Source organism: Acomys russatus, chromosome 18 (assembly GCF_903995435.1).
Source record: "Acomys russatus chromosome 18, mAcoRus1.1, whole genome shotgun sequence".
Classification (NCBI taxonomy): domain Eukaryota; kingdom Metazoa; phylum Chordata; class Mammalia; order Rodentia; family Muridae; genus Acomys; species Acomys russatus.
This window is the reverse complement of record NC_067154.1, coordinates 3,294,180-3,366,268: the sequence shown is the minus strand read 5'-3', so window position 1 is coordinate 3,366,268 and position 72,089 is coordinate 3,294,180. Positions and strand designations below refer to the sequence as shown.

General features: G+C 45.0%; 1 protein-coding gene across 2 annotated transcripts; it reads right to left on the bottom strand.

Annotated features, from left to right (window-relative positions):
• Positions 1-36,523: 36,523 nt before the first annotated feature.
• Positions 36,524-70,957, bottom strand: Mtmr6 (myotubularin related protein 6). 2 transcript variants are annotated; one of them, XM_051160650.1, is made up of 14 exons: positions 70,790-70,957; positions 58,324-58,440; positions 55,203-55,365; positions 53,246-53,403; positions 50,291-50,419; positions 46,876-47,010; positions 44,138-44,270; positions 43,312-43,421; positions 42,838-42,963; positions 41,739-41,788; positions 40,748-40,948; positions 38,928-39,059; positions 38,110-38,236; positions 36,524-36,930 (listed from the first exon to the last, which is right to left on the bottom strand). In XM_051160650.1, exons 1-14 carry the CDS (start codon positions 70,811-70,813, stop codon positions 36,682-36,684), a joined length of 1,854 nt encoding a protein of 617 aa, XP_051016607.1. In that variant the 5' UTR covers positions 70,814-70,957; the 3' UTR covers positions 36,524-36,681. The 2 variants fall into 2 exon arrangements, with proteins under 2 accessions (XP_051016607.1, XP_051016606.1); XM_051160649.1 differs by lacking the exons at positions 55,203-55,365; positions 58,324-58,440; positions 70,790-70,957 and adding an exon at positions 45,477-45,590.
• Positions 70,958-72,089: the final 1,132 nt, after the last annotated feature.

Here is a 72,089-nt window from a genome sequence, read left to right as displayed (position 1 = left end):
GGAGGTTCCTGGTAAGCAGAAACCACCTTATGAGATCTACTTTTCTGGAAAAGTTGGAAAACCATCTTTAAGCATCTGTTTACCCAATATGAGCCTTCTGTTTAGGATACTGTGCTGTATCCTATGTCATCAGTGCTGCCATTTTGGTGGTGGGCTTATTGGACCTAACACTGGCTATAGAACAACTAAATATTCTTTAGGGCTTTATTCTTGTTGTTTGTTTGAGGCAATGTCTCCCTGTAGCTCTGGCTGTCCTAGAACTCACTTTGTAGACCAGGCTGGTCTTGAACTCACAGAGATCTGCTTGTCTCTGCCTCCTGAGTACTGGGATTAAAGTTGTGCACTAGCACACCCACCAAATACCACAGTATTCACTACCCCGACATTCATTATCTTTGGAGACTGTTTTGTTTTTTGTTTATGTTAACAATGATAGTACTTATTTATTCCCTGCTGTAAAACAGCACCATGTAGCAGTGAGCTTTTTTTGCTTAGTAACAACGAACTCCAAATCTTAGTGGCCCCACAACCAAACACATTTATTCCTCATAGCCATGTTTCTTTCTTCATGTGGAAGTATTCCTGGTACCCACAGCTCCTTTGAGCATCTGGTAGACTCTCTCACTAAAAGCCAGAAATTTGGCCTCAGCTTCATGGCCTCCAGTGGAGGCCAGACATGTGGGTTTCCTCCTTCTCCCTCCCTACTCGGTGCAGTCACATGCTCATTATTCTAAAATTCTGTCTGCTAATCCAGGTGTTCTCGGGACAGAGTGGTTCCCAGGCTGAGTTCATGTGCCATCACCATCAAGGAGAGTCCACACATGAAACAGGCTGATGGGCTGTCTCCCTGAGCCCGTCTATCCTGCAGAGGAGAAGCATCACTGCAGACATGGTTTGCCCACAGAAGTGGGTGTCCACCTATCAGCATGTGCTCCCCCCAGGACTCTGTCAGCTGCAGAACTTGGGGGCCCACACTCAGCCATTCCCTTTGAAGTCATTATCCTTGGATAGGACACCTACATGGTGTCTTACAGGACAAGTGTCCTCTGGGTTTCAGAGAAGGTAGCACCTAGCTCTACAACCCCACTGTGTAAGCACGCATTAGCACAGCATTTTAATATGTGAACTCTCTTCCTTCATTTCCGTCATAGCCCATCCAGGTACACACCGCTCTTCTCATTACAAACAAAAACCCCTCAGGCTACACATTTAGTTCACTTGCCCAGAGCTAGATGTGAGTTAGGGTAGGCCCCTCGGCTCTTGTCTGCTATTAGTCTTTTCACAGGTGACTCCTTTTTTTTTTTTTTTTTTAATTAAACCTATCCATTTTCGTGTAAGTTCGGAGCTCCAGATTCATTGATATGGAACTTCTTCTCTGTGTAGAGTTGGTCTTTAAATATCATTTCCCACCAGGAAGAACCATGGCTCCTGGGAGAAACAACTCATGAAAGATTTGGGGCATAAAGTCTACAAGGAGAGCCTAATTGGAGGTTCACTGGCACACCACAAATAGGACTGTGTAAGCATCTTAAAACAACAACAACAACCACAACAAAATGCATGGCCACTGGTCAGATTGTGTTAGCTACTTTTCTTAGGAAGGGTGTTCTTGGGCTTGCCGTTTGAGAGGATACAGTCTGCCACCTGGGAAAAGGCACTGTAGCAGGATGGAGACGTGGCTGATTACTTGCTGTCCGCAGTCAGAAAACAGTGGACAGGAAAAGGGGCTGAACAATCAATCAAACCTCAAGCCCGGTCCCCAGTGAACACTTCCTTCAGCAAGGCTCCACCTCCTAAAGGTTCCACAACCTTCCAAAACTGTGCTACCATCCCGGGGGGTGGGGAGGTGGGGGGGGGTGGGGCGATTGACACAGGAGCCTGTGGGAACCATGCCAAGACATGAGTGCTTGGGATACAAGGCGCTCGTGTTATATGAAAAACACCATCTTGCCTGGAGACCAGGCACCCTCACCACTCCAACTGGACGATGCTGTTAGCCTGGCTTCACTTGCGCGGGGACCTCCACAGCTGGAAACCTGGGTGAGGTGAATGAGTGGAGAAACTAGGCCAGCTGTGGTGCAATAACGGAGATAAAGCCTGTTGAGGGGCTGTGCCCAAGAGAAGAGGTGAGAGGAGAGCTGAGACGGGAGGTGAAAATCAAATGGAAGATGTACTTGAGGCACCACTTGAGGGCATACGGATGATGTAGCTGCCATGCAGCCTCCCTCAGAGAAGTGAAGGGAGGGAAAGAGCAGGCATTGCAAGAGGTTGGGGGAGTGGGGAAGGATGGGAGGAGAGTGGACAGAAATGGAGAATGGAAGGCAGGAAGTTGGGGAATAAGGTAGCAGGTTGTTGGCCCTGGCTCCGTACTTATATATATTACTGCTCCTCAGTAGTGGCTGGGGTGTAGCTGACCCATGTGGGTTGCAGCAGTTGCTGGTTTATATTTGTTTTAATGCCCAGAAACAGGGCTTGGGGGCAGGTAAGCTTAATTTTACCTGGCGTAACAGACAAAACGTATCCTTCTCTTGGGACGTCTGAAGGCAAAACACAAAGCTGGAAGATGATGGAGGCAACGTGCAAGAAAGGAGGCCTCGGAGCTGAGGAGGCGATGGAGACCAGAGCGAGTGAGCAGGTGCATGGGGGAAACCGTGCAGCAAGGAACCTTGGGGAAATCTGGTGCTCCCTCAGAGCCTGGGTCCTCAGCTCAGGGGCCCGGGTGGTACTCACGGGATGCCAAGGCAGCTTTGGGAAGCACGGCCCGTTTCTGCCCCAAGGCTACACAGGCTGCAGCCCAATTCTGCTTCTACAGCCTGCCCCCTACTCCTAACTCAAGAGTTATCTAAAGATCGTGTCTGGGTACTTAATGTTCTTTCACCTTCAGTTTTCCATGCCCAATTTTGAGCCTGAACCAACCATTAGGCCTCAAACCTGAGACAAAGAGCTAACTGAGGTGCCCACTAACATATCAAAGCAGTTGTGGCCCACCTGGTTCTCCTTGCATCCCTTAGTCCCTCCCTGTTACAGGGCCCTTCTAGCTACCTCCCCAGCCCAGGGGCTGGGCTGCCCTTCCCTATACAATCCAACCATTTCTGCTATGCCCAATCATTTGGGCTCTTTTGATCTACCCTTTATCTTCCTAGCCTCTTGGTCTGGCTCTCCTCTTTCCCCTCCTCTGCTTTCATCACATGGCCTGGCTCAGGGTCATGTTCACTTTGGACTCTCCCAAATGTCCCTGCCTCTGGCTATGTCCTCCCTTTTATCTACAATAAACCTTCTCCTCCACCATACCTAGGAGCAGTAATGTCCTTCCTTTTTTTTTTTTTTTGTGTTTTTTGTTTTTTGTTTTTATTCACCAATAATAATGTGTTTAGGTAATGATGTATTTTCTGGTTCTGAATTCTCAAGTGCTGCGATGGCTGGGGTTGGGGATTTGTAGGCAATGTGTGTGTGGAGACAAAAATAAATTCATTCATGGGCTCATCCATTGAACATGTGTGATGTGCACCAGGAGAGTTCTAGAGATGGATGGACACTCCAGCTTTTCAGGTCTCCTCAGGAAAGAGTTGGGGAATATGAGGACAAATTGAGTGGACACAAAGATATTAAAAAGATACTCTGTGGCTTCAAGAAGAGGGGAATATGGAAGTCCGGTTGTGGGGGTTTGAAAAGGAATGCCTTCCATAGGCTTCTATATTTGAATGCTTGGTCAGCAGGGAGTGGAACTACTTGAGAAGGATTAGGAGGTGTGGCCTTGTTGGAGTAGGTGTGGCTTTGTTGGAGGAGGTGTGGCCTTGTTGGAGGAGGTGTGGCCTTGTTAGAGGAAGTATGTTGTGTCAGTGGGGTGGTAGGGAGGGAGGGAGGTGGACTTTGAAGTTTCAAATACTCAAGCCAGGCCCAGTGGTTCTCTGCCTGCTGCCTGCAGAATCCAGATGTAGAACTCTGAGGTATTTCTTTTTTTTTTTTAAGATTTATTTATTATTTATACAGTATTCTGCCTGTGGGCCAGAAGAGGGCACCAGATTTCATAATAGATGGTTATCAACCACCATGTGGTTGCTGGGAATTGAACTCAGGACCTTTGGAAGAGCAGCCAGTGCTCTTAACCTTTGAGCCATCTCTCCAGCCCTCTCTGAGCTACTTCTATAGCACCATGTCTGCCAGTATGCCACCATGTTCCCACCATAATGGCAATGGACTAAACCCCTGGAACTATAAGCCAGCCACAGTTAAATGCTTCCCTCTGTAAGAGTTGTTGTGGTCATGGTGTCTCTTCTCAGCAACAGAACACTGAAAAGACACCAGTCCATCTCCCACTGGAGACAGAAGGGAAGTGCAGGAACCATACAGTGCAGAACAGGTGACAATTACATCCCTCTCCAGGCCAGGAGCTTGTCCTCAGAAATGAGGTGACTCTCCCCTGTCCAGAACACTGGAGTAGAATCCTGCTTGGCTCTGGGTGTTTCTGTCATGTAAAGTCCAAGCAAAGACCTAGCTCTTGGAGGCCCAAGGCTGCAGACCCATACCACTACCCACTCTCCAAATAGTTACTGCAGTGCATTTGGCTTGTTTGTTTGTTTGTTTGTTTGTTTTTAAAGAAAAATAACACAGTGAGCAAGGCCAGCGTCTCTTCAGTAGTTCACCAAAGGGCAAAGAGGCCATCCAGCTGAGGGACTTTGGGGCACCAGGATTTCAGCTCTTCCAGAGAGAAGAAAGAGAGGTCCCATATCAGATACCATCTTTTTTCATGAGACCTTGAGCTGGGCGTGCAGTGGGAACATTCAGAATGGCACGGAAGGGTCCACTGTAGCTGATCTCTTGGCTGATACAAGCCCCAAATCAAAGACTGCCTGATAAGCTGGTCACACAAGTGACTTTTTAAAGGAAGCTGCAGCCTGCAGAAGACAAACTGATGCTGTGTGCTCTCGCAACGCCTGCACAGGACAGATGTGCCCCGAGTGAGTCAGGAATGACTTGTCCTACTTAGTGCATCAGTGGGATCCTGCTTGATTGTTCTCTGATCACAGTTCCTGTCCGTGTCTGCATTGGACATGTCACAGAAAAGCTTGTGAAATGCTTTTTTTTTTTCCACATTCCCTTTGATAACACCATTCTCAGGACCAGTAAGGATGAAGGTCCAAACTTACACTTAACCTAGCAAACTAACACAGGCCCAGCATGAAACAACAAAACCTCCTGACAAGAAATAAAGCCTTGAGTTGTAATTCCAAGATCTTAAAATAATTCGGCCTAATAATGTGAATAAAGTTGAATGAAACAAAAAAGGTAAAACTTTATGCATTATTACACTAACAAAATTCTCAACATTCTGGCTGACTTCACCTGGAATGACAGACTGTTTGTTTCACATCCTTCTAGAACATTCTGTGAATGTGGGAAAAGGTGTTTATGAAAACTAACCTGTTTCCTCTTGTATCTTAAGGCTCATTAACCCTCATCAAATACCACATGTTTTAGAAGGAAGCAAAGTGGAGCGATGCCTGTGACTCTCTTCCTATTCCAACTCTGGCCACTATTCTATTCATCTACTGAGCTCTAGTCAGCTGTTCCTCCAAGTGCCCTTCCCCACTTCATCCCACTCAGGCGAGTCAGAGCTCCTGAAGAAGGAAACCCTTCTTCCACCACCATCATTTCCTGTTGGCGTACTTTTAAACACTATTTCAATTTTGGGTTCCTTATATCTCTTTCTCCCTTTTCCTCCCCAATCCCTTCCAATACCCCTAACACCAGATAGAGGAGAAAAGGTTAGTGGGGAGAAGGGGAATAGTTTTCCTTAGTTACTTCGTGCTCTTTAGAGTCATTGGGTTCCTTGGGGCAAATCCAATTTTCATTTCAGGGCATCTCTGATTTCTTCTGGTCACACTGCATCATCAGCTACCAGAAGCAGCAAGAGGGAAGTACCAGCAGCCTTCTTCTTTCTTGGCTCTCTCAGTCTCTCTCTGGGTCTGGCTTTTATCCCCACTGACAAAGACAGCGCCTCCGCATAAGGTAGATCACAGCTGACAAAGACCACGTGCCCTCTGCCCTCTCAGGAGGCAGTTATCAGCCATGGACAAACTGGAGCAGCCCCCATACCCCAAACCTGGGATTGAAACAAAAACATGTTTACTTATCATAAACCAAAATGTCTACAACAATTTTCACTAAGAAGTTCCCTGCTGAGGGGATCATTGGCCAACATTGGTCCACAGGGGCAAAGGGAGAAGAGGTGATGGACAGGGGTCCCCAAAGGCCTACAAGTATGACAGAATGACTCATTTCCAGGAGCAGCTTCAGTGAGACAGCTCAACTTTATTCAGGGTGAACAAGGGTCACATAGATCTTGGGGATGAGTAGGTGAGTGGTATCCAGGATAGATTATAATGTTGGCTGGGGCTTGAGGTGCCAAGAATGTTTTACATCCCAGAAATTCTTGATACTCACCAGGCAGGTTGGACCTGCATTTTGGGCACGGGCTTCATGACCTCCCTTAGGGGTGGGGATTGTGCTTAGAGACACACCCCAGATGAATTCAGGAAGAGAGAAAGAAGCCCCTGCTGAGAAAGGGAGTACTCTATTTTGTGCCAAGCTTGGGAGAGCTGTCTGGACACGGTGGACTGTGACCTCAAATCAGGGTCTTCCAACACCCTGCGGCTCAGGAGGAAGAAACCAAAGGTTCAGAAGTTGCAAGCTCCCTGGACTACATGCTACAGCACAGATGGAGGGAGAAAAGGAGGGAGCGAAAATGGCCCCAGAGGGAGAGAGGGGCCCTCATACAAAGAAAGCTCTGCTTCCCTACCTGCTAACCCACAGGTATCACAAGGAAGGAAGAAAAACTCATCATAAACCCTACCATGACTCACTTTGCTTATGTGCCATGCTCCAAAAATAATAAAATAAAATAAAATAAATGTATTTCTCACAAACTTATATAGGTTTCACCATCTTTCTGTTTGATGTATTTAAGTTGTTTTGTTTTTCTTGAGACAAGCTCTCACGATGGCAGCCCAGGCTGGCCTCAGTCTCTGATCCTGCCTCAGTCTCCAGAGTACTGAGATGGCAGCTATGCATCAATCACATCTGCATTTGGATTTACCATCTCAAACATGCGTCAGTGTTGATTTGTTTCATAAAAGCTGTCTTCTCCCAAGCTCCCCACAAGAAGAGTGTTATTGTCTTAACTACTCTCTGTTTCCATGCTAAGACACCATGATCAAAGCAACTTACAGAAGAAAAGGTTTAATGGGCTTACAGTTCAAAGGGTGAGTCCATGACCACTGTGGCAGGAATCATGGCAGCAGGCAGGCAGGCATGGAACTAGAGCAGCATCTGAGAGCTTACACAGTAAGACAATAACCACGAGCCACACACACACACACACACACACACACACACACACACGGGGAGGGGGGAGGGGAGAGAGAGAGAGAGAGGGAGAGAGAGAGAGAGCGAGAGAGCGTGCCAACTGGGAATGGCACGGGCTTTTGGAACCTCCAAACACATTCCCAGTGACACACCTCCTACAGCAAGGCCACACCCCCAGAGCCTTCCCAGACAGTTCCACCATCTGGGGACCAAGCATTTAAATATAGGAGCCTATAGATACTATGTTTTTTTCCTACACATGCATAACTACGATAAATCTTCATTTACAAATTATGTACAATAAGAAACTCATAAAAATAAAATAGAATAATTGGTATAGTATAGTAGAGTAACATCCATTTAATATTTACAAACCACACCTGACATTTTCCTTTGGTATGCTCAGGCTTTGATTGACTAGATAACTGAAACTGCCAGAAAAACAGGAACAATGGAAAAGGGCAACTATTCTAAGACTTCTGCACTTCAGGAAGATGGAATGGGATGATGTCCTAGTTCACGTCTATTGCTTTGATAACATATTAGCTAAGACCTACTGGGGAGGAAAGGGTTTATCTTAGCTTGCAGACTAGGGTCCAGCACTTAGGGCAGCCAGGGCAGGAGCTCAAGGCAGGAACCTGGAGGCAAGAACTGAAGCCAAGACCATGGAGGAATGCTGCTTCCTGGCTTGCTTTCCCTGGCTTTCTCACTTACCTCCCCTATACAGCCCAGGACCACCTGCCCAGGGAATGGCACCACCCACAGTGGGCATGGCCCTCTCACACCAGTTAACAATTAGTAAAAACGACCTACAGACATGCCTGTAGCCCAGGCTCATGGAGGCAAGTCCTCAACTGAGATTGCTCTCCCCAGGCGTGCCAAGTTGACAACTGAAGCTGAGATGACAGGTTATAAATGCCACGATCACATATACATTTTAAGGGGCTAAGACGTCTTTAGGTTTTCTCTTTGTCCATCTCTCCGGCTAGTCTAAGAAACATGACATCCTTGGTTCCCATGTATTGGCCAGACACGCTTGGACCAAATCCTCAGCACCTCCCGAACTCTCCTTTTTGGACCACAGACACAGGCTAGCCCAGCACAGGCTAGCCCATCCCTGGGTTGTAAGGAGGGACAAAGGGGAGGAACTGTGAGGCATTCCCCATACCAGGTGTAGAAGGTAACCCCTCCCTTTTGTGAGGAAAATGTTCTGGTTTTCTCCCGCAGCTGGTGTTTTACTTTGCATCACTGTGCGCCTCAGGGCGGCTGGGAGAATTGGACCCACACGAAGGTCTCACGTGGCTTTCCAGTTCTCCCTCAGACTCACCCTGTAGTGTCTCAAGACAGTGGAACAGAGTGGGAGGCAGATTTTCCGTGAGGCGGCTCTCAAGAGAAAGCCGCGTCTCTCCCTAAATGCATGTCCTGCGTGTTCACACACAGCTCTGACTTTCTGAGAACAGTGTGACTGATAGAGTCTATTTCCTGGACAGCGCTTCTTCACGGCCCCATAATAAAATAATATTTATGGAGTATCTTAAGCTTTGGGTTGAAAGTGAAACATGAGGCTCATAAATATAGCATGGAGCTCATTCGGCAAGTCCAGGCTGCATAAAATGGGTCTGTAGCTCTGGGCTTCATTCGTCACTCGGCTCGGTGGCTATTCTGAGTCCCATAGAGTCCCCTGCATGGGGTGATGATTGAAGAGGACACTTCCCTTGGAAGCACGGATAGTGCACAGCTCTGCGGCCGATACGTGAAGAGGTGCTGCGTGCGTGAGAACCCGCAGCATAGCTTGGGGCTGTTACCCTGGACAATGAAGGCCCATTTGGGAAACGCGGCATGGGAAGCCGGCTTTCCTCCACAGTTCAGTGGCTTGTGCTCCGGAGCTCCCAGCACTGAAAGGAGGCACCTCAACTTCACCTTCAGTATGAGCTCAGACTCTCTATGTACAACACCTGAGGCCTCTCTGAGGAGTCGCCCCTCTTCTACAGCACAGCGGAGGGGAAGAAGCACACCAGCCAGCTTCCCATCCGTTACTATGACAAAATGTCTGAGACGACCAACGCAGCAGGAGGAAAGCTTCATCTGGGCCCAGTTTCAGAGGTTTCAACCTGCAGGCCTGTTGGTTGGGAGCTGAGGCAACCATCATGGCGGGCGATGCAGGCTAGCGAAAACTGCTTTCCTTATTGCCACCAGGAAGTAAAAGAAAGAGGAGGGGCGGAGTCTCAACACTCCCTTAAGGGCACACCCCCAATGACCTAACTTCCTCCCTCTTAGCTCCACTTCCTAAAGGTTCCAGTATGTCGCCACAGTGCCACAGCCGAAGTGAAGGGTCCAGAAAGCAATATCAGTATTGAACCAAGGTGCCAATATCAAATCACTGATCTGGGACACGAGGGAAAGTTACTTGGTCCCCTTGTGGAGTCCAGCTTGTCCCAAGGACAGCTAGCTTATGTTTAAAGATACTAAAAAGTCCAACTTGACTCAAGGTCTCAGTCTGTGCCAGGGTCCAAGGACAACCAGCTGTGTCTAAAAATATTCCACTGCCCCTGAAAGGTACTAACCCCTCCCTGGTAGCCTGCTAAATTCTGCTTTTGCAAAAAGATATTAAAAAAAAAAAAAAAAAGCACTTGCTCCTGCTTTTGGAAGTCTGTAGCTTGAAAGAGCTGGACAGACCCCTGACGCATCGGCTCAATAAAATTCCTGTGTGTATTGCATCGACATCGGACTCCGTTTCTCTCTGGGGACTCTGGGTATAGACTAGAGATCTCTTTGAAGGTCTCAGTCTTACAGAAGCCTTCAATATAAGGGCCTTCGGGGGACATTCGAGACCCAAACTGTAACAGGGTAGCTCATGAAAGCACAAGGTGCTGAGGACACTGCCTCCCTCTGGAGTCTTCCAGAGAGCCTCTGCTTGTGACTATAGAAGAGCAAATCTGATTGGGGCCAACCCCAGATTCACCAAGAAGTGGTTGGTTGCATGGACTGAAAAGGGAGCAATATGTACACACAGAGAGGGGGGAGGGAGAGAGGGGGAGCATGTCTAGGTCCTTTAAATACACACTACAACCAAGACATCAGCCCTCCCACAGAGGTGCACACCATCACCTCAGGGGTATAGAAGAAGGACCACTTCTGGAACCAGTGACAATTACAAAGTTGGCTTCAGAGAAGATGCATCTGTGGCGGCAAACCTGCTAGGGAAGGCAGTTGTAACAGGAGACACAGCTGGTGTGTTTTCAAAGTCAATTCTACAATTTGGAGCAAACAACCAATGCTAAAATTCCTGTCCTGGCTGCAGTTACAGACTTTTCACTCAGGAGAGAGACCAGCCATTGTTTTCACCAGTAAAAGAACATAAAGAGGGGCCCAGATGCCAGCCCTGCAAGAAGCCTTCCTCAATCCCGGCGACAGGTGACAGGTGGACAGGCAGCATACAGCTTGCTGGCTCTTCTGGGCTCCCCTTGAATTAGGGCTTACACTTTCAGTATTAGCTCTCACGCACCCACTGCACCTGAGCCCACCAGAGGCTCCGTCTAGCCAGTGGCCACTGTCCTACTGCACTGAAACAGTGATTTTTCTTAGGACAGGATCTCCCTAGGGCCTCCAGTAGACTGCCTCCAGGAATTCCGGAGCAGACAGACAGCAGAGCCGAGGAGGAGCTCATGACTGACCCACCATGGCCATCCTTCACCTGTCAGCTTGCTTATCTGCACCGCACAAGGGCAAAGACTCTATCCTGGGTGGCGTTGGTTTCTTGGAGTCTTCTTTCCCAGGAGATCTCACTCTGGGTCCTGTCCCTGGGTGTTGAACTTACTGTTATCAATACATCTTGCTAATTTTTTTGGGTGTGCGTGCCAGGCAGCTGCCCTGTTACTGGGTCCTTGATCTTCAAGCCAAGCTTCTCTTCTCTGACCCTGATCTCCTAACCAAGTTCCTTGGAGTCATTTTTCACCCATGCCACCAGTTGTTCCTCAGTCTCCACTTATCCCAGCCATATGCAGAGCTAAATCCAGCCTCTCCCTACGCAACAGTCTTGGCCTATATTGCAATTTTTTTTTTGAGACAGGGTTTCTCTGTGTAGCTCTGGCTATCCTGGGCTCACTTTGTTGACCAGGCTGACCTCGAATACACAGAAATCCTCCTGCCTCTGCCTCCCCAAGCTCTGGGATTACAGATGTGTGCCATTATGCCCAGCTTATTGCAATATTTTTAAATAAACGCTGCCTTGTCATTTTAAAACAAGGCTCAGATTAATTTTCCTTTGAGACTTATCACAAACTTAAAATTTAGCCACTAGGAACTACCATTTGATTTTGCCCCATCAGAATGGGTTCACTGGATTGTCCCCTCTGACCCACAAGTATCATCTGGGAGCTGGGGCTGGAAGGGCCAGTTCTAAGATGACCTTTTCCCTTCTACATCTGGCCTGTCCAGTTTCCCAGCCTTTTCTCATCTGCCTGGCAGATCCCCACAGGCTTTCTCTGTCTCTATCTCTGTGTATCCCTGTGTCTCTCTGCTCTCTTTTCCTCTCCCCAGCCCCATCTGTCTGTATCTCTCCATTTGTGTGTGTGTGTGTGTGTGTGTGTGTGTGTGTTGTGTGTGTTGAGGGGGTTATGCAGCAGGGTGGACTCAGGTATTTTCAAGACTCCTACTTATACGTTGTCTGGCACTTTGGCATGAGCATCTGAGGAGAGTCTGGAAAAGCAAATGGCCTAGGCCTAGAATTTCCACCTATTACTTCTGCCATTTGCTGTTGGTGAGGCAAGACACTATGGTGAGACTCTACTCTGAAAGTGTAGGTGGTGGGCATGTCCAGAGAGGGGAGAAATAGAAACCACTGTCTGAGGGACAAACTACCCTCCTGCTGTCATTTTTTCTAGTTGTTTTAACCCCAAGGAATTAGTCCTAGACCCACTGGCTTCTCCCAGACATTCAAATCTTCACACTCATAATTTTTTTAAATAGTAGGTGATATATATATCCTTTTTTATTTCTATAAGACGAGCCCCAAGACTGGGTAACTTATAAATAAATATAGAAGTGCCTTTTGGCTCATGGTTCAAAAGGTCTTTGAATATGGTGCTAGAATCTGGGGAATGGGCATCTTAATGCAATACAACATGGCAGAAGGGCATCTAGTGAGACAGGGAACATGTCGGCATGGGGCTTATGTTTTCTCCTTACATAGCCACAGTGCCATCTCTGGGCCCCCCCCCCACTCTCACAATCTCATCTGATCTCAACAATCCCCCAAAATCCCCACCTCCAAAAATATCAACATGTGAGTTTGGAAACTAAGTTTTCAACAGACGAGGCTTAATGAACACATTTACGGTACAGCCATTTGCATCCTGAAATAGCTCTAATAACCAAAGCTTGAATAGTTTGGACAATAAAACCAGTAAGATGATGTTGCATAACGTTTCCTCCGAGATTGAAACATTCCATCCTGCAAAGAAGCTCTTTAAGAGGAAAGGAAAGAACTCAAAACTGCTTCAGGAAGTCCCTGAAGCTGCTCAGAGTCTCAAGGCCCCTCCCTCCAACAGTTGGCAGTAAGTGGGCTGAGAGTCACTCCCGGGCACGCCAAGCTGTGAAGACGACTCTGGGACCAGACATGCTGCCTAGAAGAGCTTTGGATCAACTTTAGAGTCACTTGGAAAGGACACCGCTCCAACCTGTTGAGCTGCCTGTCGGTTAAGCAGTGGGCTGCAGGTTTATAGCTTTTGTGACCTGTCACCCATGTGAGGTGGGCTTTGGGGATGCAGCTTTTTCTGCCCCTGTAAGTGACCCTCAGCCATATTCCTCTAAGTAACCCCATAAAACTCATTGGTTCATCAATTCAGACCTTGGTAGTTAGGAACTCCCTAACTACCATACGTACGTGTGTGTGTGTGTGTGTGTGTGTGTGTGTGTGTGTGCGTGTATGCACGCGTCTGTGTGTGTGTGTGTGTGTGTGTGTGTGTGTGTCTTTCTATGTATGTATAACACATTTTGTCATGCAATAGATGATAATTCTTCACAACCCAAAATACAAAACAAAACATTGTTAGTTTTCACTAATAAATAAAAGAACGAATAGGTAGGGAACTGATATTAGCATGCCTTACACAAAAACTCCAGACTATTCATATGCCCACTCTCTCCACAAAGAGATGCCTTCATCTCACTGCCCCTTAAGCATGGGATAGGCCCAGTGACTTGTATCTACAAATCAGAACGTGAGCGGGAGGGGGGAAGTCACTCAACAGTGGAAACACCTAACCAGCCCTGCCTCAGCCAAGTGACCAACATCAACAGTGCCAGTGCGCCCTGCCGAGAGCACGGACCCTGACGTGGTGTGATGAGAAAGATTTTTGCCTTCTGTGGTCTTCCTCCCAGTCTCACTGTGAGTAAAATATCAGGCAAGCTTAATAGAAGGCATTCCTATGAAACAGCTAGCCAGTCCTCCTCAAAGTTCTAAAGGCTGAAAAAAAAAAAAAAAAAGAGGGAAAAAAAAAAAAAAGAGGAGAGATGGGAATTGTCAGAGTATGAGGGCATGGAAGCTTGGGTAGACTCCTGGAATATGAACAACAAATAAGAACCAATGACATCATAATAAAGTACACATTTTAGCCAATAGTTGTGACCAGCATTAGACTGTGATTGTGACGTAAATACTGTAGGATTAAGATAGCAGCTGCTGTGCACTAGCATATGCTTGTAATTCCAGAACTTGGAAGGGAGAGGCAGAATGAGGAGTTCAAGGCCAGCCTAGGTTACATATAACTTCATCTCAACCCTCTTCCCCAAAGCCACCAAAACTCTAATGGGGGATGGGGGAAAGAGGACATGGATTCTCTAAGGCACATTTAAAATCGTTTTGTAAACCTGACTGTCTAAAATAAAAAGTTTACCTTGCAAATGTGGATATAGCTTTGTGGTAGAGCACCTGCCTGGCCCTCCTCAGCACTGGCGGGAGAGGGGATAAAGAGTCAAGTGGGGACTAGGGTGATAGTTCAGAGGTAACACAAGTGTGAGGACTGGAATTTGGATGTTCAGAACCCTCCTGTATCTTAGTCTGAGGGGGCAAAGAAGTAGCTAGACCGCTAGTTCTGGGTTTGGTGAGAGACTCTGCCTCCATATATAAGGTAGGCACTGGGGTGGTAGAAGACACTTGCTGTCAGTCTGTTCTGCACATGCATGAGCACACACGCATGCACATGCACTAGAACACACATACCCATCTGCATGAACACCACATGGCATCTAAGCTAAAATAATAGTATAATTTATAGGAGGCTAAGGAGTAGAAAATGGGTGTGTGTGGGCTGGAGAGATGGCTCAGAGGTTGAGAGCATTGACTGCTCTTCCAGAAGTTCTGAGTTCAATTCCCAGCAACCACATGGTGGCTCTCAACCATCTATAGTATGATCTAATGTCCTCTTCTGGCCTGCAGCCGTACATGCAGACAGAGCACTGTATACATAAGAAAGATAGAAAGAAAGAAAGAAAGAAAGAAAGAAAGAAAGAAAGAAAGAAAGAAAGAGAAAACAGACGTGTGTGTGACCCTAATGCCACCTAAGTCCCTCAAGATGGCCCAAATAGAATCAAATGCACTTAATGACTTTAACAATATGTGATTACCTCTGATTTCGATTCAGGATTTTGAAGTTATCAAGTACTGTATGTGGAGTAATTAAGTATAAAAGATTAACTAGACAGTTACTCAATTTAAATCTGTAGTTTCAATTTTCTGTCTTTTATCCTCGGAAATCCTAAATTGCACTGGCTGGAACAGCAAGGGAACAGCTGAGTCACCAAGTCCTCCCTGAAGGACGACAGTTACACTCATGAGTGAGATGATAACACGGAGTCCCCGCTGCTGTGGTGGCATTTAACCCACCCCCAATCTGATGCCAGAGAGGGGCACCAGCAGGATTTGCCTCTCCAGAGTCTCAGCCCAGTGTGTTGGGGAAGATCCTGCCAGGGATGCTGGGAGAGCCCAGTGGAGATGGTCCACACAGTTTCACTCAGCTTTGCCAAGGAGGTGGCCTGCTTCTAGCCCCTCTGACACTTGACTATCTGTTTAGTGGGAGGCCAGAGTGAGAACACCAGGCCCTGGTCTTCAAGGCTGACCCAATAGCCATGGATCTCTTTTCCCAGCCCAAATGTGTGTGAAAGCTCTTATTTACTGTGTCCCTATGTTTGGTTTCCTGTTGTGGCAGTTTTGGTTTCTTTAAAAACTCAGTTATGCCAGGCATGGTGGCGCACACTTTTAATCCCAGCACTCGGGAGGCAGAGGCAGGTGGATCATTGTGAGTTCGAGGCCAGCCTGGTCTATAAAGTGAGTCTAGGACAGCCAAGGATACACAGAGAAACCTTGTCTCAAAAAACAAACAAACAAACAAAAACCTACTCAGTTATATTATGTAAATGTGGTTTTGTTTTAATTCCAGGTGTGAGATATGAGGGCTGCTCCAGTTTGTCCACAGCTGATAACTGGCCCATGGGAGGACATGTGATCTTTGTCAACAGGAAACTGCCTCGAGGGGGGGGGGGGTGGGAGAAAGGCTGAGAGAAGAATGCTTGAATGCTTGAAAGAGATGGTTGGAGGAGGAAGAGAAGGCTGCTACTGTGTTTGCTGTTCCTGGCTGAATATCCTGACAAAGGAGGTTGGTATTGCCCCCAAAGAACCCAACAACCCTAAACAGAAGGAAGTTGTCAAAGGGAACTACGCCCTTCTCTCCACTCACCTGGTGCTGGGGTGTTGGAAAGGATTGGGGTGGAGAAGGAAGAAAGAGATATAAGAAACCAAAATAAAAATACATTTTAAAAGTAAGCCCACATGTTCCCATCACTGCCTCCTTCAGTAATGCAGCATTCATCCATGCAGAGGGGCAATAGCTCAGTCTTGGTCCCATATTTGGCCCTGTCTTTCAGAGAGGACAGAGGTCCTTTTCTTCACACCCTAGCATGGCACAAAGGTTCAGACATGCAAGGACTCTGTGCTGAGGAATTTCAGAGACCTGTCTAGAAGTGGGATGATGTTTATTGATTCTTGCAAGTTTTAATGGCATGGTAAAAAATTGGCATCAAAAGAAAAAAAAATTCCATAGTCTTTGTCTCCTGAGAGGGTTTAAAGCAGCTTATATGGGATCCTGTCAACATAGGATCTAGGTTTGAAGAATGAAAGCTTGGACCGCTGGGGTAATGGGAAACAGCTTCCCACTTAACCAATCAATGGACTTGTATTTAGTGCTAGAAATGCTCTGCATAGGCCCTGCTATGAGCCATGGATCCTAATGAGCTGCAAGCACAGCCCAGCTTTGCAAGAAAGCAAGAGACACACCACCATCTGGGAAAACCTAGCTTTCAAATGTTTTCTTAACTTGACTCATAACTAGACAGCAGGAACTTCATAGAAAATTATCTTTGGACTCATTTCACCATCTATGAAGTGATTTAAGGACACTTTTCTGAGGGCTAGATGGATGGCTTTGTGTTAAGAGTGCTTCTTGTTCTTCTAGAGGACCAGAGCTCAGTTCCCAGCATCAGGCAGCTTATAAATGCTTCTAACCCCAGTTCCAGATCATCTGGTGCCCTCTTGTGTCCTCTGCAGGAACCTACATCCACATGCGCATACTCCCCATAAAACACACACACACACACACACACACACACACACACACACACACACACGAATTAGAAAAACAAAAACAAAAGCAAAATTGAAGATCACCAAGAACTTTCTGTCGATTGGATGAATTGGCCAGAGTCAACAGTTGGTTACATTAGATGCCTGATTAGACAGTACTTTGATGATGTCAAGCGCTGTGGTCTCCAGTTCATCTTTCTTCTTCCTTCTTAGGAATTCTGGGCGTCTCATCTGTCTCCCTGCTATATCCTCTCTGAGAGAATCTAAAACCTAATCTGAGATTTAAGGGTCAGAGGAATCCCAAAATGTATCTTAATGAGGCCAATGTCGCTTTTCTAGTTTTCACCTAAGCACCATTAACTTCTCAGTAAATGGTTAAGTGTGCGTTAAATAAAATAAAATAGTATAGGTATACGTTTGAACAAAAATAAAGAATAGAATAAAACACTTTATATTGGCCTGAAGTGTGACAAATAGAATTAAGCAGACTACATAGTAGCATTCTACTACTGCAAAGAAGTTCACTAAGCAATCGGTTAGCAGAATCAGGGAAAGAGTGCCGTAATAGCAATATATAGCAATGACATGCTCGTGTGCAGAATCATCCTGCATGCCAAGGGACATGTGGTTAGCAGCTTGAACTCAACACACGGAGCCACCATGCTCAGTCTTTCATTTTGGCAAAAACTGGCAAAGCTTCATCACGATCTGAAGCCAGCAGCTCGCAGAAGAGCCGGATATCTGAAGCCACTGCCTGGAAGAGCGCCTCAAAGACAGAAGCTATCTCTCTCATTTTATCTCGTGTGTGTGTGTGTGTGTGTGTGTGTGTGTGTGTGTGTGTGCAGACATATGAAAGCATGTGGAGGCCAGAAAACAACCTCAGCTGTTAGTTCCTAGGTGTATCCACCTTGTCACTGGTCCGGAGCCAGGCCAGTAAGCTAGGCTGGCCAGCCAAAGAATCCCGTGGAATTTCCTATCTCTGTCTCTCCAGCACTGGGATTATAAGTGTGCACCATCACACTCGGCCTTGTAAAACTCTGGTCCTCATGCATGCGAGGCAAGCTCTCTACCACTGAGCCATCACTTCATCCCCAAACCCTCTTTTAATGAGAAGATACAAGATGTGTCAACTTCCCGTTGCTGTGTCAAAATTCCTAAAACAGCTTAAGTGGAGGAAAGGTTTATTCTGGCTCACACTTTCCGTTGCTTCTGCCCATGGCCAGCTGGCCGTCTAGTATACTCTTGAGTGGCGCAGGGCATCATGGACTGATGTAGCAGAGGAAGGGTGCTCGCCTTGTGGAAGCCAGGAAGCCAGGAGGAGACCTTGAACACTCTCTTCAAGTCATGCCCCCAGGGACTTACTTCCTCCAGCCAGGCTGAAATGTCCTGGAATGGCCATTGCTTCCAGGGACCAGATTTTCAACAGATGCAATTGGAAGACTATCGAATCAGGATGGTGAGGCAGCATCATGTGGCCTCTTCAGTGTGTGCAACTCTTTCCTGATCGGCAGCAACTGCTACTGTAGGGACAAGGGCATTAAACTCATGAATTCCTAGATGCCTTTACCCAGAAAGCAGTGCCACCTCCTGATATTTTATTCCTTTCAACTCTACAGTTTCTTATGATGTATTTCCTGCCAGCGCTCAATGAGCCCTTAATTTCTTTTTGCAAAAAGGAACACTTAAAGGTCTTAAATTATTCAGCTTGTACCAATTGCTACTGCCTTCCAACGTAATTCATTCTCTTTCCAGCCACCCTCTTTCTTTTCTTTTTCTCCTTTCCTTCTCTTCCCCCTCTGAGTCAGGGTTTCTCTGTGTAGCCCTGGCTGTCCTGAAACTCTCTCTCTGTAGACCAGGCTGGCCTTGAACTCACAGAGATCTGCCTGCCTCTGCCTCCTGAGTGCTGGATTTAAAGGCGTGCGCCACCGCCCCCGGCCACTCTTTTTCATAGCACAAAGATGCTATCATGTATTACTCCTTCCAACAGCTGTCGTCACTGGCTCCTGCCTTTAAGATTAATTTTAACTAGAGCTTCACCAACTACCCTCCAGAAGTCTCCGTGGGTTGGCCTCATGTGGCAAAAGCTCTTTCTCACAGTAAGAAAGAGACAGAACCAGATCCTTGGCTACTTTGGAATCACAAGAAACTATTTGTTTCAGCCTAAGTAAAGAAGGAAGCAGTAGCCGGGCATGGTGGTGCAGGCCTTTAATCCCAGCACTTGGGAGGCAGAGGCAGGCGGATTACTGTGAGTTCGAAGCCAGCCTGGTCTACAAAGTGAGTCCAGGACAGCCAAGGCTACACAGAGAGACCTTGTCTCAAAAAAAAAAAAGGGGGGGGGGAGCAGTTGGCACTCAGCTATGCAAACCATTTGTCAAATCTGTGTCTTATATACAGGAGTTTTGCTAATTCTTGAGCAAATGAAATGCTTTTTAAACTGATTATTAGATTTACTTGGGTAGATGATAGTACTGGCTGCTCATTTCCTTCTAAGTGTTTTTTAATAATTATGTTTTTATTACTGTTTGGAATCTACTTACACAGCTCAGAACTTTAAGCAGCACTGAATATTGATAATGGATCCTGGGGCCTGCTTTATGATTTTCATAGAAATACTTCTGTAAACAGAACTGTAAAGTCTTTACAAAAATGTGCCTTCCTGTCCTTAGAGCTCTCATATCTTTTCTGGTTCTGATGGGACCAGAGCCCTGAAATTCACAAGTATCTCTTCAGGATCTAATAAAGTGAAATTTATCCTTCCAACATTATTGACTCATGACTATATTTAAACATTTTTAAATGACTATATTTCTTCCTGTATTAGGTCCTACATGATCGTATCCAATTGTTTATTACTGTTAAACATTAATCATTTGCACACAGTTTCATCGCTATGTTAGAGGCGAAGGTGGTCTACAGTCCTGACACGGAGAACTTATTGTAGGGGCCATATTGCCTGATGCTGACTGAGCCGCTGGTCCCAGAGCTGTGGGTAACTAGACGTATCCATTTCTGAGACTGCTTGCATCCTGCTGGGGGATCCCTAGATCAGACAACAAACCAATGGTAGACAACAGCCATGGATGAGTGTGGCTGCTTGGGACCAGGGGCCATAGATGAAGTCTTTGACCGAGGAAGGAGTTAAGGCTTGAGGGAAGCCCATTTGCCAAGGTTGGTGAGGTACGGTCCTTGGCTAGGAGAACAGCATAGCGCCATGGCTCCCAAGCCAGAGAAAACATGGACGGTCAAAGAACAAAATGAAGGGCAGGAAAAGGCAGGCAAAGAAGAGGTGCAGTGAAAACACAAAGGCCTCCAGGCTGTGGGGTCCAAGCTGACATATCTAAGGGTGACAGAAGGATTGCATGCTGGGAGCACACTATATGACCAGTGGTGGCCACTTGAAATGATAGAGCAGGAATGTATTGCTCACCATTTTGGAGGCTGGGAGCCCAGTAGATTCCATGCTTGTGTTTGGTCTTCCTAGATGGCAGGTCCCTTCTGTCCACACATGGCAGAGGGAAAGGGACAATGGAGCTCACCCCAGCCACTCGCCAGGGTACTACCTGGATCATAAGGGCAGGTCCCCAAGGTTTGGCCATTCTCAAAGGCCGTGCTCACCTACACACACACACACACACACACACACACACACACACACAGAGGCACATTTAGTTCCAACATCTGAATGTTGAGGGGACACCAGACCAGACCGAGCAGGGGACAGAAGAACTGAGAGAGCAGGAGATCTGCAGCGGTCCCTGTCTTGAAGCTACTGTGTTGTCCCTTTCTTGTTGGCTCCCTTGTTGTCATTGTCCCCTTGAATGTAGACTCTGAGACTTCGCTTGATTCATTATTGTCTAAGAAACAGCTCTTGGAGCTCTTGATTTCTCATGTGTTTTTCAAAAATTCAGTGATGATGGGTTTTTTTTTTAAAGATTTATTTATTATTTATACAGTATTCTGCCCACACCTGTGCCTGCCCACCACAAGAAGGCACCAGATCTCATTATAAGTGGTTGTGAGCCACCATGTGGTTGCTGGGAATTGAACTCAGGACCTTCAGAAGAGCAGATGGTACTCTTAGCCTCTGAGCCATCTCCCCACCACAGTGATGATATTTTTAATCCTGAAGTGGTTCTCTCCCTTTCTTTCTTTTTTTCCCCTTTGTTTTTGTTTGTTTTATTTTGTTGAGACAGAGTTTCTTGAAGTAGCTGTGGCTGTCCTGGAACTCACTCTGTAGACTAGGCTGGCCTCAAACTCAGAGAAACACCTTCTTCTGCCTCCTGAGTGCTGAGATTAAAGGCATGTGTCATTATAATTTTTTTTTTTATGTGCATTGGTGTTTTGCCTGCATGTGTGTCAGATCCCTTGGAACTGGAATTATAGACAATGGTGAGCTGCCCATGTGTGTGCTGAGAATTGAATGCAGGTTCTCTGGAAGAGCAGCTAGTGTGCTCTTAACCACTGAGCTACCTCTCAAGCTTTCTCCTAGACAGTCTTGACTACACAGTGTAGGCTCAATTTTCTTAATAATTACACTTTATTATGAACTCACTGACAGAGTGTACCTCACTTACAACCCGACTAACCCAAACAATAAGAAAAAGAGATTAAAGAACACAATAATGAAACCTTAAAGATATCAGTTCTGAGGAATGATTCTCCTGGCATAGTCAGCAGGCTCTCAGCAAACCCACAATTCAACTAAGGTTGCTGCTGGAACCTGGAACAGCAGCTGAGGCCCAGAGCCTCAGCTGGAGCCCAAAGCCTTGAAGCCTTCTCTGGAGCAGTTCTCTCTCGGAGCCTCTCTCGAAGGGTTGATGAACAGCCAAAACAATCCCAAGTCCTCGCTCCCAAGCCTCTTGTTTTGGGCTCATACATATATCTCCTCTCAGAGTCTCTACTAGGATGTTTTCAGCTGGCAACATCCAAGATCCCCCAAGAAGTGATTTGACTTCTAAGAGGATAAACATCCTGCTCTCTCACAAGTCTGTTCCTCATCCCACACTGGGGATCTAAACAAAAACATGTTTATCTCTCATTCAACACAGTGAAACTCTCAAGAAAAGAAAAGGGAAGGAGGAGAGAGGGAGAGGAGAGAGGCAGGGAGGCAGTGGGAGTTTGCATGTTCCACTAACTCTTTATTGAAAACGTGTGACTCTTCCGGTCATTTTGTTTCATGTCGTTTTTAAACTTAAGTTCCTGGTATAAAGATATAAAGATCTGAATAAAGCATGTTAAGGCCATACGAATAAGCCTGGTTGAAGCTTAGAATTCTCCAACAGGTTGGTGGCACATGCTTGTAATCTCAGTGGCAGAGAAGGTAGAGACAGGAGGATCCCTGGGGCTCAGTGGCTCCCAGTTCAGCTTAATCAAAGAGCCTCATGTCCTAAAGAGAGGCTCTGTCTCTAAAAGTATGGTAGATGGTTCCAGAGCAACTGCACCCAAGGTTAACCTCAGACCTAACACACACACACACACACACTCTCTCTCTCTCTCTCTCTCTCTCTCTCTCTCTCTCTCTCTCTCTCTCTCACACACACACACACACACACACACACACACACACACACACACACTAACACACACAGACACACACAGACACATACACACACACACACACACACACACTAATTCAAACAGTATGGCTTTTGTTCCATCAAAGTCCATATGAGTTCAAATCCAAGGGCAGAAAACAAAGCTTTCATGAGGAAATGAGGTGACGAGGGCCCACTAAGCATGGCTTAATTATAGACTTACACAAAATCAGCCTGCTGTTCTGAAGCTGATTCCCCCCTCCCAGTGGCCTGTCACCATGGGTGAGTTACTAAGGTCAATGGGGCCTTTTCATGCCCACCTTCCTTCACATTTCCATGGTTGCTCTCTGTTCCAAATCATCTCTTTTCCTGAGTTCCTGGGAAGCAGGTCCTCACTGAATGTCCACTGTGTCCTAGAGGCTGTTGAGTGACATCACACCCGAGCACGTGCCTGTTCTAGTGGAGCATACTGACAGATTTAAAGGAGTCCCTGTGTTGGATTGAATATATTCTCAAAATGTGGGTGAGAGAGGAGACCACACAGACACCAGCACCTCTTCCTCAGTCCCATCACCCTTTCTGTCTGAGGCTAGCTACTCACCAGGCCCCCATTTCTCCCACAGGGCCTCTCCTTGGGGAGACCATGCCACTCTATGCACATACCAGCCTTCCCTTCCTCCTAAGCCCGAGGACTCACACTTTCATACCAGCCCTCGGTTTTCACCGCACACCGTAATCTAGCCTCACACGCTGACTGCAGCGCCTGCTGTCTCTTGTCCGGCCCGTGACTTTTATATCCTCTCGGGTACTGAGTTTGAGCTGAAGCCGGTGCTTTCTGAACCTCGTGAACCACAACCTAACTTGATCTGTGAAAAGACGGCAACCTATCCTCATATGAAGTTGCTGAGCCTCAGCCAATCAAAGCAGCCAACTGTTCGACAAGCGCGGAGAAGATACAGGGATAACTGCATGTCTCTCTTCTGCTTGCACTACTTCCCTCCTGGCTACAAACATGCCCCGCCTGTGTGTGATGTGGCAGATTATGAACCATTTCCATAATCTCAGATAAAGCCAATTAAGATCTTCCAAATTAGATTTGTTGACATCTTCTTAGCAGGTGTCATACTCATTTCCTCTCATGATTTAGTGACTGACAAGGGTGGCTGAGGTTACAGAGACAAGAGAAGCCTTAAAGATCTGTCAACACGTTTGAAGAGAACTTTTTGTTGTTGTTGTTTTTTCTCTGTGTAGCCTTGGCTGTCCTGGACTCACTTTGTAGACCAGACTGGCCTTGAACTCACAGAGATCTGCCTGCCTCTGCCTCCCGAGTACTGGAATTACAGGTGGGCGCCACCACACCCAGCTTGGAAAAACATCTTTTTAAACACTTATATTACATGTTGAGTGTTGGTTGACTTTGCATTGCTGTGACATCGTCAAAGGAGAAAAGATTTGCTTTGATTCAAATCTAAATAAATTTCAATCCATGATTTTTCCTTCCTCCTTCCTTCCTTCCTTCCTTCCTTCCTTCCTTCTTTCCTTTCAATGAGACAGGGTTTTTCTGTGTAGCCCTAGCTGTCCTGGAACTCCCTTTGTAGCTCAAGCTAGATTCAAATTCACGGAGATCTGCCTGCCTCTACCTCCCAAGTGCATCCACTACCACCAGCAGTCCGTGATTTCTTGGTTTCTTGGTTCTGTTGTTTTGCAGTCTGTGGTGAGGTCGAGCATGATGGCATAGAGAGTGTCAGAGGACACTGTTCACCTTATGGGAGATGGAGGCAAAGAGGGGGAAAAAATAAGGAAGGAAGGAAGGAAGGGCAAAGATTTAATATTATGTAAATATCTTTTACAGTCTAAGAGGTTGAAACTTTTGCTGGCCCTCACAGCCAGAGTTAATAGTATACCTAAAGTGCTACCCTTTGGTTGCTTGCTCCTCCCTACCTGGATAACTGTGCTAACTCTAGAGTTAATACATGCTGATGGGCGCTGACTCCCTGTGCATTTATCAGATCAAAATCAACCTACTGTGCACTCAGCCTGTTTGTTTAAGCTGTCTTTAAGAGAACAATCCAACAACCAACCTTACTTGCCTTGGATTTTCCATGTAATGATCTTTACAATCCAAGCTAGTGCTTCTCATCCATGCCCCAACCCAAGAGTAACGCATGTGTGTGTTTATATGTGTACTGTGATAGTCATTTGCTGTAAATAACAAATATAGGTGCAAAGCAATCTTATAAAATGGATATCCATGAATGCTAAAGGTGGCATTCTGATACTGTTTAATAGTGTTTGTCTGTTATCTGGGTAAGTTAGGGTTGAAAGGGAAATTTTTTAATTAGCATTAAAGCAACCAGAACAGCAGAGCTCTCAGCTCTCTAACTCATAAGTGCAGGTCGGCAAGTATGCTAGCCCAAGGTCCCAGATGATAAGTCACAAAGAATGCGGAGCTAAGAGACCAAGGCCTATTGAGTGTTCCAGGGACTGGCTGGCTGTAAAAGATAGGGAGGGTACACAAGGACAAATTCCTGAGAGAAACAGGTACCAGACATGGTCGAGTGAGTAATGAGCCAAGACCCCTCATCCGATCTTATGGTGTTTGCCTAATTCCCCCTTGAGGCCCGCACACAATGTTCCAGGTTTGAGTTTAATCAGATGTGTCATTAGCTCAGATAAACATCTACCCTCAGGTTCCGAGAAGAACAGGAACCAAGGAATGTTCCGTGTGATTAAGTCTGACCTTACCCCAGATCTGCCTACGCAATTTGATGATGTTCAAATGTTTGAAACAACCAATCATGTGTGGCCACGCCAAAACTTCCCGTGCCCCCCGACCTTTGTCCATATAAACCCCAAACCCCTGGGCTTCTGCGTCGACCCCTCTGTCTCCTGCGTGAGATACGTGTCGACCTGGAGCTCCGCCAATAAACTACCTCATGCGTTTACAGCAATACGGTCGTTTGTGTGTCTTTGGGTGCGCGCCATCCCGAGGCTTGAGTGAGGGTCTCCCTTCGGGGGTCTTTCAGGATTAGTTAGGGTGAGTGACTTAATCTCATGTGTGTGTGTGTGTTTTAATTTTAAGTCTATTAAAGATGTCTGTAAGGTGTCCCTCATCCCTTCTCCGATGTGATGCTTTCTGCTCAATAAACAGAGAGCAAAGTCCTTTGTGAGCGACAGGGGCAGATTCACAAGACATCCTTCAGGCAGGTACAGATTCATGTTCATACAACAGATAGACGAGGATGGTGGGAGACACAGGGAGAGCCAACAGTAGCGAATCCAGATCGGGGATCATTCTTGGCTAAACAAACCAAGGGGATGTGCGTGGCTTCTTTTCCTTAATGTAATACTGGGATGCAAACTTGCTGGCTCTGAATTTATTGCTCGTGGAGTCAAATGGACACCGGAAAGATGGGCATGAACATCTCACTACCCGCTTCAAGGGAATGCTGCCACCAACCTAACTTCTTCCACGGAGCCTCCTAAAGGGTTCCCCATTTCCCAATACCGGCCTCAAACTTAACACATGCACATTTGGAGAACACTAAAGCACTACTCTATCGCCCTGTGATAAAGATGTGTGTTTATACGAACCCCATTGGCCTAAGTCAAAATAGAAAGGATAGACACATAGATGGCAGCCAAAACCAGAGTCAAGTGGAGCACAGTGAGGACAAGGGGTTGTACTGTCAGAGCCAATAAACTTGCCTACTTCTAGGTAGGTGTCTTTAACTTAGCTGGGCGTCCTATCCTATGCGCTTGCCCGTCCTACCCGTCATTCACAGAGATGGGGACCACACGCTTCATCTGAGTGATTATTTTTAGGAAGAGAAAATTGAATAGGATGATAGCAACACAAATTTTTAAAAAAATGAGTTGGGGACGTCGCTCGATTAATAAAAATAAGTTTGCCTAGCACGCACAGGGTCCTGGGTGTGATCCCAAGGACCACATACAATCAGGTGTAGTGGCACACACCTGTATTTCCAGCACTTGAGAGGTAGAGGCAGGAGAATCAGAAATTCGTAGTCATCCTTGACTACATAGTAAGATTGAGGATAGCCTGGGCTCCATGACACACTGTCTTAAAAAAAAAAAAAGTCAGTCTCTTAGAAATAAACAATAAATACATAAATCAACCAATGATAAAGAAATAGAAGTGGGGTGTTGAAAGACAGAGTGTTAAAAGATACAGGCAACCATTGTAAGAGTCATGGCTATGTAGCAAGTGATGCCTAGTGTAGGCAGGCAATCTTGTACACGCAGGGATCACGAAACTGCCAGACACCGACCTCTTTTCTGAGCTCCACACCCTTGAGGCCAACTTCCTCCAGCCAACCCTGCTTATTTCCGCAGGACACCTGCATGCCTGTGAGAAATGGAGTGCCAGCTTCCTGCACACACTACACCCTGCCAGCTTTCTTCCTCAACTTGGGCAATCATGTGGCCATCCCTGAGACCTTTGTATCTTCTACCGTACCCTCATATCAACTTGATTCCCAAGTCCCTTGATTCTCCTGCTATTTGGAAATAGCCCTCCCTCCTCCTTCCCCAACACTGTCATCTCACTTCCTCACAGACACATGCTGTTCAGTCAGAGTCCTTCTCCTCCCTCCCCTGGAGCTGAGCATGGAGCTGGGAGTTGACTTGATGGCAGGAGTAAGGTGGGCCGGGAGGCTGAGGAAGGAATAGTGGGTTACTAAGAATCACCTCTGAGGGTGCCTGAGCTTTGATCCTGGCTGGAACTTTTTCAGGCACAGGCAGGCTGCCTCACTATTGTTAAACTGTGAACTCCCACCCACAAGCTCAGGCCTGTCTGTTAAAGGTTTGAAGCCTTGGAGGAGTTATTTGTTTTTGTTTTGTTTGTTTGCTTGTTTGTTTTGAGACAGGGTTTCTCTGTGTAGCCTTGGCTGTCCTGGACTCACTTTGTAGACCAGGCTGGCCTCGAACTCACAGTGATCTACCTGCCTCTGCTTCCCGAGTGCTGGGATGAAAGGCGTGTGCCACCATGCCTGGCTGGGGCTGTTATTTGAAGTGGTGGAAATTTTAAGAGATGGTGGCTAAGGAGAGGCATTTAGGTAACTGCAGGGTGATCCTGAAAGGAACTACAGGACCCCTGTTCCTTCCTCGTCTTACTTCCTGGTCATAGCGTGACATGCCACATGTCCTTGCTATTCTGTGTCCCCAACATCACTGCCACGGGCCTAAAAGCAGTGGGTCATGGACAGGACCCTCATTTCTAAGTTGGTTATGCCCAGTATGCGCCAGAGCAGCCGAAAGTTGAGCACAGCAGCCTCTCTGCGTTCTTTACTGAAGGTGGGCCAGGAGAACAGGGTCTCGATGCCCCGCCCCTTCCTGAGAAGGGTAAACGTCCTGCACTTCCAAGTTGGGTCAGGGCTCTGCGGAACACTTAGGGTGGACAACATGAGGTGTGAACCACACTTTTGAGTAAAGCCTCAGTGTTGGGGGGTGGGTGTCCAAGCTGCAGAAGAGGCCACTGCTGGAGAACTGAGAGCAGTGTAGGGCAGAGGAACGAGACAGAAAGCGGCCAGTGATACTAACTGACCGGGAATTTTGCCAGTCCAATTCACTTCTACCCAAAATGTCTTCCAAAGGCGCTAAGCTCCTTATGTGACACGTGAGCACACTATTTAAAATCCTCCAGCTCAGTGAGGCTTACACCCCAGCACCCACACCCTACAGAAGACCACAGAAGACAGCCACCACCCTGTGTCTGCTCTCATCACCCACCTCCCACCCCATCAATGGGTCACAGCAGCCCAAGTGCACTGGAACGTCAACGCTCTATCCCACGCCCTTGTACCTGTCTACCCTCCCTCTTAAATATTCTTCCTCTTCAGTGAGTGAATTCCTAGCTATCTAGTCCGACTACAACTGTACCCCTATAATATCCCTGACTCCTATCACATGTCCTCCCCTGGCCCATAGGGAGAACGCCCTCTCATGTCTCACTACAGGTACATGTGACACAGAGGTCCCATGTGAAGCCTAGCCACTTCCTTCCCCTCCCCCCCCCACCCCCCGTTTTTCGAGACAAGGTTTCTCTGTGTAGCCTTGGCCATCCTGGACTAACTTTGTAGACCAGGCTGGCCTCGAACTGACAGCGATCCACCTGCCTCTGCCTCCCGAGTGCTGGGATTAAAGGCATGTGCCACCACTGCCCGGCTGACAGAGACTATTATGTCCTGTTTATATTTGTATTCTTAGTGCTTTACACAGCATCTGACCCACAGGTCACTCACTAACTGTTCTCTAAGACTGACACACGAGTTGTTAACCTGTTCAGGTGCTTCCTTGAATGTTTGATGCGTGGGTCGCTTGAGAGTGTGGAGAATCTAGAAGCGTGTTCAAATAACATGCACCAGAAATCAGTGTGCAGTAAAGGCGATAAACGCACAAAGAGGCAGCTTTAAATAGCCATGGCTTCGGTTCCTCTCTGGTTGCAGCTTTCTCTCTTTTCCTTTTATATTTTTACCCATTAAAACGCAGTCCTGGAAGGGCAACTGCTATAAATTTTATTAGCTCAAATCAAAAGCCCCAGGAACTCAAAACTGAATGCTAAACGAGAGGCTTTGATGTAAGAGGCCCTGGGAAAGGGTAAGTGGAGAAATGACAGAGCAAGAAATTGGGTCAAAACATTCAATGGGGGGAAACAACGAGGAAAACAGCCAAACACAAGCTCTTAGCAAAGAGGAAAGCTCTTCACTAGCAGCTGCATAGGAAGGGGAGACATGAAACATTTATCAGCGCTGAGCATTTTCAGAATCATTTGGCAAAGCACCACTTGGCCTGACTCCTAGAGTTGATGCCCTGCTGGGTTTTTCAGAGCACATAGGTTTGCTAAAGGACAGCACCTATGTCAGAAAGCACAGGGGTTTGTGAAGTAATGTTAGAGCGTCTCCATCATCCAATTTCCTTGGTGTCTATGGTCAGCATTCACATAGTAAAGTTCCAATTCATTTCCAGGTGGGTAAGCCACTAAGATATATGGACAAAACTCTTGTCCGCAATTGTGAGGGAGGGAAGAGAGTATTAAAAGACAGTTTTGGTGAACTGAAAATTTCCAGGCTATTTAAGAATTAAGGCTACCAAGAAGGGACTTGATACCGTATGAGCATATACAGGGGGAGGAAGTCCCCCTCAGTCACAGTCATAGGGGAGGGGAGTAAGGGGGAAATGGGAGGGAGGGAGGAATGGGAGGATACAAGGGAGGGGATAACCATTGAGATGTAACAAGAATAAATTAATAAAAAGAAAAAAAAAAGAATTAGAAGAATGGCCAGGAGTGGTGGCACACGCCTGTAATCCCAGCACTCGGGAGGCAGAGGCAGGTGGATCGCTGTGAGTTTGAGGCCAGCTTGGTCTACAAAGTGAGTCCAGGACAACCAAGGCTACAACAGAGAAACCCTGTCTCAAAAACCCAAACCAAACAATTAAAAGAATGATGTTTGGTATGCATCCATATTTTATCACGGGTCTCTTTAATTCTCTTTTAATTTCCTTTTAAATTAAGAATAAATGACCCTGAAATGTCTGGGATCCTTTACATACCATCTTCCTAGCCATCATCATCATCCTCATCATCCTCATCATCCATCCACCTCATGAGTATGAACCTACTGCTGAGTACCAGGCATTGTGTTTAATCCTTGAAGGAAAAAAATGCTTCCTGTCACTAAAAAAAAAAAAAAAAAAAAAAAAAAAAAAAAAAAAAAGGCTTATATTATGGCTCAAAACAAAATTCCCCATGAGATATCTTTTATTTTCCATATCCAGTCCACAGGACATACTCGTTCAAGTGATTGATTTTGATCATCTGTAATATATTCAATTATTTTAGTGGAACAGTTACACAGTACGTTAAGGCACGTTTTTCTTCCCATGTGTGTCATCCTTCATAGTCACCCTCGCTACTCATCTTCATGGCTTTCAAAGCCATGGAGACTTTCTTTCTGTCTCTACTACTTACTGCTGGGACTGTTTAAAATATCAAACAACAATGGCGTGGATGCCTCCTGCTTGGGATGGTTAATTCTCATTGTCACCTAAGATCTGGACTTGCTAAGGAGTCAAGTCTAGGGGGGGATTCCTCCTCCTCTTCTGCTACTCCTCTCTCTCTCTCTCACTCTTTTTTCCCTTTAACCTTTTTTTCCTCTTGTGTAAGCTAGTTGGGGTGTATAATAAAGTTTAATTGTTAAGAAACAGAGTCTACAACTGAAAGTCAAGTTCTCCTGTACTTCATGTATACAAGTGGGTGTGAAGGTGCAAGTGGAGGCCAGATGTTGACACCCCGAGGCTGCCTCGATTGTTCTCTACCCGATATTTTCTAAGGCATGATCCTTTACTGACCCTGCAGCTTGCACTCTGGTCTTGGTTAGCTGCCAGTGAGCGCCCAGGAACTGCTTGGCTGAGGCTGCAGGTGCCCAGCGCCACAGCAGACCCTTATGTAGGAGTTGGGGATATGATTGCATGTTAAGCACCTTGCTCCCATCTCCCCAGCCTTGGGTTAGAACATCTTTATACCACAATAGTAAAAACTACAGCCCTTGCACAGATGGTGATGAGGGCAGGGAGACAAGGCGACAACTTGTATCCAGGGCCAATTGGTCACTACAGGGCTCACACCGAAAGCTGCCTAAGTCACCTGGGAACCTCTGGAAACGCTGATCTGAAGACCTGTGCCATCACACAGATCCGCTGAGTTGGGAGAGGGCTCAAGACTGCACATTTTAGCAGTGCATCTAAGTGATTCTGATACTGTGGAGCAGGAACCAGCTTTTGAAAAACACTGATATTCCTAGCTCCTCTCCCAACCCCTTAATACATGTATATTAATACAGTAGTTTTATGATTTTAAAATATCAAATACCTGGCACCAAATATGATTATGTGACTCAAACATACCAGACAGCTGACTTCAACCCACTGAAGTTGCTATAGAAACCAAAGGTGATGGAGGGTAACTACATTTCTAATGACATGACTTAGTTCCTGCTCTGGGATATCACAGACTGTATCATTTTCTGCCATAAAAGAACAACAGGCGACCTTTCACTGGCATTCCCGCCACAGTCAACAGGCTCAAATCCTTGGCCTGGGTTGGATGGCTCTCAGCATCTTCTCCCACCTACTACATTCCAAACGCAGCTCACACAAACGCATTGCCCTTGTGCACACACATGTATACAATGCATTCTGTACACACACACACACACACACACACACACGGGGGGGGGGAGCTGGTTGTCTTCTTTCCTTTATTCAAAAAGGAAATAAGTTTGCTTCTTTTTTTTTTTTTTAAAGTTTTTTATTATTATGTATTCAGTGCTCTATGTGCATGCTGCACACCTGCGGGTCAGAGGAGGGCACCAGATTACTTTATAGATGGTTGTGAGCCACCATGTGGTTGCTGGAAGAGCAGTCAGTGCCCTTAACTGTTGAACCACCTCTCCAGCCCCAAGTTTGCTCCCTCCTTTCACAGAGGGGACAGGAATCTTTTTGGCTGGATGGAAGCGATGACTGTGCAAGTGTGAAAATGTGAACAACACACTTGCATCTATTTGGACATAACATCCCTTAAAGAACAATGCCTTAAGCAATTCTTCAGAGGAAGCTTCCAGGTCTGCGCAAGGACACTTTGGAACCAGCAGAACATGGTCACTAACCCCAGAAGAAGAGTAGGATGTGTGAAGAGACGTGTCATCCGACCAGCAGGTGTCTGCCAGTTGTGATGCTGTGCCAGGGTTGTGAGTTTGAGGTCAGCCTGGGCTGCACAGAGAAACCTTGACTAAAACACCAGACCAAACCAAGCAATATCCCCCTTCTTCCTTCTGGGGGTCACCACTGCCTTCGGCTGATAAGGGAACAGACCCAAGTTTTTTTTTTTTTTTAAACAAATCTGAGGTCAAATAGAACATCCTTGATGACATCACGCCCCAGAACTCCACACCCACGAAAATGCACACTGAAAGCAGATGAAGTTTAGCATGAAGAAATCATCTCAGTGAAGCTGTTTGCCCTTTGTGATAAAGTGTAGCCAGACACATGTGCCCACCCACATCAGCAGGGCACACTAGAGATTGTCAGCTAGTGGTTCGTCCTCTAGCCAAGGTCCCCTTATTAGTCACTATTCTCATGGCTGTGACTATTAAATACTTGGCAAAAAGCAACTTAAGGGAGAGTTTGTTTGGCTCACAGTCAGAGAGGAGACAGTTCACTGTGGTGGGTAAGGCCTGGGGCAGCTGGCTTCAAGACAGCACAGGAATTTGTGGTGGCTGCTTGCTGACATCTCAAAGGGGGGGAAAAAAAGCAGAGAAGGCAGAAAGCTAGCCAGCAGTTAGCTTTCTCCTTTCCTCCATCTCATTAGGCTGACAGTAATGGAACAGAGCCACCCATATTCAGGATGTGCGCTCTGCCTTCAGTTAGTATAAGAAATGCCAACAGATACTCAGAAATGTTACCTCATCAAACACCTTAGATGTTACTAATCTAGTCTGGGGGACAAACGGATTCTCCACCATAACACACCATCCTTCTCCCTCGCTGGCCCTACAGAGACATATCCACGGACAAGGACTTTTCATTCTTATGTACCCATCTCCTAGTAATACTTTATCCATGGTTGTCAGGCCAAATGTTTGTGAGATGAGTTCATTTAAAAACATCAGGTCTCCACTGTAACGGGCTTTCCACTGTGGCACCAGCGGACTCAGCTTGCCTGTGCCAGTCAGCATTGCTGGGCACTGCCACAACTGGAATTCTCGCCAGCAGCCTACAGCACCTTCCAGCATTGTAGGGGGTGGGAGGGGAGGGCTACCCAGCAGAAAAGAAGCTTCTAGCCCAGGTCCAGTTTGACTTTTCTATGTCCTTCAACTGTTTTTGCATCTTTTCTCTATGGGGATTTCTTCAAAATGGGGGGGAAAGGGCAAAGAAAGCCCCGAGACCCTGGGAGACGAATGAGAGTGGTGAGGCAAAATAGGACCACACCAGCTTGATAATTACAGCTGTGTAGCCAGAGGGCACTTTTATTTTAATTTATTTATTTGGTTGCTGAATTGTTTCTTTTTTTTTAAACAGATTTCTGGGCCAGCCTTGAATTCAAAATGGACCTATTTCCTTCCCGAGAGCACTGTGATTACAAGTTCCTGCCATCATGCCTGGCTGTACAGGACTTTGGTACATGGAAAGAAAACTAAGAATTACATGGAAATGACATGCCGTGAGCAAGAAGATAAGCTATTAATTTAAAAACAGTCATTTTGGAAAAAGTTTGGATCTAATCATCTTTCAATACATAAACACAAATTCTATATAGATAAATCAAATACTTAAAAAAAATTAAACACTTGAAGCAATGACAGTCCTGTAAGCAAAGCTAGAGTGTAGTTTGGTTTCTAAATGCCATTCCTGGTTAAACATGGCTGATTGCCTAGTCACAATAGCAGGCCACTTCACTGGGTATATACCAAGACTGTTAGCACCAGGATGTGACTGGTCCCCCAGCTACTGGTATCGCTGTGGGAGGTGGCAGAACACTTTAGATGCAGGGCGGAGTTGGCCCACTTTGGATGATAGGAGCAAGGCTAAGGACTATTGTCTTTCCAGCTCCTGCCACCTGCAGTTCTCTGCTTCTTCACTGTCTCACTCAAGAATTAGCTACTTCACATTGCTACCACAGCCAGGAGGTGTCGCGAGTCCTGCCATGTCTTCGCCACCACAACTCAACTCATGGCACTTTCTCAAACCGTAGAACAAAATAAATCCTCCCCTCTCAAGTTGCTTCTTCAGTTATTTTATCAGTGACAAGAAAAACAACTATTAATTTGACTCATTTTATTTATTTATGTGTTTATTTATTTGTTTTGAGACACGGTTTCTCTGTGTAGCCCAGGCTGTCCTGGAACTCACTCTGTAGACCAGGTTGTCCTAGAACTCAAAAGATCCGCCTGCCTCTGCCCCCCAAGTGTTGGGATTAAAGGCGTGAGCCACCACCGCCTGGCTAGTAACAATAATTTTAAACTTTGTTCATTCATAAAACTTTTCATTGTGACTACGTGCACACCATGTGTTTGCGGCTGAGGGAGCTAGAAGAGGGAGCCAGAATCCCTGGAGCTGTGGTGAGCTGTCCTCTACAAAAAGAGGTTTCTTTAAGGACAGATGAGAGCTGCACAACCTGTGTAAGGGTGAGTGCTCAGCGGGCACTAGGAATGTGCTGCTTTAGCAAAGTGACAGTCAGAGGGTCTTCCCTAAGATCCTCACTCAAGAGAAAAGCATTCAAAGTAAAACATGAGCATTTAATTGCCTTTAAATAACACATGAAATAATTTACATGCTATACATCTCAATACACAACGAACATAACTTCCAATTTTATAAGACATTTACACAGACTTTTGCCAACATATGCGCTGTATGTCACTTAGGATGTTATCTGTGTGTGAGCACATACGTACATATGTACATATGAAGTTGAAGGTTAGCATAATGAACCAAAAAGATGACTGTAAGAAGTCTGCCATGGAAGTCTAAAGCCACAACGACCTGACTGGAACCAAGGCACAAAATCTTCCTGTTGTGGCTACAGAGATTAAGCTTCCTTTCCTGATGTCTAAACACTGTTAATTATACATTGTATTTTTTAGTACATTTACGTTACTTTTTAAAATGCAGTATTTTTTATTACACAAGGTCTTACAGAAGTGAACTGGAAAAATAAACAGTAGATAAAATCACATACAATAAAGTTTTGTTTCTTTTTTTTTTTTTCAAAAAAGATACATATGTTCAAAACCAATACAAGAAATATTATAGACATAGGTGTAATCAGGAGATATATACGGTAACGTACACAGAGTTCTCAGTGCCCTTGAACTATTCCTCACACCATCAATGGTATTAAACTTTATTTTAAAGCTGCCTGGTAATACTGCCAATTGGAAGTTATTTTTTAAAAAGATATGCATGTCCTAATACTCAGAATAAACAATGAGCCTAACAAAGCATAATAAGCCCTTTTCCAGAGTCAAGGCTGCTTTTGTTTGACATTAACTGGCTTCCCTCACTGCTCCCTTTCCTGTCCCTTCTGTATAAAAGAAACATGTTCCATATAAAAATGATGGCTTTAAAATTCACATAATCAGGCAGAAGCTCCACGACCAGTGCTTCCCCCTTTTACTTTACCTGCAAGTTTGTAGGCAGGTTCACTAAAGTGAAATAGTCTAGATCAGGCAGGTAAACATGTATTTAGTTCGCAGAATGCGTTAGAACTTTGCCACTTTGAATGTACAGTTATCCAAGGATTAACCCAACCACAAAGTGAGAATAAATAGAATGCAGTGTCCGAGAGTGAATGCCAAATGTGCCTATCCTAAGAAATCAGTCCTCTAAGCTCTACATAATGAACTGTCAGTGGCAGCTTGGAACAAATAACAACCAGAACAAAGTCTTCAGTGGCATTAATTTTGAATATGAGTGGAGCTGGTCAATTACAAACTACCAGATTAGGTCTACAACACACACACACTGCTGTGTGTGACCCTCAAGAAATGAAAGTGCAGTTCTTTACATGAAATAAGGCTGATTAAAGGAGAAATCAAACATCTTGTCCTTGGCTGTAAAACCTGAAGAATAAACTGAGAATTTACTTTAAGGCTGTCTCAGAAGTACTTTTTATGGCACTTCAATGTTAAAACGTCACTAAATGGCAAAACACGCAAACAGTCACACAGCTCCAGAACTGAAAGCACATGCCATGCCAACCATTAAAGGGTTCAGGTTGTCAGGTCTGCTTCCTCAGGGTTAAATTACACTTAAGGAAAGCTGTTTGAGCTTGGCTGTAATTAACATCTGAATCAACAGACTGTCAGCTCACTCGTGTACTGTGTAAATCATTTCCAGAGTGTATACACACCACCACTCACTTCCTACAGAAAAAAGTGTGTCGTTCTTGCTACAAATGGCACTTCACTGCCTTCGTCCTCTCAAGAGCCATTAAGATCCTTTTCTCAACTACCCATCCTCTGCTAAGCCCCGAAGTTAGTCAACAAATCCCCCTGCCCATGTGTCCAGCGCATCCTCACAACCACACATCCCTACAGCACGGTCACCAGGAGACGCTGAGGGAGGCTAACAAGTCATTCTGGCCACGCCGTAGTCCAAGCTGACCACGGCAGGCTCCGACTTAGAAAACTCCTCGCTGTAGTCACAGTACCGATTGTCTGCTGGGCTGCTGCCCTCTATAGCTCGCAGTGTGTCGTTCACCGGAAGCAGACTCTGCTCTTTCAGACACAGGGAGGGTTTGAGGGGAGGCGATTCAGGGTGAACAGCATGAAGCAAGTCCTTCGTTAGGATGCCATTTTTGTATTGTTTAATTTTCTACAACAAAACATTGAAAAAACATTAGTAACTACAGATGTGACGTGGCTGATCTATGTGAGGTGAAGGGAAGAAACATGCTTTCACAAATGTTCCCCGTGGGCGGGACACACAACCAAAAATGTCAATAGCTTAAAATTTATCAAAGAAAATGCTTCATTAAAATTTTAAGTTGGTCAATTGATTCAACCAGATTTGACTGCATAGGCCATTAATCATTTTCTAAGGACAGGGGTGGTAGAGGGCACACTCAACCTGAATTCACTATAACACAGCGATCACACCTTATTCAGCTGAAGGCCCCGCTGATCATGATAAGCTTCTCACAGCATGTCCCTCACTAAGGGTCACCAAGTGAGCATATCAGCCTTTGGAAGGGAACATAACTTTTTTTCCCTTTTAAACAAGTGCCCTGCAGCAGAGCATCATGCTCTCAAATCCGCTGTCTCCAGACAACTGTCTCATGCTGCCTATGACTTGCCCTTTCTTTCTTTTTCTTTCTTTCTTTCTTTCTTTCTTCTCTTCTCTTGTTTTTTCTTTCTTTTTTGGTTTTTCAAGACTGGGTTTCTCTGTGCAGCCTTTGTTGTCCTGTTCTCACTTTGTAGACCAGGCTGGCCTTGAACTCACAGCAATCCACCTGCCTCCCGAGGGCTGGGATTAAAGGCATGCGCCACGACGCCCGGCTACCTTTTCTTTAACGTTAACATATCCCTTTACAGTTTCCTCAAATAGTCACCACCTTTGCATCTAAGAGACAATGAAGATACAGCTGTCTCCAGGGCAGACATGCCCATCTCCCTGAACAACAGCAACAAAAATGATCTAGCATTAAATATATTTACACAATACATCTTTCTTATCTTTTTTAGTTATACATGATGGCAGAGAAATGATTATAGGAAAATCTTAGAGTGCAGAGAGATTTAATGCACAAAGAACAAAGTATAAAGGTAACAACAGTAAGGTGAAGAAGACAGAACAGGCCAGACAAAGCTGCCTGTGAGAACCTTAGCAACAATTAGTATCTAGTATATAATGAGCCCTGACAAATCAAAAAGAAAAAGGCGAACAGGCCAAGAGAAAAGTGAGTAAAAATGTGTGCATTTATCCTCGTCAAAGGAAAACAACCCAAAATGGAAGACCGTGCCATACAGTAAGTTAGACAACGCAGATACTTACAGACTCTAGATCTCTAATGTCTTCCTCTAACTGCTTGTTCTGCGCACTCAGGTTCATAACTATGTTCAGTACAGACTGCCGAGGATGGAGCGTCCGGTCAAACTGGTGGTACATGTTTCTCCAAAACCTATGACAAAGAAGTTTACCAAACACCATTAGATGAACAGTGATCTCTGGAGCTCAGCTCACACAGGAGCCAGGGACAGCTCACACAGCACAGGCTCTACAGCCGCCTGAAAAGGGAGCTCACACAGCATCAGTGAGCAGACAGAAGCACCAACTGTTCTGTCCTGACCAGCACACTGTACACAGGTTCCGAAACTCCACACTGCTCATAAACATACACTGTATGTTCTCTAAAATTAAGAAGACAACGTAAAGCCACGGGAATCCTAACCATCTTGCTTTGCTCTTACTGTATGCATGTGTACAATGATCGTACTACACCCCATAAATGTTTACTTCAAATACTATTTTTAGGGGCGAGAGAGATGGCTCATGGTTAGGAACACTGGCTACTTTTCCAGAGGAGCTGGGTTCAGGTCCCAGCCCTACGTGGAGGTTCACAATCACCTCCAACTCCAGGTGCAAGGGATAGGAGGCCCTCCTCTGGCCTCCACAAGCCCCACACACGCACACACTCACACGGTGCACAGACAGACACATGGGCAAAACATTCATCATCATCATCATCATCATCATCTAATAATAATAATAATAATAATAATAATAATAATAATAATAATAATAAACAATATTCTTTAAAGTTCTCAAAATTTGAGAAAAATCATGCATAAATGCATCAGTGGCCAACTTACTTAAAATTGAAAGAGACCGTATTTGGCTCCAAGACTGTCAATCTCTGAGATTTGGAACTATAGAGAGGATTTAAGTACTTCTTCTTGTCATCCAAAAGAAAGGGCCACAGGGAGTAGGTCTTCTCCTTCAACCTGAGGGAATGAGGACAAGGTGAGTCTTACCCAGCGATGCACAGTGCCCTGCTAACTCTAGCGGCTCCCGCGCAGGCTGACCTCTCCTGCCTGAGTTCTGCTTTCCCTGGGTTTTCCTTCTCATTTGTGACCACGTAATAAATGTGTCTTGAGCACAGCACAGGTCGGCCAGTTCCTCACTTTCCACTTAGGGATTCTTCTCACATCCCAGGACTGGCAGGCAGGCCCTGCAGCAGCTGCTCTGCCTTACTGACAGCCCATGCTGGGCCATGAGGGCAACCACCACAGGACAGAAACACTTATCAGAGGAGGAGCCTGAAGTGCCAGCCATGTGCTTGTCTAAAAGCACAGGGGTGGTGGACAGATGCCTGCAGAGGAGGCGTGGCCACAGCAGGTAAGCCTGGCAGATGCTACAGGCATGCAAGTACCATGTACCCTGCGATGGCCCACAGGCATGTTCTAAGAAAGAAGACTAGAGCCGGGCGTGGTGGCACACGCCTTTAATCCCAGCACTCGGGAGCAGAGGCAGGCGGATCGCTGTGAGTTCGAGGCCAGCCTGGTCTACAAAGTGAGTCCAGGACAGCCAAGGCTACACAGAGAAACCCTGTCTCGAAAAACCAAAAAAAAAAAAAAAAAAAAAGAAAGAAGACTAAGAAATATCCATTTTTATTTTCCTCTTCTCATTTTTCTTCTTTGTTTTTTGTTTGTTTGGTTGGGTTTTTTTGGTACCAACTGAGAAGTTTTTCCTAAAACAGAACTGTACACTAAGAAAAGTCATGTGATGCAAATTATAATAAACCACTGTGACTCCAACCCAAAGCTTATGTCATCTTGTTCCTTATTGCTCATCTCTGCACAGTCCACTCACTGTTGGAATATACCTTTAGAATTTCCCAGTCTCCTCAGCTCTACTCTACTGGGAATATGGGCACGTGGCTGTCTTCAGACTACAGCCAGGGCAAGCTTCTCTGTGTTCACTTGGAAGGTCTAGATTTACTGTTACTGTAAGAAGTCTAAACTCAGAATCCAAACCCAAAGGTACAAGCTGGCATAAAGAGCAGGTGAGGGACAGCAGTTAGTCAGGGACTGTTAGAGTCATCACGTAACAGCCAACGTCAGCAGGCTTGTTTGCCCAGCAGGGAGGACAGCCATAAACTGCCATCTTACCATAAGATAAAGCCATCATTTTATATTTTCCACTGCTATAAAACTTACTGCTACAAAAGTGACCAACACTTTCTGAGAAACAAAATAATGTAACGATTTCTCTCTTGTAAAATATACATTCAAACGGAAAAGGAGCACCAAGAGAAACTTCTAGGATACAGCAAAGGGTTCTTGTTCTGGGTACTGGCTATACAAGCCTGTGCGTGCATGCATATGTGTGTGTGCGCGCTCGCATGTGCGCGCGTGTGCATATGCACGTGGGTAGTAAGCTGACCCCATATCCTACACGTTCCTTTCTGAATACTGTTATACTCCAATGTATACTTCAAAATGTATTTTTACTATTACCTGGAAAAGTGGAGATATTAGTAGGGTACTTTAGCTACAAAAATACAGACAAGAAACTCTAAAATAAAACTCAGTTCTATCTGAAACTGTCAGGCACTTCATTCTACAGCCATGATCTAGGGGGATGGCTTAGGCGGTACAGAAGGGAAAGGCTGCTTTCCTCATCCACTTACTTGAGCTCCTCTCTTTCCTTCTGACAGTTGCCAAGGAAGTTCCCGAATTGGCATGAATGTACGTGCTCATGGATCTGAAGAAGAAACGCTTCGTTGAACTCAAAGGCTTGTGGGAACTGCTCAGTGAGATGCCACACACACTCCAAGAACTGAGTAAACACCGGTGAGACTTCCTTTGGGTCACCATCCAAATGGCCACACCTAACCCCCCAGAAAGCACAAACTTTAAAAAATGCCCCTGAAAGAAGTTCTTTGCTTAGATACTATAAACTTAAATGTGGAAGAATGCTGAATGAATGTATCAACCATCAATAAAGCGCTGTGTAGCCAATCAGCTGGGCAGAAGGACAGGAAGTGGAAGGCGGGACTTCCTGGAGAGGGAGGAAACGTGGGCCGGTCAGAGAGGAAAGGGTTTTTGACGGTTGGAACTTGACCTGGACCGGCCCAGGGATTATAGAGGCAAGTGCTTGGAATATATGTGTGTTATAAGGTTTAGAGTAGTTTGTTTCCTTTACAGGTAGATTAGAATCAGTTCAGACTCTGCCTGGCGAAGTGCTGGCAGCTTTAAAGAACGTTTCAGTCTCCCTGTGTCAGTTATTTGCTTTGCAGGCCGAACGGATACAAAATACTGTAACACTTAAACATACAAAACTAATGCATACATGTATATTACATATGTAATATGGATATAAGAAGTCCATTTGGAACCATCATTTTAATGGGCATCTGTAACCTCAGTCCTCAGGAAGTAGAAGCATGAGTCCCAGACACTCAAGGCCTGCCTTGCTACAAGACTGCTCGTCTCAGAAAAGCCAAGCCTCAGTGGCCACGAGAAGTAACAAAGGCACTAACAGAAAAAATGACAGACATTAAGTCTGGCTTCACACAATACAGAGCTACAGTTCTCACACCACAGAGATGTGCAAAGTCCAAAGAATGGGAACACAAAAGTATAGTTTTGCAAAGATTTAAGTATATAACTGCTACTCACCTCTCTGAAAATTTATGCCCAAATGATATCCAATCTTTTTCTATTAAAACCTAGTGAGAAAAAGCAAAGTCAACTATATAACTATTCAACTTAAAAAAAAAAATACAGTGGCAATGTTGCTAAGTACAGAAATTAAAAAATAAAAAGACTATAGGTAGGGGGGAAAAGCCAGAACCTAGACACAGATACAGCGGCCTTATGACAGACTACAGTGGGGACACAGATACAGCGGCCTTATGACAGACTACAGTGGGGACACAGATACAGCGGCCTTATGACAGACTACAGTGGGGACACAGATACAGCGGCCTTATGACAGACTACAGTGGGGACACAGATACAGCGGCCTTATGACAGACTACAGTGGGGACACAGATACAGCGGCCTTATGACAGACTACAGTGGGGACACAGATACAGCGGCCTTATGACAGACTACAGTGGGGACACAGATACAGCGCCTTATGACAGACTACAGTGGGGACACAGATACAGCGCCTTATGACAGACTACCTCTGCTATACTTATGGGAAGCACACTTGGTACACATGAAAATAACACCGAGAGGCTAGAAGAAGCCTGTTGTGAAAGCTGATCTAATCAAATACTGAACAGAAAATGAAAAGAAGGTACAATCCTGACTAGAAGAAAACTATTAAACTAGAAATTCAGTTTTGTAGACAGATAACACCGTGCTGTTTCAGTTAACATCAGGGTGCTGTAAATGGCTTACAGTTAAGTACTGTATTTAAGTACTGTGTTACTTTTGCTAGGCAAAGGTGAGGGAGAAAGTATCAACAATTTTGTTGTAACACTTTAGGGCAGTAGTGGTGGTGGGATGTCAATCTCTAAATCTAAAGTATTTTATAAAAAAGAAGAAGAAATGTGGCACGAATGGAGATCAGTCTGACTGTAGTCCCCTGCAGCACAAGCGCAGACATCAAGGGCCCAGGAGTCTTTAACCAGAGCTGCTCTGTGCAGGGCCAGCTGCCTAGCAGAATCTACCAGCTGCATGACCGTAGTATAAAACTGTCTCTGAGAGCTGCAAGCATCCCCTGGGTAAAGAACTTGCTGGGTCCAACCGCGGAACAAATCCTTACCATGAATCCTTTCATTGTTCTGTAGTAGGAATCCAACAAGAGGGAGCCGAGGGAGCAAACCTGGGAGGTCCTATCCCACCCGTCCGAACAGTGTACCAGCACGCTTGCATTTTCAACCACTATTGCCTGGGGGGAAATGACACTTAGAACCTTGTAAAATTCCTTTTACATAAATCAGTAAGGTTATGAACTAAAACCCACACCAGAAAATATGTTATCATAAAGAAGAGCTGGCCCTGCAGTAACACTGTTGCCACTACATAATTAAAACAAAAAAACAACAAAAACAAGGCAGATGAATAACAATGTTGCTTCTAAATAGTTGAGGATGGTAAACCTCCATGTTAGGTGCCACTTCAAACTGAAGTGAACCCCATTAAAGAGGCGAAGAACAGCAAAGGTGTCTGAGCATACAAAGGCTAAGTCCACTCTTTCCCAGCCGTTACAAACCCCAGGCCAATGAGGGAGAGTTACTTTGGATAAGAAGATTGCCGCATCCAAAACAGCCTTGATATGGCGAAGCCACCCTGAGCTCTCCAATCCAGAGTAGAAATCGTTGACAGAAAGCCCCTTGCTGCCATTCACTACAAAACAGAGAAGTATTCCATGAGAACAGGGAGAGAGTGCTCACTGGTCCCTTCAGGGTCTCTCAAGGGGAGTGAATTAGGGAAAACACACATTAGGAGCTGAATAACGCTTTGCGGGACACTTGCTGTCTTTCCTTAGGCTTAAGAGAAATGTTCAATTGCCTTTAGGAAGGTAGCACCAATGGTTAACTATTTTACGTTTTCCTTTGCTTGAGATTAGAGCATGACTAGTTTAGTCTACGATCTCTGACAACAGCGACCTGTCAACAGGGCAGCGGCCACCAAACATGGCTACCGAGCACCTGAAGTGAGACATCGGTATAGAGGACAAAACTGCTTTCTAAGACTGGGTGACACGAAAGGTCTCGCAGGCTGTGGCTGCGCACACCTGTGATGCCAGCATCCAAGAAGCTGGAGCATATCAAGCCTTGGCTACAGAGGTAATTCCAGGACACCTTCGATTAAAGCAATTGAGTAAGGTGGGGAAAGGGGAGATGGAGAGAGAGAAAGAGAGGGGAGGAAGAAGAGGGAGAGGAGGGCGAAGGGGCTATCCTATCATCTTTTATACTGACGACATGCTAAAAACAACACTTTTAGTGTTTATTAACATCAATCCCACGTTCTCTTTACTCTGAGTGACTGACTCCAAGCCCTATGACTCCCGCATTATCTCCATGGCACAAAGCTCTCTAAGAGCTATACAAGAATCATACCTTCCAGTAACTTCTGAAGGCTGGATCTCATGACATGAATATTTTCTATTCCGACAAACTGAAATCTAATATTAGAATAGTTGTCTTCATTTTCATAACCTTTTCCGGCTGCTCTGTTAGCCATTGCATTGAGCTAAAATTCAAAATTTTAGAAATTTACAATCAAATTATTTTTTATCTTTAGTTTACAAAAATGCCATAAAAACACTAAGTCACACTTTACAGGCAGGAGAGCATTTAAAGTAACTCATCAACACTGAATAAGCTACTGCTTTTTAGTAAGCAAAACTGCCGCATCACCAGCAATGTGCAGGTTGTTACAGAGGAAAACCTAGTCCAGAAGACTCAAAATACAAAAAGATAATGCAACTTTCCATACTTCCGTGACATCTCAAAGGTAAAAAGGAACGTTTCCCATCTCAGTCTGGATTTAGAGATGGCTAGGGTTGGAGAACTCAGCCTACAGCATCAGTCTGTGAGATTAAACCGCAGGAACCCTGAGAGCCAGATGTGACTATGGCTCGATGCCACGAAGCTGGTCCATGGAAACCCAGCACTGTGCCGCAGCTGTGTTGTGCACAGCATCACCCTCCAGCCTAGCTCAGCTCCAAGAATTAGGCCTCAGAGAACCTGCTCTCTAGAGGAGACACACAGTGATCCCGAGACACCCTTAGGATTGGGCTTGCTGGCTTCTTTCATATAGCATGTTACTATAATTACTATTCTTCTCATATGAGCATAGATAAAAAAAGGAATCTAAACTGGGTGAAAGTAGCTTTGTATTAAGTGAACTGGCCTTGGCTTGGTAGCAAGTACTGTGAACAGTACCCACAGACTCACCAGTTACCCAGCCATCTATAAAAACTGAAGTAAAATTAGAAATGTGACCACATTACTACTACTTAATTTTAAACTTAGAAAAGTGAAAAAAAGTAGGTATTTTCTGTATCAATGACAATTATATGAATAAAAACTATTAGGTCTTGAGCTACAAATCACAGTCAAACCTCATCTTTAAAATGTATACATCATCATTTTTATGTATAATATTACCTTAAAAAAAAAAAAGTTAGATTACAAGCCTCCTGTAACAAGGGAATACATTTTCTTATGTGACGTTACCAACACTGGAGTCTTAAGAAAGAACTTTATATTCAACAAAACAAAAGATCAGTACCAATTTCTAATTTTTACTACTTTCTAATTTACTCAAATTAATCTCATCTTCTGTATTTTTCATTGTCTTTTGTGAGACTGTACAGTGATAAAAATCACTCTAAATCAGCTATGGCTGCTTTCACGATACTGCCTAAAGTCACTTGTGTTCTATAGTGCTCACTCGCTTTTTCTCATCGCTTTCTCTTATTTTCTCATCATTCCAGATTTTTGAAGAAATCCTCACTATAATTCTGCCAATGTCCTTTTGTGTATCCCACCAGCTCTGCATGCGATGCTATAATAAAAATCAAAATAAAGTTAGCTGTCACCGTTGAAGATTGTAATCACTCTAACTTCAGGGTCCTATGTGAGTCAGCTGTTTACCATGCACATAAAAGAAGTAAGGGTTCTGATTCGGTCCCAATGGTAAGAATTTAGCTTTGTACCACAGATGCCAGGAGAAAAGCAATTTCCTGTTCATTACAGTTCTCGAATTAAATGTTTCCTATGTTAAATAATTGTTCCCTCTATTTTTTAATCTTTCAAATTATGGTCAAATTACCTTAACATAAAATGTTTTGTTAGTTAACAGTGTTATTAGCAAAGAGTAGTGGGCTGGGTGTGGTGGAACATGCCTAGGGTCGAGCATTCGGGAGGTGGGAGGAGGAGCATGCTTAGCTGCCTAGTACTAACGCTACATGAGTCCTGTCTCAAAACAGCTAAAACATCATCATCAACAACAGAAAGAGAAGTACAGGAGGGGGAAAAGTACTAAGATTTTCTAATTTTTTCATATCACACACTATCTGGTATATCCTCACGATAACGTAAGACTTAATACATCCTCAAGAGCTCCATATGTGGCAGGGTGTGGTGGCACACAGCTTTAATCCTTGCACTGGGAGGCAGAGACAAGATCTCTCTGGATTAGGGCAGCCTAATCCACATAGTTCTAGGACAGCCAGAGCTACATAGTGAAACTCTGCCATGAAAAACAAAAACAACAACAATAAAAAAAAGAAAAGAAAAAAAAAACAAAAAACAAAAAACAAAACCCAGAGTTCAGCCTGACGGTGGTGGTACATATACTCAGGAGGCAGAGGCAGGCGGATCCCTGTAAGTTCGAGGCCAACCTGGTCTACAGAGAAAGCCCAGAGCAGCCAAGGCTACACAAATAAACCCTTTCTCAAAAACCAAAACAAACAAAACAAAATAATAACACACCACACACAAAACACAAAACCCCAAAGTTCTATATGTCCATATATGTTTTATATATGTGTATGTATATGTGTGCGTGTGCACGCGCACGCACGTGTGTGTGTGTGTGTGTGTGTGTGTGTGTGTGTGTGTGTGTGTGATATGCATACATCAGGACACAGAAGAAATCATGACCTAGGGCACTGAGAACTGGTCTCCTAACTTAGTAACCCTCAAAGGACTGATTTCCTTCACAGCACTAGCCTTGGTAATTTAAAGCTACAATTCAGGTATGTTGTAACTGGGCAAATATGCTTATTCCCACTAAGTAAAGACATAGAACAGTAAAGATGACAGACTGCATGGCACTGGGTACACACCTTGGGCCTGGTATCCACAACATACATGTAACGGTTTCCTGGGTTGGCTTTACTAATGGCTTGAAGCAAATGTTCATCCTCCAGGCACCTGGCACTGAAGCCTGACAATGGCTGGCTACAGCGACAAATGGCAGCCTGATGGTAAAGACAAGAACCGGATTATAAAAGGACCCTAAGGGTTTAAGGAGAAAGGCATTAGAATCAAACACACAATCCATTTAGAAGTCAGTGAGAAAGTTGGATGGCATTAACTTTAAAAAATTATTTGATTTAAATACTTGTCGGAATCTAGACGCTGCCTACACGTCCTGTGGCGATTTGAATGAAGACGGCCCCTACATGGGGAGCAGCATCATTGGAGGTGTGGCCTTGCTGTAGGAAGTGTCACAGCAGGGTGGGCTTTGAGCTCTCAGATGCTCAAGCTGGGCCCAGTGTCACTGTCTCTCCCTGCTGCCTGCTGATGCAGATGGAGAGCTCTCAGCTCCTTCTCCAGCACCATGTCTGCCTGCACGCTGCCATGCTTCCCGCCATGCTGACAGTGGGCTGACCCTCCGAACATGTAAGCCGGCCCCAGTTAAATGTTCTCCTTGATAAGAGTTGCCGGGGTCGCGGAGTCTGTTCACAGCAGTAAAACCCTAAGACACTTCCCAACGTTCTATTCTAAGAACATGAAGTGTTTCCTTACATAGCATGCACACACATTCTCTCTTTCCCCCGCCCCCCAAAACAAACTAAGAACACTGTGGCCCTAAGGAGCAGCACTGGGTCACTTGTCTATCAAGAGGCCAGCTCTAAGGATGCTCCTGCATCCCAGGTGTTAGATGAGCTACAAGATCCTTTCAGCTCAAGTTCAAGTAAAGAAGATGGGCTAACAATATATACAGAATAGGACATTTTAAGACTTTTATTCTTAGCCGGGCGTGGTGGCGCACGCCTTTAATCCCAGCACTCGGGAGGCAGAGGCAGGCGGATCGCTGTGAGTTCAAGACCAGCCTGGTCTACAAAGTGAGTCCAGGATGGCCAAGGCTACACAGAGAAACCCTGTCTCGAAAAACCAGAAAAAAAAAAAAAAGACTTTTATTCTTATTTATGAGTGTATTCCTATTTATAGAGTATCATTGGGGAAAGTGTTACAAGTATAAATGTTTGTTTATTTTACATGCACACACAAAATACAACCACAAAAATTACAATCACGGAAGAAAATGAGGACGATTATGTTGTTCAAGAGTTTCTTCCTATTTTATGAATAAAAACTTTTTCTAGTCAGTTTTCTATTGTTGGATGTGGCATCTTACTTTCCTGAGCATAAGCAGGGTGTCTTTTTGCTTTGTTTGTTGTTTTAAAGGAATCCTGGGCTCCGCATTCCCATTTTCTGTTTACCAAGGCAACAAAGAGTATTTCTTAGCCTAGCTTTCCAATAAATGACTGAGGCTAACAGGGTGTGTCAAAGGTGGCCAGGTGACTCCCTTGGTTTAAATGTACTTGAACCAAGTTCTAACAAGTATGGCATCAGGCCACCAGGACAAGCACAGACAAAGAAACTCCAGCAGAGGAGGAGTGACATTTGGGGGTAAGAGCAGACTTACAACTGGTTTGGCAGAGGGCCTGCCTGCTACAGGAAGGAGCTGGGAGAATCCAGCAGCAAGGTCAGGCCACAGGGGCTGCACCTGTAGGGAGCAGGGTGTGGCCGAGCACACATAAGGCAGGCTGTGACTTCCAGATCCTTCCTCCCTGGAAACAGAGTTTAGTCTACAAAAGAGACACCTCAAGACTGGGCCCAGCAGTGTAAGGGAGTGAAGCTGTGAGCTTTTCTAAACAAGGGGATGAGCTATAATCCACTCAGCAGAATGGAGCTCCTACCACCCTTTTTAACTGTCCTTTTGCTGGCACACCAGCAAAGCGCAGGCTCTGTGAGGAAGCCAAATGCACAGCAGAAAAACATAAAATGCAAAGACATACAACTTCTGGTATGCACACTTCTAAATAGCTAGATCATGAGCAGAGAGCCACCCAGAATTCCTTTTCTTTTCTTTCTTTCTTTCTCTCTCTCTCTCTTTTTTTTTTTTTTGGTTTTTCAAGACAGGGATTTTCTGCATAGTGTTGGTTGTCCTGGACTCCCTTTGTAGACCAGGCTGGCCTCGAACTCAGAGATCCGCCTGCCTCTGCCTCCCAAGTGCTGGGATTAAAGGCGTGCGCCACCACACCCAGCGCAGAATTCCTTTTCAAAAAATGTCTGCTTGAGAGTTGCTAACACCAAATCAGACTGCAACAGGAAGCTGACTAAAGACATCCAGAAAAAGAAAGAACCCTTGAGTGTCACAAACACAGTCTCAGGAATAAATAATCTGAGAGTTGGATAAGAAATACAATGCCAGATATGGTGGCGCACACCTTTAATCCCAGCACGAGGGAGGCAGAGGCAGGCAGATCACTGTGAGTTCAAGGCCAGCCTGGTCTACAAAGTGAGTCCGGGACAGCCAAGGCTACACAGAGAAACCCAGCCTCGAAAAACCAAAAAAAAAAAAAAAAAAAAAAAAAAAAAAAAAAAAAAAGAAAGAAAGAAATACAGTTAAGGAATTCTTCCAGAAAGACACGGAATGCAGAAAAATAGACTTGCAGGGATGAAGGCTTACACAGAAAGTCTGCCAACTAATAAAAGCCAGGAAGAAAAAAATCAGAGAAAACACTGCAGAAACAGGGAAGTACCTTCTCCAAGCTGAGACAGTCTGTAAATGACATACCAAGGCACATCACTATGAAATTCCAGAACCCAGGGGGAAAAAAAAAACCTTCCTGGTAGGGAGGAGAATGTGTTTATGCAGGACACCCTGGGTTCCAGCGCAGCAGCTCGTGTGTGCAGACACCTGCCCTCGCACTCATGCGGACATGTCTCCTCTACTCGTCGTGACAGAAGCCTTCCCACGTGAAGGCTGTGCAGCCGGGCCAGATGCCTGGTGCCCTTCCTGCTTTTGGTGCTTGCCTAGGCACAAGCAAGCCGTCCAGTTTTGCTAAGTGCATGTAGGACTAAAGGAAAACTATGGAAAAGAAAACAGACTCTGTCTACTCACTAGGCCCATTAGTGAGGGATTTCTGGAGAAGAAAGGTAGAGAAGGAGCACTTCAGGACAGCTTCGTTTTAAAAACTTCAAAAACACTGTGAAAGGCAGCATGTCTCTGTTAGCAACATTACAATAGCGAATCTGTGAAGTAAATGTCAGCATTCACGCCTTTGACTCCAGGACTCAGGAGGCAGAGGCAGGCAGATTTCATGAGTTCGAGGCTAGCCTGGTCTACACTGTGTCTTCTGAGACAGCTAGAGCTACAGAGTGAGACCCTATCTCAAACAAAACAAAACAAAACAAATCATTAGTGTAACCTCAGTTCACTGCACTCATAAAGTCAGAGGCTCCCACCTCGGTGCCCTGCCGGCAGTAGGACAGGACCGGAAGTCTGCCCTTGCTCCGGAAGTTGGAACTGCCCACGATCACTGGCCGGCTGGCTGTCCGTGGAACATACAGCTCTCTTGGGTAAGTCTCACAGACCTGGGAATATCAAATGAAAGTACTTAACTCCAATCAGAAACCGAGAGGCTAGTAACTACAGGTAGATTAACTACAGATTTTCACCTCTTCCTCCATTCCTCCAAGTCTAATCCCCTAGTCTCACTCTGTGCCTCTCCGCACTCTGCCGCATTCCCAGGTGATAAAGCAGATGCTGGTGGAACGTACTGCTTTCCTCCCTGCTGTGGACCCATGCATGCCCCCTCCTGCTCCATTCCAATTCCCAAGTGTCACCTCCCTGTAACACCCAGTGACCACACTTATCAGGACACCAGAAAACTTCCTACCAGGCAACACACAGCCAACCACATTCTCCTAAGAACCAGAGAGGAAACAGAAACCAAGGAACACAACACCCACCCAACAAAGACAAGACACCTAGAATTACACTCTTCCCAATGCCAGATGCCTGGACACCGCATGAACACACAGTCACAGCCAGGATGGTATGTCTCCACGAGAGCCCAGCAACCCTACCACACAAGCACTGAGTACTCCAGCAAAGCTGAAGCACAGGAAAAGACCGTAGACAGCCTGTACGATTACAATGGAGGGCCTTAAAGAGGCCACGACTAAGTCCCTTAAAGAGATCTGTGAAAACACAGTGATAGGAAATCAGTGCAATAGTTCAAGACCTGAAAGTGGAAATAGAATTAATAAGGAAAACCCAAACTCAGAGAAGCAAGGAAACAAAAAATGTAAAAACTTGAACAGGAGCCATAGAGGCAGACTTCACCAACAGAACACAAGAGATGGAAGAGAGAATCTCTGACGTTGAAAACACAATAGAAGAAATGGGTAAGTTGGTCAAAAAAAAAAAAAAAAAACGTTAAATCTAGCTGGGCACAGTGGCACACTGCTGCAATCCTAGCACTCAGGGAGGCAGAGGCAGGGGGATCTCTGTGAGTTTGAAGCCTGCCTGGTCTGCAAAGTGAGATAGAGAAACCCTGTCTCAAAAAACAAAACAAAACAAAACAACAACAAAAATAGTTAAATCTAAAGACACTTCTAGAGTAAAACATCCAGGAAACCTGGAACACGATGAAAAGACTAAATTTAAGAAAAACAAGAAGAGAAGAAGGAAAAGAAACTCAGATGAAGGGCACAGAAAATATTTCCAGCAAAATCATAGAAGAAAATTTACTTATCAAAGTACAAAAAGCCTAAAGAACGTCAAATAGGGCGGACTAAAAAAGAAGGCCTCCTCAGCACATAGTAATCAAAACACTAAATGTACAGAACAAAGAAAGCACATTAAAAGCTGCAAGGGGAAAATGAACAAGTAACATATAAAGGCAAACATATTAAAATTACATCGGGCTGGGCGATGGCGGCACACTCCTTTAATTCCAGCACTTGGGAGGCAGAGGTAGGCGGATGTCTGTGAGTTTGAGGCCAGCCTGGTCTAAAGAGCGATTCCAGGACAGCCAGGGTTACACACAGAGAAAACCCCACCAAAAAAATTACATCTGGCCTCTCAATGGAGATTCTAAAAGCTACTTGGACAGAGGTGTTATAGACTCTAAGAGACCATAGATGCCAGCCCAAACTAGTATACCCAGCAAAACTTTCAGTTACCATAGATGAATAAAATAAGATAAAATCAAACTTAAATTTGTGTACAAATTTATCTACAAATCCAGCCCTACAGAAGGTAGTAAAAGGAAAACTCCAACCTGAAGAAGTTAACCACACCCAAAAAGATACAGGGAGTAATCCCAGGCCAACAAAATAAAAAAGGGAAGTGCACTGCACATACATACCACCAACACCACCAAAATAACAGGAAACAACAATCAATCATTGGTTATTGGTATTTCTCAGCATTAATAGTCTCAATTCCCCATAAGAAGACGCAGACTAACAGAATGCATGTGAAAATTGGATCCATTCTGTTGCTGCATAAAAAACAAACAAACAAACAACAACAAAGTCTACTTTAACATCAAGGATTTGGAAAGAGATTTTCCAAGCAAATGGGCCTAAGAAGAAAGTCTGACATAATAGACTTCAGACCAAACTGATCAGAAGACACGGGGAAGGACACTACATCCCTGTTGAAGGGAAACTTCAGCAAGAGGACACTGCAATTCTTAGCATCCATGTACCAAACACAGTGCACCCAAGTTCATAAAAGAAATGCTGCTATAGCTTAAATCACATATTGACCCTCACACACAGATAGTGGGAAAACTAACTCTCACTAATAGACAGGTTATCCAGCCAAAAACTAAACAAAGACATATTGGAGCTAACTGACATTATAAACCAAATGGGTCAAAGAAATATTTACAGAGCATTTCACCCAAACACAAAAGAATATACATTCTTCTCAGCACCTCTCAGAAGATTCTCCAAAATTAACCACATACTCAGACACAAAGGAAGTCTCAACAATACAGGAAAACTGAAATAACACGCTGCATCCTATCTGACCACTATGGGTTAAAGCTGGATATCAACAATAGAAGCAACAGCCTACAAAAGCATGAAAACCGAACAACTCTACTGAATCTAAAATGGGTGAAGAAAGAAATTAAAAGACTTTCTAGAATTTCTAGAATGAAAATGAATACACAACACACCCAAACTTATGGAACACAATGAAGGCAGTTCTAGGGGGCAAGTTCATAGAACTTAGTGCCTACATAAAAAGACATAACAAATTGGACAGATACTATGGGGCAAAAAATTCACCTTTAAAATGTAAAGAAGTGAGGGCAGCACGCTGTCTGCAGATGGCTGTAACCCTGCCACATGCTGCCCTCTGGAACTACTTCCCGGCCTGCTGCAGAGCTGCGTGCTTACCTTGTATTCTCGGTTGGCATCAGACAGCTGCCAGTTTGCATTGGGCACGCCCATCCTCTCATATTCCTCAGAAAGGTCAATAAGCTGCCAACCATTTAGTCGCTCGGAATCATTTTGCTTGGGATTATAAGAGAATGCATAGAGATCTTCATATTTTGCTGCAAAATAATAAAAGTCAATACAGTGGAATTTATAAGGCAGTGCACTACATAAAAACCTAATTTTGGGGGTTTTTCCATTTTTTTCTTTAAAGTCTTCAAAGAAGTGGCTAAGACATTAACATATATGAATTTAATATTTTCTCAATTTTGTAAAACATAGCTTACATAAAGGCATATGTATGGACTTAAGATTTAAGTTATACCAAAAAGTGCTTTAAAGGTTAAATCTTCTATGGTATGCTTTTCCTTTTTCTTGAATATTAAAAATTAAAAACATAAAGATACTTCTTACTCATCCTGTCCCTCAAATGTACTGCAAACAAAATACCAAGACTAAATCTAGAAAAGGCCATGTGTAGTATATGCCTAAAGCCCCAGCATTCACAAGATGAAGGCAGAAGGACTCTAAGTTTGACAGCAGCCTAGGCTACATAGTGCCAGCACATCAAAGAAGGAAAGAGGGAGGGAGGGATCAAACAGTCACAAACAAAGAGAGATGGCAGGGAGAGCAGGACACTGCCTTACACACCCTTAAGTTAATTTAAGGGGTATGGCTGTTCTGTCTGCCTTTATGTCTGCGCAGCACATTTGCTGCCGGTGCCTGTGCAGGCCAGAAGAGGGCATCAGGACCTCTGGAACTAGAACTCTCAGTTGTGAACTATCATGTGGGCGCTGGGAATCAAACCCTGGTCCTCTGGAAGAGAAGACAATGTTCTAAACCACTGAGTCATGTTCTCCAGCGCCAGAATTATCCACTATTATAGGTCAGTACGGCCCAAACCAGAAATGACACTGGCATATAACCATCTTTGTTCTTTCTCTCGGTTCAAACTAGGACAACGAACTGTATCAGACTCCATCTGCTCACAGAGACCGTGGGCCTGCTCCTAGATCACTCATGTGGGCGTCCGTCTGAACTGTTTAACTGAAATCGGGACTACAAGTAATCCAAGCTCTGTTGGGGACAGAAGCCTTCAGACCCCCGGCTTGGGTAATGGTAAGACTGATCCACTTATAGGGCTTCTATCCCTCCCACTGCTCCATCTGCTAAGACAGGACTCACTCTTATCTCCTGGTGCATCTACCACCTCAGCCACTGCTATGAGGACCATGACCTTCAGTGGCTTTTCACTTAGTAATACCTCTTTCACTAGTAGAGAAAACCCACATTAAAAGGAAAACGAGGAGCTAGGAAGAGAGGCTGGTCAGTAAAGTGCTTTCTGTAAAAAAACAAGGACTTGAGTTCAATCCCCAGCATCCAAGTAAAGGCCCAGAGGTGGTAGCACGTGGCTTAACCCCAGTGCTGGGGAAGTGCAAACAGGTGGCTCCTTGGGGCTCATAGCCTGCCAGCCTCACCTAAACTGGCAAGTGCCAGGTCCCAAATGACTATCTCAAACAGTAAAAGTGCATTTACTCCTAAGTAAAGGCACTGGACCCCGACCTCCATGTACACATGCACACATGTGCTTCCACATCTGCACATGCCTGAACATATACACAATGTGTCACTTGTCTATTAAGAAAGTTTTAAAGTATTAATACAACCTAAGGTAACTTCAGGTTTTACGACAAATACCTTTCATAATTCCTCCACTGGATACCATTCTTACAGATCAAAGCATTAGGTTCTATTATTTCTAAGCCATTGTCGGGTATTTCTACGCCCTCTCCCAAGGGGGCTGACAGCACACATGACCCTAAGAATGATTTAAAGACAAAATAACAATGCCACCTTAAAGCACCATGGAAGAGCCATCTTAGTGGCGTGCGTGAGCTCTGCTGCCTAAGAACCGTACCTTGTCTGGACAGCTGCAGCAGAGAGTTATAGATGTCATGGCAGTCTCTTTCTCTGGGAACAATGAAGTGCACAGTCCTGAAGTTCTTGCACTGAATCACAAGCGGGCACCCAGAAGTGGTCAGAGGCAGCTTCTCCACGGAGGCAATATGGTGGTGAAGTATCTACAACATAAGCAGACAGCCCTGTCATCAACCACACACAGCGGTGACGTGTGCTCGGCTCTACAGTGCATACCGTTAATGCTCAAATGCAGTCTCAGATGCTATGTGCCATCACCCTTCACATGGCTCGGTGACTGATGCCTGAGCCAAGAATATGTTGTCATCCTGTTTCCTCCATGATGCTAAACACTGGCTGAGTGAGGTGACATAGTAAAGCAGCAGTGACAGGACGGTGAGACACGTGCCCAGGGCTCTCCCTCGGGAGCATGCCATCCCCTTTCCTACTCTTTCTGCTCATTTGTTTCTATGGACTAGCATATGATCTCCCTGAGAACAGATGTTTTATACTAAAACTGGCTATTAGTTCTAAAATGGTGATATGAAAACACAACAGCTACTCAGTAACTATCTGCTAAAGGAATGAGGGGATAAGGGAGGAAGAAAGGCATCAGGTAGTCATGACAACCTTGAAGACCAAGTTGAGAGGATCAGCCATCCTGGATAGCAACACATATAAAAAGCTACTGTTAACAAAGAAGTGAAGCAGGTAACGTGCAGTCAATATGCCAAAGGCCCAGGACGACAGGCCAACAGCAGCCCCCACGTACACGGAAGCTTTGTTGTGAAAGAGCTGGGTCTAGCAACAAAAGAAGGAAGCAGCCAACAAATGGTACCAAGTCCCCATGGCACGCCACACACCTAAGTCTCTCACAGATGGATTAAGAACTGATGTGTGGACAGTCTGTACTCAGCACGTTAACAACACATCAGTGGCTCATCTGAATTAGACAGGCAGGCATCTTTAAGGTGGCCACGCCAGTGTTGCTGAGGCACAGGAAAACATGACGCTCCACTGACAGAAACAACCATTATGAAGGATTAACATGAAAGTTTAAACATGTATCTCTACAAGACACAGCAATGTCTTCTTATTCCAGGAAAACGTCCAAGAGAAATCCCAGCACATTTTTGGCTTGTTTTGTGTTTTTTTGAGACACAGTTTCTCTGTGTACCTCTAGCTGTCCTGACCAGCTGTTGTAGACCAGGCTGGTCCTAAACTCACAGAGATCTGCCTGGGATTACAGGCTGGGATTACACATATTTAGAAAGCACATATTTAGAAAGAAATACACATAAGATGCTTGTGGAGTTGACTCTTCGACATCACAGGATTTGGGGGCATCAACACCTTCATCTCAAGCTTCCTTTTGGTTCTCCTGACACTTCACAGCTAATAATCCACTGACTATACATATTTATAGTAACATAACCATTAACATATGTTGTATATTAGACACAGTGAAAATATATGAGGCCCCTGGGATATCACTTTTTTTTTGTACTATGCAATTTCCTAGAGAAACAAACAGGATCTGCTCATGATTTGATGATGAGCAGCCCACAGCATTTTAAGCAGATCTTTGCAGCAGTTTATCTTTTGGCAATAGTAATAGAAGTATAATATATATATATATACATATATATATAGTGTTATTATATAAATAATAACAAATTATTTCAGTAGTATAGTAGTATGTTAACTCCAAATAGTACCATCTATACCTTGTGTGTCTATATGTAAATTTTGATAAATCTGTACAATAAATGTTTATATTTTATAATAGTAAACAACAAAATGATCATATATTTAATGTACCCATGACATATTTAACTTTTTCTTAATTTATGTAATACTGTTATGCTACGTTGTTTATCTGTAAGTTTGTTTTTCAAATTGTAATCTTAAAAGAGGACGAGGAGGACGAGGAGGAGGAGGAAGGGAGGAGAGCTGGAGAAATGGCTTAGCAGTTAAGAACATGTCCTCCTGCAGAGGATCTGAGTGTAGTTCCCAACACCTATGTCAAGTGGCTCATAACCACCTGTTCAGAGATCCACTGCCCTCTTCTGTACTCCATGGGCACCTGAATTCATGCATGCACACACTCCTACACAGAAATCCATGCATATCTATAAAAAAAAAATTTTTTTTTTTGGTTTTTCGAGACAGGGTTTCTCTGTGTAGCCTTGGCCATCCTGGACTCACTTTGTAGACCAGGCTGGCCTCGAACTCACAGTGACCCGCCTGCCTCTGCCTCCCGAGTGCTAGGATTAAAGGCGTGCGCCACCACGCCTGGCTTATATCCATAAAAATAATAAATCTTAAAAAGAAAAAAATTCATCGAATGAGTGGACCTATACAGTTCAAACGTAGCATGCTACTGCAGTATCCACTGCATTCCTTCTGCACACGCACACTTTCAAATGTACTTAAATGTATGCCTGCAATGCATATTTGGACATATATACAAAATACTTGTATAAGTACACTGCAATGTTTACAATTTTAAAAAAATTCCCTTAATTGTAACTTGGCAGTAAAAGGCTAGCGAATATACTGTGCAATCCATATGATTGCTAATATGCACAAACATTATCCAGACTTTAAAAGAAACTACCACAGGAACAAAGAGGCATTTTCTAAGTTTTTACAGAGGTCAAAAAAAAATTTTTTTTTTTTGGAGCTGTGTGTGGTGGCACATGCCTTTAATTCCAGCACTTGGGAGGCAGAGGCAGGCAGATCACTGTGAGTTGGAGGCCAGCCTGGTCTACAAAGTGAGTCCAGGACAGCCAGGACTACACAGAGAGACCCTGTCTCAAAAAACCAACCAACCAACCAAAAATGTCTGGTATTCCATATAATTCCATATTACAAATGGTATAGATTCACAGAAAGGAGGAGTCACTTGAAGACAGAAAACAGTTTGATTGATCTATGAGCAGTCAGTTACACGTGCCTGCAAGGCCAGCCTGGGCTATATATATAGCAAGACCCTGTGCAAAACAAAACAAATGAACAAACAAACAAAAAGCAAACCTAACAAAAAAAAGTTGGCTGAGATAAATAGGCAGCGATGAAATAAGCAGCCCCTGTTACTGCGCGGAGACAGTGCACCTTACCCAGGTTTCCTTTTGCTGAGCGTCAATGAACAGCAGATGTGTGGCTGTCAGATACAGTGTTCCCGTCAGTGACTTGTTGTTCGTACTAAACCGGTCAAGTAACTTTACTTGTTCAACCTAAGGAAGAAAGAGATGTTATTTTCATTTCAAAAGGAGTTATTTTTTTTATTTCTCTTGCTATGAGAACACATTCTGGCCAAAATCCACTCAGGGAGGGATAGGTTTGTTTGGCTGTCACTGAGGGAAGTCAGGGCAGAACCCCGAAGCAGATGCCATGGAGGAGCGCTGCCTGCTGCTCAGTCTGGGGATTGCTCGCTTGCTCACAGCGCATGCTTAGCTGGCATGCTTACAGAGCCGGGCACCAGCTGCCCAAGGAATGGTGCTGCCCACAGCACTAGGTGCTGGCTTCTCCTACAGCAATCAGTAATCAAGACAACCCTTACAGGCCCATCTAAGCGAGGCCATCCCTCCACTGAGGCTTCTCTCAGATAATCCTAGGCTGAGTTAGGTGGACAGGTAAGGCCAACCAGGACAACAGTACACATACAGTTTCTAACCCCAGGAGCTACATGCATCATTACCAGTTTCTGTCTCAAAATACAAGACGTTACTTAATATTCAGGGTAAAATTTCATTTGTCTCTTGAAGGAACACAGATATTTAGATGCCAGTGTGACCTAGGGAAGATTTTAAGAAACACCAACACTAGTGTACAAGGAGCGCAGAGTGCAGTGTGAGGGCGCCATCCATCTAAAAGCCCACTTTATTGTACATGCTGCCAAAGAGAGCACCTAGTACCTGCGGTGTAGCAGTTAATTTCCTCTGAGATTGAAACCTTCCATATGCAGGGAAGCTTCTTAATCTATAAGGTAAACAACTCAAAATAGCTTCAGGGAGTCCCAGAAACCGGCCAGGTTCTCCAGGCTCCTCCCTCCCACAGTGGGCAACAAAGGGGCTAAGAGTCACTCCCTGATAAGGCAAACTGCAAAGACTGACCAGACCTGCTCCCTGCAAGAAGCAGAGGCCAGAGCCCAGCCGGGCAACCTCCAAAAGGTTTAGTGCTTCCAAGTTACTTAGCTGGGACACTCTCTAACATGTTGAGCTGCCTGTAGACTGTGCCATGCGTGCCAGGTTCCCCACTTTTGTGCAGCATGACCAGTGCTGGGGTGGGCTTGGGCGCTGCAGCTGGCTTGGAGTCATGTGGGATTCTGTAAGTAACTCCTCACCCATATTTCTCTAAGTAATGCCTGTAAAACTCATAGTTCACCCAGCTGGACTTTGTTCTGTTGTGGGCTCCCTATGTGGGGTGAACAGCGATGTGTGCAGTATCTCCCCAAGAAGTTTTGCCACAAAACACCATCCAATTTTGTCTTAAGTGGAAAATCAAGCAGTCAGTTCTAGGAGTCCACTTCTGGGAAAATTAAAGCAGGAAGCCACTGTTTGTAAGCTCAGTGGCTGCTCTGTATTCCACTCGCTGCTGCACCAAACAGGGCTGCTGTGCAGCCAGCGCTGGCTCCTGCTCTCCTACAAGGCTGTTTTCTGCTCAGGCCGGTAGTGCGCTTTCTCCTAGAAACACTGATGCGCCACCTCCTAAGGCAGATCTCAGCAAGTTAACTTGCATTAATACTAACACAGAGAGAGAGAGAGAGAGAGACACAGACAGATGGACGGACGGACAGACACAGGGAGGGAGAAAGAGAGAGGGGGGAGGGGAGGGAAGGAGAGAGAGGGGAGGTAGTGAAGGAGGGAGGAAAGGAAGGAGGGAGGGAGAGAGAGAGAGAGAGCGCTGTCATAAAATACAGAGTGGGATCAAGACTGGTTGGGAAACTACAGCTTTAAAATTTTAATTACAAGGCTACATAGAAAAACCCTGACTCAAAAAAGCAAGAAAGGAAGAAAGAAAGAAAGAAAGAAAGAAAGAAAGAAAGAAAAGAAAAGAAAAGAAAAACAAAAACAAAAACAAAACAAAAAAAGCAAACAGGACCAACTACTTACTGCCCATTCCTCTCCATGTCAAAACTTGGCTAGAACGGGACACAGCCAAGCAAGCACAGTGACTAGACAACAAGCTCCCTTACTTTACCAAGCCCAGTAGTGAACATGTATGGAGCTAAGGGTTATGGGGAAGTTTCAACACCACTGAAGACGTCAGCAATATGTAGTACTTTAAAGAGCTCCTTGGAAAAAAATTAAAAAGAGCTTTAAAGGGTGGGGCCATGAATAAACAGGAAGTCTACTTTAAAAGGAAGTCCATGTGAAACTTCTTGGTTTGTAAATCCTTAAAAGACAGTATGCGCTTTTCATCCAAGCCTCAAAATGTGATGTCTGTTTCCCTAGAAAGTACAGTTACTTGCAAACTTGACTGTATGGGAGACAGTCTCACACTGTTCGTTCCAGTTCTCACTCCTGGTCCCTCATAGCTCTGCGTTCCCCAGTACAGACTGCGCCTATGCTGCACTGGCCTCCTGCGTGCCAAGGCAGGGAAGCAAAGCATGTATCTCTAGCACATTGAGAGCCAGTCTCAAAAAAACAGGAAAAAAGATAGGAAGGCATCATCCACGCCCAGATGAGGATTCATCTGCTAGTCACTTCTGTTCAAGGGGCCATTCTCTTTTGGGGGAGGGGAGGCAGGGGGTAGATTTGCTATGTAGCCAGGGCGCCTTGGACCTTGCTGGAGGCTCCTGAGACTGGGATCGAGGCAGTGTAGGCACACCTCATCTTGGGTAGCTAAGGGTCCATTCTCTATATGAATCCTATTCACCATCATCACTTCAGCCCATTTGCTAATGACTCCCCAAACTCTGACTGAACTCTCCCAGTCCTTACTGTCTGCTATACATGCAAGAACATTTCCCCACACAGTATTATGATAAATGCTTGACACACACTAATTATTTTCATTTTCACAACCCCAGTGCGGACTTACTATCCCATACAACTAGCACAGCTAGAACCAGGACAGCGGTTCCAGCCTTGTGAGTCTGAATCCTGACCTGGAACACTTAGCCAGGTATTATGCTGTCTGCACTTGGACACCTGAAGAGTCGTGACTTGCTGATTTCCCCCTTCCCTTATTCTGCATTCCATACGTGACTTACGCCATAAGCATCAAGTCGCCAGCACTGGGAATCATCCTCTGACTTCTTGACTCACCTACTGCAAACTCTGCTCCTTCCGTGAGCTTTAGTTGCTAGGCTAAGACAGAAGCCCATTCAAGTGTCAGCCGCTCCCCCTGAAAACTAGCACGCATCTCTGGACAACCACTGTCTCGTCTCTTTTTCTTTCTGAATCCCTCCAGGTGGCTAGAATACTGTTTGAGACAATAGATGTTTACCCACCTCAAATGAACAGCCAAGAAGAACTTACTTCCCATAAGGAAAAAACAAAAACAGAACAAATGAAAGATGACCACAGTATACCAGTGGTCCCTTGCTGAAATCATTAAAGGGACTTATAAAATAGGATTCTTCTTTATCTCGTTATCCTGTTATTTCTCATGCTGACTTTACCTTCTACAGCAGCTGACTAGCAAATATTCATTCAGTAATGCACGCATGAGCCACGTAGACAGACTCCTAGGAAACAATAATTGCTGCACTTGCTCACTGTCTATCAGTCCATCCCTCCCTCCACCCATTTACTTTGGCAATACAATTCTTACTGGCAATTCCAGCTCTCTGTCCCCACATCGTTACCCAACTGGAGAAAAATTCTCTTGTTTTAGAGAACCCCCAGATACTTTACAAGGGTTTTCTCAGAGCACAACAGAGAATTATAGTTCTCTTAGGGGTCTGCATCAAGGTGGAAAATCCCAGTTGAAAATACTCTAAGAATTTACATGCTTATTTCCTGCCCTCAAAGTTAGACCTTCAGATTTAGTTGGCCCCGTTCAAGATGGAAGGCCCAGCTGTCCAAAGCCTCACCTCCACTCCACCAGTGACAGAGGAGAGGAAAGCAAGGCAGTATCAGGAAGTTCTGTTCACTCTTATGCAACAACTTTCCCTCTGCTTCTTCATCTGAAATCTCCTCCTGCTCCTCCTCAACTCACACAAGCTGGCTTCCCTGTCTACCTTTAGAGTCTTTCTCTACGTACTTAAGGCTTGACACGTCTAATTCTCCCACCTTTTAAATTATTTTACTATAATGTTGGACCTTTATTTTTTTTTAATGTTGGACCTTTAAAACACGCACACACAGACATGCACACTCACTCCGAGTCCTTGAACGTGTACATAAATACACAATATTAAGCAAAGGGCATTTACTAGTTCTCTCAGTAAAAATCTGTTGGCTATTAACTCAAGGTTAATGTATCTGGGTCTCATTCCCTCACCTGTAAAATAAAAGCAACTATCCCCAAGAGAAGAACAGGTTACATAATGAATGCCAAGTACTGTGCCCTGTGTGCCCTATAAAAAAAGGCAATAAAATACTCAAACAAATGAAATGAGTGTTTGCAAAAATTACTACAGTTATCTGGTAAGGGAGCCTGAGGCTTACTAGTCTTTATTTGAACTCAAAAAGAGAAAGGAAAAGTGTACACAGTGTTTAAAAAATAAATTCAAGGGTCAGCAAGATGAGCCAGCAAGTAAAGATGCCTTGCATCTATCCAAGCCTGACCACCTGAGTCCAATATCTTTTTTTTTTTTTTTTTTTTTTGGTTTTTCGAGACAAGGTTTCTCTGTGTAGCCTTGGCCATCCTGGACTCACTTTGTAGACCAGGCTGGCCTCGAACTCACAGCGATCTGCCTGCCTCTGCCTCCCGAGTGCTGGGATTAAAGGCGTGCGCCACCACGCCCGGCTCCTGAGTCCAATTTCTAAGCCACACATGATGGAAGGAGCAAATTGTCACAGTAGCCCTTTAACCTGCACATGTGTGTCAGGGCACATGTGTACCGTAGCACTTATCTCTCATTCCCCTACCTCCACACAAAATAATTTATTTTTAAAAAGCCAACATAGTACTTAATGCATTATAAAGCTGTAAAATAAACTTTCTCTAATACACACTGTTGAGAGCAAGAATTAAAGCACCTCCCTTCTCTGAGAGTAATCAGAGAAAACAGAATTGTTGGTGCAGCAGACACAACAGCATTTTTTCTGTGATGGAACTTGGTAGTCCACGATAGGTACCAACAGCAGCACTCCAGTGTCAACATGGAGAGAAAATGCTGGGCTGGGTAGAGGTAACCATCAGGGAGAAGGAAACAGCACAGGTGTCGCTGAGAGAAACAATGGGCCTGCAGTAAGCAGGGCAGAGAGGAAGCCCGGTCTAGTCTAGTAACACGGAGGGGAAAGAATCAGAAATGGAAGGGTACCGCCTATTCCTTATTGTTGGCCTGTCAGACTGGGCGCAGATAAGGGAAAGTGAGTCAGAAAGGGCAGTCTGGAGTACACTCCACAGAGAGTTAATCACTACTTTAGTACCTTGGTTACATCAAACCAAGGAAATACAACAGCCAAAATCATTACCTATAGCCAACAGCTTCTACAGCGTCTCAGCATATGGATGAAGTTAAACTAAAGCATTTACTTCTGCTTAAAGTTCCGGAGAACACGAGTGGTTGGTGGAAAGCACACTCATTATTTTGCCCTTTATTGCAAATCCCCTCCAAAAAAATAAAAGCGCATCCCTTTCTTTGTCACCATCATCAGCATACAGATTGAAAGTGAGACTAGAGCCCAGATGTTCCTTCTCATTCCCCTTTGCCTGGGAGAAGGTACCAGACTTTTCTTAGGTGCCTGTCTTGGAAGCAACTATTTTAGGGCACTACCACTGAGGCACTATTAAAAAAAAAAAAAAAAAAAAAACCAAACCAAACCAAACCAAACTAAAACAAAAAACCAGCGTCAGGATTCTTTTTTGATTGTTTCTTTCTCTGTGTAGCCTTGGCTGTCCTAGAACTCGGTCTGTTGGCCTTGAACTCACAGAGATCCACCTGCCTCTGCCACTTCAAGTGCTCAGATTAAAGGTGTGCACCACCATGGCCAGCTGGCATCAGGAGTCTTAGAAAGCAAAAAGTAAATGGGGAAGAGATAAATGACAAAAGAATGAAAAACAATGGGGCAAGGAGAAAGAAACTGGAAGGTGTAGTCACTGTGTCGAGGCATGGTAAGTGCCAGCCCAGATTACATAACTGAACTGTGGCCAACCAAAGGTACCCGAAGGGCTTACAGGAGAAATTCACACTTCAACTGATTAAGACATTGGAAATGAATAAATACAGGCCATTATACACACAAAAAATTACAGTGTAAGAAGTTCAGACACCTGTTTTTCCCTCTCTGCGACAGGAGGAGACTAAGCAACCCTCTGTGATGAAGAACTGCACTTATTCCAGTTAGATTAGAGTGTGGGCGGTGCCTCCTGCGCCCCTCTCTCTAGCCAGCTATCTTCTGAGACGTTTGGAGCATTCTACAGCTCCTGTGAAGAGCTGGCTGTGGGAAAGGAAGAGGGCATTATGCTGGCATGCATGAGGCAGACAGTGATGCAGGGCGCTGACCCTTCCAGCCTGGGTGCTCAGTTGCTAGGACATCTGGCAGCTTACGTTATCAGTGAAGGATTAGGCACTTCCTAAAAGGGAAAAAGAGTGTTCTTGGATCATAAATCCAGGGGGAACTTGCAGTTCTATTTCACTGCGCTCTTCTGCCATGTTGAGCACAGAGCTTGTCATCTTAGAGTGAAAACAAAGACTTACACAGGCAGCTAACGGCTCCATTGGTAAAAGCACTTGTTGGCACGCCTGAGTTCAACCCTAGGACCCATGCATGGGTAGAAAAGCCACCTCCAGTAAGTTGTCCTCTGACCACTACACATACACTAAAGTGCACATGTGACACACACACACACACACACACACACACACACTTTTAAAAGTTAAAAAGGTTTTACAGTGGCCTTCCAAGTCTGCAGTTACTTGCTCATCTCTCAATTTTAATATTCTCCAGGTATCTCCTTTACCACACTGCTCTAGCTTTCTGGATAGTTCTTAGCTACTAGGCCTGAAAAGGGGAATGTTCCCTGTTGGGAACCCCCTTCCCCTCAACAGTTCCGCTTTAACTCATCGCTTTGTGCTGTCCCTCCGATGGCACCCTGGTCGTCTTCAGGGTCCCCGCTTGCTTCATTTGCTCTCTCAACACTTACCACTATCTAGCACAGTGCAGGCCCAACCACCCCCTCTATTTATTCTTGTTTCGCTTGACTACAAAACACATTTTCTCAAAGCGGTATTTGTCTGTCTAGTTCACTGCTCTCTGCCTAGTCTCATAGTATGTACAACGGTGCCTGTCCCAAGCAGAAGGCAGAGAGGGGCACAGTGGGCACAGAGGGAATTTGGGCGAGAAGAACACTCTCTGCCCCCTGTCTCACAGCTTCTGGTTTATTCCTCCTTTTCCTGCTCGGCGCCTTGACTTCTGCATGCTCCTTCCTGCAGGTCCCCAGGCCCTTCCATCCCCTCTCTTTCTGCGGAGTCGCAGAGTATCCCTTACATAAGCTCCAAAGACTTCCAGTGATTACTGAGACATCACATGGGTTTCTCTCCCCCTAGCTCAACACCCTCATGGCTAGCTGGTCACTACACAGAACCTTACCACCTGGTCTCTCTCCTCCATCTCTTCGTCTCCACTCCCATCCACAGAGCCCTCCCTCCACACTCCAACCTCTTCACTAGAGAACTATTCTATTAGGCAGGGGAGTGAGGAAGTAAAGAGAGAGGCTTTGTATCAGAAAAACCTCGATCCCAGAACCCAGCTCCTCCCAGCAACCAGTGAGCCAACGATTAGTTCCCAGTCAGCTACAGAGACAGGCCAAGTGACTTAATCTTGACAAACTGCAGGTTTTTTACCTGTAACATGGGATTGTACTAATGAAGGCCCAAATGGTGTCCTACTGGGCAAGTGTTCAAGTATGCCTCAAAACCTAAGATTTCAGGGGCTGAAGAACTGGCTTGGTGGCTAAGAGCACTTGCTGCCCCTAGAGAGGACCTAGGTTTGCGTCGCAGCACTCACCCATACCTCCAGGTCCATGGGGTGGAATGGCTTCGTCTGACCAGGCATGCATGTGGCACACATACATCCGTGCATGACAAACACTCAGGCACATGAAAATCAATCTTTAAACCCAAAAATGGGGCGGGGGAGGGGGGCGGGGAGAGGGTAGGGAGATGGGTCACTGGTTAAGTGCCCTTGTTGCTCTTATAGAAGACCCAAGGTCAGCGCCCAGCACCCAATGACATCTTACAACCATCAGTAACTCCAGTTGCAGGGAATCTGACCCTCTTCTGGCCTCCTTGGGCACCAAAGCACACACATGGCTATTAACTCAAGGTTAACGTATCTGAGTCTCGGTCCCTCACCTGTAAAATAAAAGCAACTATCCCTAAGAAAGGAACAGGTTAGAAAACTGATGCCAAGTACTGTGCCCTGTGTGCCCTATAAATAGAGGCAATAAAATAGTCAAATAAATGAAATAAATGTTTGCAAAAAATTACTACAATTATCTGGTCAGGCAGCTTGAGGCTTACTAGCCCTTATCTTAACTATCTAAGCTCAAAAAGAGAAAGGAAAAGAGCACATGGTGTTTAAAAGGCAAATGCAAGGGTCAGCGGTAAAGATGGCTGCCTCTATGCAAGGCTGACCACCTCAGTCCAATTTCTAGACCCACACATCATGGAAGGAGCAAGCACCCATACATAAAACAAATAAAACTAATAAGAACTAAAACAAACAAACAAACAAACAAAAACCTTTAACCTCTCAAGGTTGGAGAGATAGCTCAGTGGTCAAGAGCATTTGTTCTGCAAAAACAGGGACCTGGGTTTGAATCCCCAGCACCCATGTAAAAAGCTGGCCACAGTCACATGTGTCTGTGTCCCCAGCACTGGAGGAGCAATGTCAGGAGATACTGGAGCTAGAAAGTTAATTAGTACTCAGGTAAAACACTGATCTCTAATAGCAGACCAGTACAAAAGCAAGAATATATAACTACTATTTATGAGAAATGCAGAGAAGGAAAGACCTTTTAATTGGTTCTTCCTTTCTTTCTTTCTTTCTTTCTTTCTTTCTTTCTTTCTTTCTTTCTTGTTTTTTGAAATAGGGTTTCTCTGTGTAGACTTGGCTGCCCTGGACTCGCTTTGTAGACTAGGCTGGCCTCGAACTCACAGAGATCCGCCTGCCTCTGTCTCCCAGAGTGCTGGGATTACAGGTACGCACAGCCACGCTCAGCTTAGTTACTATTATTTCCTAAACTTAACAATTTCATTACAACTATCTATTCATGCTGGGAAAAGCATATCTAGTTTTTGGAGTTAGACATTAGGTTAAATTCTAACCGCCACGCGTGGCTAATCTGGCAGGTCATTCAAACCCACCAATTTCTTCCTCGCCTATAAATGGAAAATCTAAAACCACTGGCATTTTTAAATCAGTGAGAGTTCTAGTTCCATTTTGGTTGCTGTGATAACATACTCTGACATAAAGCAAGGATCTGTTTGGCTTAAAGTCTCAGGTCACAATGCACCACTGTGGGGCTTGAGAAAGCCTGACACTACCACAGTCAAGGGCAAAGAGAGAATAAATGCATGAGTGCCGGCCCCTTGCTTTCTCTACTTTTATACACTCAGAACCCAGACCACATGATGGTGTTGCTCGCATCAGGATAGACTGTCCCACTCCAACCCAGTTAAAAACAAAAAACAAAAAACCTCATAAGCATGCTCCCAGGTCAACGTGATCCAGCCAGTCCCTCACTGGGACTCCCTTCCCAAGTGACTACATTTGGCAAGTTGACAACTGAAAGTAACCATCACAGTGATAACATCTAATGAATTAATATATACGTAAAATGTGAACACTGAAATTATGACAGTATTACATAAGTGTCCACTGATGCAACTACCTAACAGAAGGTAATTATTCCTTTTCAAAAACAGATGTTAAACAACATTTTTAAAAAATCATTGAACAGTCATACAGCATTATAGTTAATTTTAAAATGTTTATTATTTTTCCTTGAGGGGTCAGGTGGGCATGCGCAGGCCAACAAACCTGTGTGGAGGTCAATGGGCCACTTTTGGCAGTTGGTTCTTTGCTTCCACCACATGGGTTGTCAGGTTTGGCACCAGGCACCTTTACCCACACTGAGCCATCTTGACAGCCCTACAAACAACTTTGAGCGTACTAACTAAACTACACATAGTTTAAGCAGCAATTTGAAACACAACCTTTTTTGACTGCAAATTAAATGTCTAGATGAAGATTATACATAATAAAAACAAAAAATTGGCTACTATGCTCTTTTTCCAAACCGTAATTTAAGGAAGCGGCACGGACTAGATAACAATGATCAGAGCGCATCATGGGGTTCATGGTGATCTTGCCGTGGTGTGCCCAGTGTCAGTCAAGTGTGTACATACTAGTACCTAGCAAAACTCCAACGTCTCCTTGTAGTCTATACACACCCACTTATGACTATTCCAGAGAAACAACTCAATGCCCCAGCAACACAGAGCTAGCTCCCTTAAGCAGCAACTTCAGTAGAAACCCAGCTGGAAATTGCTGAACCTTTAGAAAGACACGCCTGTAATCCCAGCACTCAGGGGCCAGCCTGGGTTACAAAGCAAGTCCAGAACAGCCAAGGATACACAGAGAAATCCTGTCGGCGGACGGGGGAATGGGGGTGGGAAGAGATAAACCTTACTTAGGGGCTGGAGAGATGGCTCAGTGGTTAAGAGCACTGGCTGCTCTTCCAGAGGACCACGTTCAATCCCCAGCACCCACATGGCAGTTCAAAACTGTCTGTAACTTCGGTTCCAGAGGATCTGACACCCTCACATCAAAGCACATGAAATTAAAAAGTTAAAAGAAAAAAAAGAAAAGAACGAGACCTTACCTAAAAACAGCAATAAGCTGCCTTACCTATTTCCAGCATGGGCTCACCATGAAAATAAGGCTGAGTCTAGAACAATATTCAAGGTTATAAGAGCTACAGGAAGAACCACCCCCCCTGCCCCAAAGCCAGAGATATTTATCAATTAATCATAAACTGGAGGGAAGTTTTTAAATAATGAAGAAATACTGGATTCAGTTCACTTTCAGTGTGTGTGTGTGTGTGTGTGTGTGTGTGTGTGTGTGTGTGTGTGTATGGGGGGGGGCGCGGGGAGATTGATTTACTGCAGCAAGAAAATGAGAATTAGATTGAGTTCTAAGTAGAAGGCAGTTTCTGAACCAACAGCTGTTAGGGCCCTGTGACCCTGCCAGGAACTAGCTCCCATGCCCACTCTCCTTTTCTTTCCTTCTGCTGGATATATAATCACCCTCCCATTTTCAAATTTTAAATGTCAGCAACTTAAATTCTCTAATTATTTTATTTTCCTTCTCTCTAAAGGAAAAAAAAGCCTGCTGGGTGCACACCTTTAATGCCAGCACTCAGGAGGCAGGCGAGCCTGCTCTACAGAGACAGCGAGCTACACAAAGAAACCCTGTCTCAAAAACAAAAATCTTGGAAAAGGAGTTAGATTTTCAGCATCTACAATTCTAGTACAAACAGTATAGGCAAATCCCAAAATAAATTCCAACAAAAATCTGTTAGCCCTAACATAAAGAGCTGTGAAACATTTCACAGAACAGTGAAGACATTTCAACTTGCTTCCAAATGATTTGTAGCTTTACGACCTTTAGGACAGGCAGAAAATCATTTTTACAGCTTTGGCAAAGCCAGAAGAGTTGTTTTCCATCTTAAAATGTTATTCAGGCCTTTTGATCTCCGTTTCTGTTTTGGTCCCTTCTGAAGCTGAAGTTTGGTTAATGCCTTGTTGGTAATAGTCCGGTGTCATTTCAGTTTTTAAACTTGAGACAAAAATCTCCTATATATATATAATATATGTGTATATAACATATACATACATACATATGTATATAATATATATGAGTTCATTCTCTGAATTCCTTTCACACAGAAACATTAAGCATAGACTTGACAAGCAAGCTCAGTTATGGGGAAGTTCTATGGACCTCTTACAATATGACACAGTCTTTCCCCTTCTGTGTAACTGCTGTCAAGCTGGCTCCCAACACTTCAAGTTGGAAGCACAAGAGGACTAGGAAAGTGAGTTAAGAGCCAGGGATGCTCGAACATTAGCACCGCGAATCCGCGGGCGGGGCACTTAAACCAGAGCAGGGCAAGTTCACACCGCACAATACTGACGGTGCGGGACCCACCCGGCTCCCGGCGAGTCAGGTGGCGGTCGGCCAGAAGCCCCTAGAGTAAAAACAGCCCCAATCTTGTCCAGGAGCGCGGAGCTCGCAGGGCGGCCACTGTCTACCGACTCCCCAAGCACCTCCTGCCAAGGCGCCTGCGCCGTCCGCACGGCCTCCGCACCCCCAAACTGCCGGCCGGCAGCGGAGGCCCCGCACCCCCAAACAGCTCGCCTGCCTCTGCCAGATGGACCCCGGCGGCCGCGAGGACTACCTTGGTCGTCCGGATGTGCTCCATCCCGGAGCGACGCCCGCTGGGTGCTTGGCCTCAGGAGAGCACCATCGGGAGAAAAACGGGGCGGTGACAGCCACCCCCAGGAACTCCCTCAACCCGCCAGCGTCAGCCAGCCTGCCGGCGGCGGCCACTGCGCAGGCGTCGTCTGGGAGCGCGGTCGCCTAGAAACACTTCCGCAAACCCCAGCCACAGAGTGGAGATTCTGACTGCGGGCAGAGCGTCGCGGGTCGCACCCATGGCCGATTCTACAGCGCCCTCTTTGGTGGAGGACTGGCATTGCCAAGGCCGACCAGGCTGACTCCTGAGTTCAGCCAGTCAGGGACCAGGCTCTGAGCTCTGAGATTTGAAGATACACCCCTAGCAAAAGTAATTCACCAGTGTGGGAGAGACCGAATGTCTCTGAACTTCATTACCATGCCAGTTTAAATCAATTTAGAAACCCATGGGGCGCTGGGCTGGTGTTATGAACTGTTAAAATCTATTATGATTATTAGTATTAAGTCTGAGGACATTTTATATGGTCTTTGTGACCGAGTGTCAGGATATAACGCTTACAGATTTGTAAATAAGGCTTGCCTTTGTTTTAGGATGCTACACGAATATCTTTTTTATTTGATTTTTGTTTTTGTTTTCTTTTTGTTTTTTGTTTTTTTAGTTTTTTGAGACAAGGTTTTTCTGTGTAGCCTTGGCTGACCTAGACTCACATTTTCGACCAGGCTGGCCTCGAACTCGCAGCCATATGCCTGCCTCTGCGTCCCGAGTGCTGGGATTAAAGGCGAGCGCCACCACGCCCGGCTTCTTTTTTATTTGAAAGACATTTGTCAGTGCTGGAGCGATGGCTTATCCATTACATTCTTATTGGAAAGTTTCCTGATGTTTGTTTTCCGTAAAAATAAAAATAAAAAGACTGGGGATGGGCATTTTTACTTCTGCTGTTGTGTTCTCTCCCTATTTCACTAGCTGCCTTCTTCAATTAAACCAACTTTGAAAACTGTGCACAGCAACGCTGGAGAAATGGCTCAGTGGTTAAGGGCACCGCCTGCTCTTCCAGAGATCCTGAGTTCAATTCCCAGCAACTACAAGGTGGTTTACAACCATCTATAATATTACCTGATGCTCTCTGCACTCACATACAATAAGTAAATCTAAAGAAACAAAAAACTGCCGGGCGTGGTGGCCCACGCCTTTAATCCCAGCACTCAGGAGGCAGAGGCAGGAGGATCGCTGTGAGTTCGAGGCCAGCCTGGTCTACAAAGTGAGTCCAGGACAGCCAAGGCTA

What these genes read in the sequence shown, in the direction of transcription:
- Mtmr6 (XM_051160650.1), bottom strand. Translation starts at nt 70,813, where the DNA reads ATGGAGCACATCCGGACGACCAAG. An exon ending in AGCACATCCGGACGACCAAG is followed by an intron (nt 58,441 to 70,789) that starts GTAGTCCTCGCG and finishes TTTCTTCCTTAG; the next exon opens with GTTGAACAAGTAAAGTTACT. An exon ending in ACTGCCGGCAGGGCACCGAG is followed by an intron (nt 47,011 to 50,290) that starts GTGGGAGCCTCT and finishes CTTTACCATCAG; the next exon opens with GCTGCCATTTGTCGCTGTAG.